The sequence below is a fragment of the Candoia aspera genome, chromosome 1 (genome assembly GCF_035149785.1).
Source record: "Candoia aspera isolate rCanAsp1 chromosome 1, rCanAsp1.hap2, whole genome shotgun sequence".
Lineage (NCBI taxonomy): Eukaryota > Metazoa > Chordata > Lepidosauria > Squamata > Boidae > Candoia > Candoia aspera.
The window spans coordinates 336,858,432-336,929,581 of record NC_086153.1 but is presented as its reverse complement, the minus strand read 5'-3'; the positions used below and the strand labels follow the sequence as shown (position 1 = coordinate 336,929,581).

Sequence of the window (71,150 nt, the reverse complement as noted above, 5' to 3'; positions counted from 1 at the left end):
CCAGCAGCCTTGCTCAGGCAAAGTAGGGGCAAAATCCAGAGCAGCTTCTGAGAGATGGTCTAGCCTCTGTGAAAACCATCCGCCAATCACATCAGTGGTTGCATTTTCCTGCAGGATGGTTATTTCCAGTGTGATTGGTCGATCTACAGGTGGTCCTTGCTTAATGTCCACTCGTTCAGTGACCATTTGAATTTATGACGGCACTGAACGAGGGGGACTTACGATGGGTCCTCGTACTTACGACAGTCGCAGTCACATGATCACGATCTGGGTGCTCAGGGCCTGGCTCACAATGATGATGGTTTCAGTGTCCCATGATCATGTGATCACCATTGGCGACCTTCCCTGCTGGCTTCTGACAAGCAAGGTCAGTGGGGAAGCCAGCAGGAAGTTGCAAATGGTGACCACGTGATGTTGTGCTTAATGATGGTGAGAGATTCACTTAACAACAGCAACCAGAAGTGCTGAAACTGCCATCGCTGAGCAAAGACGCCTTTGGCCTGAACTGCTACATGATCCGTTTTTAACTAAAGATTTATTTATTTAATTACAGGGTAGTCCTCGACTTATGATAGTTTGTTTAACAACAGTCCGAAGTTATGATGGCCTCGGAATGGGTGCTTTATGGCCTGCAAAGCACTTCCAAGCATTGCAAAACGTAGCACCCCCCACAGTCACATGATGGCATTTTGGGTGCTTGGCAACTGGCTTGCATTTATGATCAGTTGCAGTGACCAATGGTCACATGATTGAGTTTTGCAACTTTTTTGCCATTTTCTGGTAAAAAATGCCCATTGGGGAAGCTGGATTCACTTAACCACCCGTGATTTGTTTAACGACCACTGTGAAAATAGTTGTAAAATTGGGTCTGGTTACATGGTGATGCGACTTACGACCACAATGACTTACAATGCAAATTCCAGTCTCAGTTGTGGTCATAAGTTGAGGACTACCTATATTTGGTAAATTTATATAGCCGCCCATCTCACATAAGAGACTCTGAGCAGCGTACAGAGTCAAAAACACCAAACAGAAGATGCCCAGGAGTGAACCAAAACCATCTTCCATCGGTGAAGAACCTGCACCCTCACTAAGCTACAGGCCCTGTTCAGCTTATTAATTTATGTTCAGCGTTTTTGTAACCCCCTTAATATTTACTGCCCCGGACAAGCAAACAGCTGGGTCTTTTTATGCTGGTGGATGGTAGAAATTGAGATCGGAGGGAGAGAAAAAATTGGAGCCGCCAAGTCCTGGTTCTCCAACATGGTCTGCGTCATTGCCAACGTGTGGGCTACGAGATGACTCAGCAGGCATATTCCACGTGCTGTAAATGGGCATGGGGGGCCAGCCTGGGAGGGGGGCTGTAACGGGAAAGGCAGGTGATTCGGGGTGAGTGTTCCTGAGCTGCAGCAGCTGTGCGGTCTGTCCAGTTTCAGCCGTCTGTTCATTTCCCCAAAAGAACCAGCTGCAGGGCCAATGACACCATAAAAATAAAATGCAATTCCCATCTCAGTGGTGAACCGCCAGCCTCTTCATGAGCTGGGGAGCTTTACGAGGACCCTGGGAAGAGAGAGCATTTGTTTTTTCAAGCGCTGGAACCGGGAAGAATGCACTTCTGAGCTCGCGAGGAACATTGCGTGACCTGCCCGACCTCAGCCGCTTCCAGGGGACGCCACTGGCAGTGATGTTGCAGGGGAAGAAAAGCCTTTGGTCTGCACTGAGAAGCACAGCCCGCTTTTGTGATGATTGTAAAGCTGACTTTGGGGGAAAGGAAGGGAGGAAGAAAGGGAGGGAGGGAGGAGGAGAGGAGAGGAGAGGAGAGGAGAGGAGAGGAGTTGATGATGGTGATGGGAGGGAGCGAAAGAATGAAAGAAGGTTAATACAGATTCTGAGCGAGGAAGAAAGGAAAACGAATGAGGAGGAGGAGGAAAGTTCCCATTTCATCCTTCCGAAAGGTCTCAGGATAATAGCTTCTTGAGGTTGTGAGGGTGGCAGGGGGGTATTATGTCAGGAAGGACCTATAATTAAGGCCATCATACCCCCCCCCCTTTATGCAAAGCTGGGCTTAATCATTACAGAGGGTGGCAAGATGTGGCTCCAGTTCTTCATTGATTCAAAGAGGTCTAACCAACGGCAGCCTTCAGCAAAGGAAGTCAAACATCTGCAGGAAGGAAAATCAGGCTCAGAAGGAAAAAAAAAGTTCAGAAATGCAGCCTGAGCTACGTATACTCCCCACGACTGGGAGTCGTAACCTTCAGGCGATGGACTGATGTTTCTGCTTCCAGGCTCTTTCCTTCCCAGCACGTGGTGTCAGCAATAGGATTTGCACCTCTATTTCCACACTGAGCTGGCTGGCTGGGTTTCATGCCCCCACCGTATCCCGTTGCAAACTCTCTGCTAACATGCAAGTCTCACCACCTCTTTGGAGGGCATTCAAAACCCTGCTGTGGGATATGCCAAGGCTGAAAGCATAACTTGCTGCCTGTTTTGAACCACTGTCCCCAGTTCACCCCTTGAAACAGAATCAAGGATTAGGGAAGAGGTTGATCCCTTGGTAGCTAAAGGCAACTTTTGCAGGATGCCCTTGATGGCCTCTTCCTGGGAGTTTCAGTTGCATTTCCAAGTTGCATATAGATCAGTAGGAGCCATCTGTCTCGTTCACTGCTAGAGACCAACCTGGCCTGACGCCTTCCAGATGTGCAGGGATTACAACATTGCAGAATTTCTAGCCAGCACCACCCAGAATACATTGCCTTTTATTACTTTCACTTGTTAAATTGGATTGTTAAAAGTGGCGTTGATTCTTATCTTAACAGAAGACAAGCTACCAATTAAACAGGGACAGCCTTTTTTTTTCTTTACAGCCAGGAACACACTTTGCTTAAGACGACTCTCAGCAAAACTGGGGTACTGGGGTTGGTGGTGGAAAGCTTGGCAATCCTAGGCTAAAGGGCCAAGGATTCTCCTTTTCTGCAGCTTTGGAGGTGGACTAAATTAAGACTTTTAAGCAAGATGCCTCTTCCACTGATATATGCAGACCCAGGCAGTTGAGAACAAATGTGAATGTCTGAACTAAGTACTGTACAGATGGTGTTTTCGCTGATTTAAGGAGAGGCCTCCCTTTGATTACATTTCCCTGTCTTCTGAAATGAATGCCCTAAGAAATGGGTATGAGGGGTAAGATTTGTTACTTCTGGTACCCAATTCATGAGAGACGGGTCGTCATATTGCCCAACAGGAGCAATAGAGAAGTTCAAATGAAATCAAAGGTTTATTTATATCAGTATTTCTCAAACTTGGCAACTTTAAGCATGGCTGGGGAATTCTGGGAATTGAAGTCCACAATCTTAAAGTTGCCAAGTTTGAGGAACACTGATTTATATGATCAAAGATCAGGTGGTCATCCAAAATAGCAAAATAGAGATGATGTTGTCAACCTTTGCAACCAAATGCCCTGGCTGTTGAGTCATTTTAAGGCGCTTGGACGAGGAATGACGGGCCACCTTTTTGGGAAGGGAAACCTAAAAAAGTGTGAAGCCTTGTGGCGTATTCGACCTTCAGGACCCTCTGAGCCAATCCGTGGATGGATGCCCAGTGAAATGGACTTTGCCACAGGAAAAAGAAAATCATGGAGCAAACCGCACGAAGGCAAGTCTTCCAAACCAATTGCAGAGCTGAGGCAGCTTTAACAAGTGAACAGAGAGATCAAATAAGGTTTTAAGGACACCATCAAGTCAGACTAACTAGCTGGTGCGAACATGTCCACACAAATGCAAGGGGAGGATTTCTCCCCAGCCTTGCTGTCTGTTTCAAAAGCATCTGATCTTCTCCCCCTGACAGCCTCTTTCTGTGCTGGGTCTTGCCTCTGTGTGTGTGTGTGTGTGTGTGTGTGTGTGTGTGTGTGAGAGAGAGAGAGAGAGAGAGAGAGAGAGAGAGAGAGAGAGAGAGATCTGCATCCTGCTGGTATAAAAAGGTCCCTGTTTCCTTCACTGATGGGGGAAGCAGTGAAGCTCTCCTCCTACCCCAGGAATGTGTGGGTGGGGAAAAGAAGGGGGCTCGGGCTACAGAGGCGGATGGCTCCAATCCACTCTTATCTCATCCTCCAAGCATCCCAGACTGGATTTCCAGTGCTGAGGTTGCGGGTTGGCCTTTTACAACCTTCCCTCTCCTCCCCAGCGTTTGCAGGAGAGCCGAATTAGTCTAACCTAGCCCGGGTCAGGAGGACTCCGGTAGCACCTTTCTCGACTTGCACATTTTATTAAAAGGCAGAAGCTTTTTTAATAAAATGTGTGAGTCGGGAAGGTGCTACCGGGCTCCTTCTGGCTAGACTATTCAAAGATACACCGCCTCCCGCTCCCCGTCCCACCCCAGCCCAGTCCTCTTTGCCTCTGGCTCATCCCAAAGACTGCCCAATTCATCAAATTGTGGTGGATTTTGGTAGTGCCGCCGGTTCTCAGGAAGGAGGGAGCAGATTCTAAGAAGGGGGACAAGGTAAGAGGAAACATAGTCCAGGAGGCAGTTGTGGGAAAACGAAGAGGTTCAGAATAGCCCCACCCTAGAGCCTTCCCAGGTTATTTCCCCTTAGATTAGCTTGAGTTGCTTTAGTCTGGCAAGATTCTGCCTGTACGACGTTAGCAAATAAAGAACTGAAGTTTGGCTGGACTGATTGTTGGTTGTTCTTGGGCTGGGCCTGACACAAATGGCCTAGATGGGATTTTTCCATAGGTTGCATGAGAAGAGGCTTGTAATGGTAATTTAAACAAAAAAAAAAGTTGAGCGGGGGGGGGGAGATCCCTTTTTTCACTCCTAGACAGCTCACAAAGCTGAGACACCTCTGAGGTAGTTATAAGGGGATTCTGACATTGGTTATTTTCAATTTTCTTTGCTTGACAACTGTTTCACTTTGGAATTTTCTCATGGGGTTGTTTGGAATGGTTTGTACACTGCAGAGAGTCGATATAATAACAGCAGTCTATAAATAATTAAATAAATATCTCTCTCTCACACGCACACACACATGCAATTGCAGCTGAACCTAGCAGTTTAGTAGCTATTTTTAAAGTCCTCCCAGGGTTTAATGCTAAGGTGTTGCATCTTGGCTTCCCCCCAACCCAGATTGACCCAACACCCCTCCCCACAATGGTGACCCAGTCACAGAACTAGGAGAGCTCCCCCATCCCTTTCTGCTGCTTTTCCACACATCCCATAAAGCTATGGGGGAAGAAAGAATAAAAAGCGTGATGGAGATGGAATTCCTAGAGAAGTTCCATTTCTCTGGGGCCACTCTAGGACTTGTTTCAGAAAGCAGAGACAGAAGGTTAATGCAGTGTTTCTCAAACTTGGCAATTTTAAGACCTATGGACTTCAACTCCCAGAATTCTGGCTGGGGAATGCTGGCTGGGGAATGCTGGGAGTTGAAGTCCATACATCTTAAAGTTGCCAGGGTTAATGCTGGGTTAATGCATGACACAATGGGCTGGAGCAAAGGTGTATGTGGGGAGAGAGAGGGGGACCAAATTAGGAAAGCAGTGTTATGACACAAGTCCCACCTCTTTTATATATGTGTTGTGATATTGCACCTCAGTACAAAAAACTCTTCTGTGAAAGCAGGGCAGGCTTCATCCAGTCCCCATTTTGATAACTATATTTTGTACGAGTGTGAGAGGTAACTCACACACTGATGATCGTATAGGAACACACACAAAGGTCTGTGCAGGAACCATCTTGGGAGAAGCATATCTTTTTTACTCTCACTCAGGAGAGAAAGCCTCTTCTCCAGGAACACTGTTGACTCCTGGCATTGCAAATGGCAGCATAGATTTCTGAGATCAGCAGCCCCACTGAAGGAGACATTCCCCCTTCAGTCTGAGAATGGTGGGAATGCTTCTTTCACACAGCCCTACCAATGCTGAATACAAGGTGGAATATGCATCGACAGACAGACAGACAGACTGACGGTTTAGAAGTGGGGAGACCTGGGTTCTAGTCCCCCCTTACCTATGGAAGCTTATTGGCTGCGTTTGGGGCAGTCCCTCCCTCTCAGCCCAGGAGCCAATCAGGTGTAGTGGGGAAAATGCTGGACTAGGAGGGGGGAAATCCAGATTCTAGTCCCTCTTCAGCCCCAGAAGCTCATTGGCTGACTTTGGGCCAGTCCCTCCCTCTCAGCCCCAGAACCAATCAGGTGTAGCAGAGAAGATGCTGGACTAGGAGGGGGTAGATCTGGGTTCTAGTCCTCCCCCCCAACCGTGGAAGCTCATTGGCTGACTTTGGACCAGTCCCGCCCTTAGCCTAGCCTAACCTGATCCACAGGCTCGTTGGAAAATAAAAAGCACCCATATACACACCCCTTCTCAGCTGCCTAACAAATGCAAACCCATCACAGTCAGCTGCATGGTGCAGAGTGCACCACAAGTGTAAGAAATAGGAAGCCAAAGCCTTGAAAGATAAGCAATTAAAAAAGAAAAGGAAACATTCATGTCAGCACCATTCACAATAGCTCTCCATATCTTTCGATCCTTGCAAGCCATCCTTGCTTCCACATCTATACACTGTTTCTTACATCTTTTAAGATTTTTATCCCTCCTTTTTAAAAATTTGGTCAACTCAAGGGGGCGAACATACTTAATCCTCCTGCCTCCTATTTTCCCCACGACAACCCTGTGAGGTAGGTTGGGCTGAGAGAGAGTGACTAGCCCAAAGTCACGCAGCCGGCTTTCATGCCTAAGGGAGGCCTAGAGCTCACCAATGCCTAGTTTCTAGACCAGCACCTTCACCACTGCATCAAACTGGCTCTCTCTCTTTTTTAATTTTAAGAAGTTTATTTTTTTTTCCTTAAATTTCTCGCCATTCTTTTTCAGGATCTCAGCAACTCTGTCCAATCACAAGTTTCTCAGTCTTCCCTTTCCTCTTCACCCATTCGCTCTTTCTCTATACAGGTAGTCCTCACTTACCAACCACAATTGGGACCTGCAGCTCCGTCACTAAGCAACATGGTTGTAAAGTGAAAAGTCACATGACCATGCCGGACTTAAGTCAGTTCCACTGCAGTTGTTAAGTGATTCATCCATGGTCATTAAGCAAGATGTCACATGGCTGCGACTTGCGACTTCCTGCCGGCTTCCCCACTGACTTTGCTTGTCGGAAGCCAGCAGTGAAGGTTGCAAATGGCGATCACATGACCGCGGGATGCTGCAACCATTGTAAATGCACGCTGGTAGCCAAGCACCCAAATGGTGATCATGTGACTGTGGGGGATGCTGCGATGGCCGCAAGTTTGAGGACCAGTCATAAACCTACTTGTTCAGCACCGACATAACTTCAAACAGTCGCTGAATGAGCTGTTGATAAGAGAGGACTAGCTGTATATTTATTTGTTGCTCAATTTGATCTTCATTCTTTTCCTCTGTACGATGTGTGTACAAAAGGGGTGGGGCTTTCATCCCATGGTTGTAGCTGCCATCTTGACTTTTTTTACCCCCTCCCTGCAGACACCCCTGTGGTGCACAGAAAACTAATAATAATTTAAATTATCCATAGCTGTTTCAACTCCTCCCAGTAGGCCGCGACTGTAACTACTTGCTACTTTTCCACCGGCATCTGTGCATCTTAAAATTTCTGCATCCAGTTCCCCATCCAAAGAGACATCTATTTGCTCTATTGTTTGACCATTTATGTATAACTTGGACTCATTCACTCCATTTCCCCTGACAAATAAAATTTCCTTGGTCTTTAAGCCATTAATTTCCATTCATATTCCTTGTTGCATCCTTACAACAGTATAGATTAAACATTGACTGCAAGCCATTTTGGCTCTCAACCAGTAATTCAGCATATTCTCCCTTCAAAAGTACACCTACATTTACGTCACCACCCAACATACCTTTTATGTCACTACAAGCGTTCCTTGTATATTTATCCATAGATACATTAAACCAGCCTTTCTCAACTCTTTGACCCTTTTTGTCCACACACCTTGAAGTTGCCAAGGTTGAGAAACACTGCTATAGTGTTTTTTTGTTGTTGTTGTTGTTAAAGCCACTGCTCTTCAACTGAAAATACACTAATTAATCAATCTCAGACTGGCTTACAAGGATCAATAGTAAGACCACCCTTGGCCTCAAGCTTACAATGTAAAATAACACACGCCCCAAATCAATTGGATTTGTAAAGGCAGGAGGAAGTTGGGCAGGAAAACAGGCATGAATTTTTAGTTATACATTTCTAGGCTGGTCCTTCCAGGCGATAGAATCAAAGACCATTCAGGGTGATGGTGGCTGCAACCTGGCTAGTTTTCCTTTCCTTAAGTGTTTTTTTTTTTTGCGCGGGGGTGCCGCAGCCTCCCGCTCACCAAACGCCAGTTACAAAACTCCTGCTTCCTAGGAGCTACAAAGTCTGGGGGCGGGCAAGGGCAACCAGGCCCTGCAGTTTGACCACCTCCCTTTCAACCGGAGCAAGGTGGTTTGAAAAATCCCAGCCCTTGCTTTGCCTTAAACAGCCTGGCATACGCCGTGTTCTGTGTTCCCTGCAGGCAACTCAGCCGCCCACTGGGCGTCTGGCACAGGATGGCTCCCCCATCTCGTGCTGGCACAGACGCCAGGTGCCTTGTCTGAAGATCTGCAGAACAGGCCAGTGTGGCGTGGGTGTGGGCGTCTCCCCCCCCCTTTGTTTTCTCTCCAGGCCATTGTTCAGCACATTAACACTGGCTCTCAAAGCTCGTCTCTAGCCACCTACACGCGGTCTTAATTTATGTATTTTTATTATTTGTTCCAACGGAGTTAATCTCCTGCTTTTCCTTCACAGAGATCAAGGACGTTTGCACATTTCTCTAGTGCAGTGTTTCTCAACCTCAGCAACTTTAAGACGGGTGGACTTCAATGCCCAGAATTCCCCTTCCAGAATACTTAAGTTCTTGGTTAAGACTTGAATTATTACCTTTTCACCAGTCTTTGACTGTGAATCTAATTGTAGATGATGATGATGATGATTAAACCCCCATAATTCTCTAGCTGGTTCATCTTTCCTTGCAACTATATTAAAGTTCATTGGGCATTGTTAGTTAAAGGCCATCCTGAAGTTGACATGCCAGTGGCAATTTGCAACCCACAAGCAAGTAGCCCAAATGTTGTTTCACTTTCTGCTTTTTTCTGTTTCTACAACCCTTTTTCTTCTTCCCCCTTAAAGCATGCTAGACTTCTCTTTTCTTCATCACTCAGTTCTGCAACAGACTTCTCACTGCCAGCCCGCAGCTTTTTGAAAGCAGCCAACTGCATCTAACTCCATTTCTCCATTCAGGAGTTGCAAGGTTGAGAAACAACAAGCTTGTGTTTGAAGAGGCCAGCTTCCCATAGACATAGGGCATGTTTTAGGTTGCAGTGGGCATGCCAAAAGTTGTTTACATGGAAGAGTAAGAAAGGGCTAAGCGGGGAGCTGGTGGCCAGCAGCTGTCTTTGTCTCTATGACCCGTTTTGGAATTTATGGTGTGCAGCCAAGGTTTAATCCGTGATCCAGCAGTGCTGAACATCTACAGCAGTGTTCCTCAACCTTTGGAACTTTAAGATGGGTGGACTTCAACTCCCAGAATTCCCCAGCCAGCCATGCTGGCTGGGGAATTCTGGGAGTTGAAGTCCACCCATCTTAAAGTTCCAAAGGTTGAGAACCCTGACCTATGGTCTTTCCACTCTGCACTTGATGCATTTGCATTTGATGTATTTGCATACATCTGCATTTGAATAAAGATGTGAGTGCAGGTGCATCATTGATCCATGCAGGGCTTGGCAGCAGCTGCTAGTTTCAAACATCCCATTTTGGGGGAAGGTGATTGAGAAATTGGCAGCCACACAGCTCCAGATATACTAGATCAAGTGTTTCTTAAAATGTGGTCTAAGGACCCTGGGGGTCCCCCAAGACCCTCTCAGGGGTCTGCAAAGTCAAATGATCTGCCAGATATTGAAGGTATTTGCAAAAATTTAAAACAATGTAACTTTTCTCATTATTATTTTTTATTTGTTAAAAAAATAGGGTTTTTTTCCATGAAAAATATTTTTATTTATGTTAATATCCAATTGTATCCAATTGTGGCACGTTCTTAGCAGTATGGGGATACCAAGTCATCTTGTCTGCCTCCTGAGGAATCTGTATAACGACCAAGTGGCAATGGTAAGAACAAACCATGGAACAACGGACTGGTTTAAGATTGGGAAAGGAGTACGGCAGGGCTGTATACTCTCACCCTACCTATTCAACTTGTACGCAGAACACATCATGCGACATGCTGGGCTTGAGGAATCCAAGGCTGGAGTTAAAATCGCTGGAAGAAACATTAACAATCTCAGATATGCAGATGATACCACTTTGATGGCTGAAAGCGAAGAGGAACTGAGGAGTCTTATGATGAAGGTGAAAGAAGAAAATGCAAAAGCAGCTAAACCTCAAAAAAACCAAGATTATGGCAACCAGCTTGATTGTTAACTGGCAAATGGAGGGAGAAAACGTAGAGGCAGTGAAAGACTTTGTATTTCTAGGCGCAAAGATTACTGCAGATGCTGACTGCAGTCAGGAAATTAGAAGACGTTTAATTCTTGGGAGAAGAGCAATGACCAATCTCGATAAAATAGTTAAGAGCAGAGACATCAGACGCACAACAAAGGTCTGCATAGTTAAAGCAATGGTGTTCCCCGTAGTAACATATGGCTGCGAGAGCTGGACCATAAGGAAGGCTGAGAGAAGGAAGATAGATGCTTTTGAACTGTGGTGTTGGAGGAAAATTCTGAGAGTGCCTTGGACTGCAAGAAGATCAAACCAGTCCATACTCCAGGAAGTAAAGCCAGACTGCTCACTTGAGGGAATGATATTCAAGGCCAAACTGAAATACTTTGGCCACATAATGAGAAGACAGGACAGCCTGGAGAAGATGCTGATGCTGGGGAGAGTGGAGGGCAAAAGGAAGATGGGCCGACCAAGGCAAGGTGGACGGGTGATATTCTAGAGGTGATGGACTCGTCCCTGGGGGAGCTGGGGGTGTTGACGACTGACAAGAAGTTCTGGTGTGGGCTGGTCCGTGAAGTCACAAAGAGTCGGAAGCGACTGGATGAATAAACAACAATAACATGTTAATATCTAATGGGTTTAATGTAATTTTTACAGGATTTTACAGGATTTTACAGGATTTTACAGGATTCCATAAATAAATATTCTATGAATGCAGCAACCTTAATTTTTAATATGGTCGTCGACACCCCCAGCTCCCCCAGGGATGAATCTATCACACCAGGTTCCAATGGTGTGTTGATCCTTAGAACATCGGATTCACCATTCACCACCAGCACCGTCGGCCGCTAGCCGTCCTTTCGGCTTTGAGCTAGCTGCGTCATCACGTCTGGGGCTAGTTGAGCTCATCCTCTGTTCCTCCCCAGTAGCATTTTGACCATCTTCCGACCTGGGGGTCTCATCTTCCGATGGTATACCGACATATCTCTGGTTGTACTCATCCATTTAGTTTTCACGGCAAGAATACTGGGGTGGGTTGTCATTACCTCCCCAGGGATCGCATTTAGTCTGACCTCTCTGTCATGACCTTCCCATCTTGGGTGGCCCTTCACAGTTTAGCTCATGGCATCATTGAGGTGCTCAAGCTCCAGCACCACGACAAGGTAATGATCCTTTGCTGAAGTTTTAATATAGTAACTATCGATAAATATAATCCGTAGAAACAAAAGCTCTTTTGGGTCCTGAGTAAAAGTGGGAAGGGCTCTGCCATCACTTTCCATACATTCTCCTCCTTAAAGCAGGAAGGGCAGTGCCAGTCTGGGCAAAATAAGGCTAGGCAATTTTGGGCCAGCAAACCGTATGCTAATCTACTTTTCTGCTAGATCAAGAACTAGAGGACGTAGTTGTCTCCTAAAGCTTATTATAACATCTGGTCTGAGAAAAGAGTTCAAAAGCTTGTTCTTTCATAATAGCAAAAAATTACAGGAGTCCTTGCTTAACAACCATCCGTTTAGTGATGATTGGACTTATGAAGGTGCTGAAAAAACTGATTTACAACTGGTCCTCACACTTACGACTGTTGCAGCATCCCCACGATCACGTGATCACGATTTGGGCGCTTGGCAACTGGTTTGCATTTATGACCATCGCAGCATCCCGGAGTCATGTGATCGCCATTTTAGACCTTCCCAGCCAGCTTCTGGCAAGCAAAATCAATGGAGAACCACATGATTCACTTAACGACCACATGGTTCGCTTAACACCCATAGTGATTTGCTTAGCAACCACCACAAAAAAGTTCATAAAATCAGGTCAGATTCACTTAATGATCACTTCACTTAGCAAGTGAAATTCCGGTCCCAATTGTGGTCGTTAAGTGAGGACTACCTGTAATTCATTTTAAGCCTTAATAAAATACAGTATGGATTTATTATGAATAAATCACTGTGGACACCCACGATGCACACAGTCTTACAAGGAAAAAAACCTAGTATTTTATGACACTCCTTTTCTAATTCCTGGAATTTGCTGTGGCTTTTTGACAAGAAGTGGCCACATGGCTTGCTGTGATTGGCACATGATAAAAGAAAAAGTGACAAAGAGACAGGCATGTCCAATTCTGAACGGCACTTCTGAAGGACCTTTACACACTCAGCGTCAAGCAGGGAGGGAGAAAGCGTGCCCAGCTCCTTGCACGTGAATTCCATGCTCGACGTAGGCAAAGCTGGGGAGTGGGCACCGTTTGAGATCCTGAGGGATGGTAGAAAAACAGTTGGGGCCTTTTGGTTTGGATTCTTGCACGCCAAGATACCAACTGAGCCTGCAGCTTAAGAAAAAAGAGAAGTTTGTGTGAACACCAGTGGGCGATTGTTAGGTGTTGAGGTGGGTGGGTGCTGGAACAGTTCTGTTGATGCCATGTGTGTGTGGGGGTGGGGTGGGGCTACATAAGACAGTTGTCCCTCCTGCCCATGTGCTGTGCCACGACAGATGGTTGGCACATGGCGAGCTCCAGTTCAAGGCTCCTCTGGAAAGAAACTCGGTCAGATCAAAGACCTCTCCTGCCGGGCAGGTGCCCTTTGGCAACAACGGGCCACCCCGACGCTGTGCGAAACCACTTCTCGACAGAAAGCAGGACATTTCCTCTTTGGCAGCCTCAGTTTTGGTGGGCTCCAGCTGTTCCTGTGGCATGTGCAGATGTACTGCTTCTGAACATGGAAGTTCCCTTCAGGTTTTTTTTTTTTTTTTTAATCCTTGAACCTAGAAAGGTAGCATCTCAGGGCCAAAAGAGGAGGGAGCGTAAGAGAGTTGTGATTGGCTCTCCCACATTTGTTGTTGTTGTTGTTAACATGTGAAAGCGGTGACATTCGTTGAGGATGGAAGTGAGGTGTATCTTAATTCTGTTCTTGGTGCCTTTTCCTTATTCTAACTAACTCCTTCCCCACAACTATTATTAACTTACAGTGTGGAGGGAAGTGGGTGCTTTTCCTTTCTCTTTGCCTCAACTCAAATTAATATTTAGTCCTGGAGTTTAATTTAGACAATTAAAAAAAGCAAAATTAAATACTGCTGAATGCCCCCTAGTTCAGGTTGGTTTAAGCCAGTGTTTCTCAACCTTGGCAACTTCAAGACGTCTGGACTTCAACTCCCAGAATCCCCCAGCCAGCAAGGCCGATAACCACTGGGACCACCAAGGCCAGTTTATGGCATAATCTTCCAACTTTGATTTTCAGGTCTTGATACTTTGTGATCTTCTCTAGATCTTTGTCTTCTCTTCTACCATCCCCTGGTAGTGCCACATCAATTATCCGCACTTTCTTCTTTTCAACCACAGTTAAATCTGGTCTGTTATGCGCCAGGACTTTATCTGTTTGTATTCGGACATCCCACAGTATTTTAACCTGCTCATTTTTGACTACTTTTTCAACTATATGTTCCCACCAATTTTTCATTACTGGCAGATGATAATTTTTACAGCTGTTCCAGTGAATCATTTTGGTGACTGTGTTATGTTGCTGTTTATAGTCAGTTTGTGTGATCTTGCACGAGCTGAATATATTATTATTATTATTATTATTATTGCTGTTGTTGTTATTATTATTTCTCTGTACAATCCAGAGGTGCATTAATGTTTTGGGGGGAAGCAAAGCCCAAAACGACAGGATGATGCCAATAGGTCAGTGGGCATACTTCCGGAAACACTGACACCACTCCCTCTGTAACCCCTCTTGTTTCAGCCTCGTACGTAGCACAGTTTGTTCGCTTGTGTGTTGCCACATGACAAGAAACATTCGTTGTTTTGGCGTGCACATCAGTGTTTGTGTAAGCAGGCCACCGAAACGGATTCCGCCCATTGCCTTTGGCCTCCTGCTGCTGGGTTCCCCCCGCATTTCCCTCCCCACTCCCCTGGCCAAATTTGGCGTAGAATAAAGGAGGAGGCCCCGCTGGGCTTGTTCTCTTGGAAATGACGTCAAGAACTGAAGGGGCAGGGAGAATTGATCTCTCTGGGGCGGGGAAGAGTGTGCACGGGGATGTGCATCTCGCCGAGGTAGCTCTGCAAACAGCTTCCTCTCCTTTCACACTTGGCTCTCACTTGTCAACACCGGAGCTGCCCCTTTTAACGGGAGGAACCCCGTCAGGCAGCCTTTGTGGCCTGCCCCCCAAAGTCCTCACCGATGCAGCGCGATAGTTTACCATCCAAAGCATGGCAGTTTCGCTTCCTTTCCACACTGGGGCTGTGTTTGCACAACAGGTGAAGGCCCGCAACTGGGGTCTGTGTCACCTGGGGCAAACATGGATTCCGTGCCTATTTTGGCGCCTCCCCAGCACGGCGCCCAGGGCACATGCCCCGCTTGCCCCCCTCCAGATGTGGCCCTGCGGCTGGGTTCCCACAACAGGAACCAAAAACTTGCCTGACTTTAGCCTACTCTTGGGTGCTGTGTGAATGCTAATTTGGTTATTGGCAAATCGAGGGCCAGATCCAGGGTGGGCCCAGGCTTCATCTGGGCTTCTTGCATTCACACAGACTTTGAACTACGAGCACGGATGTAAAACTGAGTGCGATATGGGGTGTCTAAAAGGTCAAGATGGTGGCTCTGACTGTGCCATCAACCCCCTTCCCAGTTGGGCTTTGATTGCAGAGTTGCAGTCACCATCTTGACTTTTTTGACCCCCCCACAGATGCCCATGAATTGAGGGCTCTTCAGCCCTTTGGAAATAATTAGGAAGCTCTTAAATTTAATGTATTTACTGTATTTGTGTACCACTTATTCCTGAAGGAAGATGCTTTCACCCATGTGGGAACACAAACGTAAACCTCCATCTATCGCTTTTTAAAGCAGCTGCTTCTTTTTTTACATCATGTCTTTGAAGAGTCTCCGATGGCTGCTACATTCAGAGTCCAGCGTGCTCCCAAGCCCTTTTGGGGATCTGGTTTGGGAGCCGTAACGGCGACTACAGGTAGTCCTTGTTGAGGCTGGGGGATTCTGGGAGTTGAAGTCCACCCATTTAAAGCTGCTGAGGTTGAGAAATGCTGCTTTATAGACTTGCCAATGGGCTTTTCTCTCCCCCCCACGCTGACAGTCCTCTGCTTCTGGCGCTGGCTTGCAGAGCTCTGCCCCTGGGCTGCTGCATGCAGGGGGCTTGGTTTGTTTTGTGGGCTTGCAGACTCTGGTCAGGCTTTCGTCCTCCCCCGTTTCTCAGCGATGCCTCTCAGCGGTCTTGCAGCTCCAAGAATGGACGTTTTCTCTTGCTGTCCACAGACCATGGTTGAGGTGCTGGCCTCTGAGTTGCAGGTTTCCTTTTCCCGCTCGACTCATTTCATGACACGCCCACGCACAGCCCTGCTTCTTTAGGTTCCCTTTTTATAAAACCACCTCTCCAACGAAGAAGAGGGTGGGGCTGTTTTAAACCTCCTTCCCAGGTTGCCCCAAAACTCTGGATCCCACGGGGGACAAATGCCTGTTCAATCTGGTGGCGAGCTCACTCTTCTGCAGGCTATAAAAATATCTCTTTCTCGTATACTAAAGATAATCAAGGCAGGGCACTCTTGAATTTCTTTCTCATCCTTTCCTCCCTTTGCAGGCTAAGTCCATGTTTGCCTAATGGCTGTCACATACAGGTAGTCCTCACTTAACAACCATTCATTTAGTGATGGTTCAGACTTATGATGGTGCTGAAAAAAATGACTTATGACCAGTTCTTACACTTATGACCATCGCAGTGCCCCACAGTCACATGATCATGATTTGGGCACTTGGCAACCAGTTTGCATTTATGACCATCGCAGCTTCCCATGGGCACATGGTCGCCATTTTTGACCTTCCTGGCTGGCTTCTGGCAAGCAAAATCAATGGGGAACCACGTGTTTTGCTTAACGACCACATGGTTTGTTTAATGCCCAAGGTGATTTACATAACGACTGCTGCAAAAAAGGTCGTAAAATCAGGTCAGACTCGCTTAATGACCGCTTTGCTTAGCAACCAAAATTCCAGACCCAATTGTGGTCATTAAGCGAGCTTCTTCAAGGCCATCTCCGTACTCCTCTACAGCAAATTAGTTTAGTTTAGCTTTGCTTCTCTTTGTTTACTGCCTTCGAGTCAGTCTCGGCTTCATATTTATTTCAGTAACCCTCCTTCCAAATGATGCCACTCAAGGCCAGTATTTTTCAGATGGATTTCTGCAGCAAAATCTCAGCTGGCTCTGATGATGGAGGGGGAGGGGGAGGAATGGGGGTGGCCTGAGCATCGGCTACCCCAGGCTGCTTCTCATCATCTCTGCTTGAAATATTAATATTGACTTATTCCACAGGCTTGTGCAGCGGAACCGTTGCAAATGTTGCCTTCATCATCCCTGTCAATCAAACCTTTTCCTTCGTGGTGCAAAATAGAGGAGGGATCACCTGCTGTCCTCCCTTCCATCTCTACTGTTGTGCTTATAAAAGGGTTATGGCACAAATAACCAAAGGCCACTCCCTTTGGGACTGCCCATACTAATCATCCACACTATTTTCCTGGGGGCTCTAGAACAGTGAGACTGAAGATTAGCTCTTTGGGGAAATTGCTAATTGCAATTTTTGCTAATTGCAATTTTTCAAGTGTGAAAAAAAAACACAGCAGCATATGAAAAGCATGTTTTCTTAATTGCTGCTCCTTTAACAAGTGTTGATGTTTTGTTTTTATTTGCTTGCAAGCATGCGTGTTTCCTTAAGCACAGCCTTGTAAGTAGAGAGAAAACAGAGAACTCATCTCATAAGCAGAGACTGGTTTGCACCCCATGCACAGCCAGGACATTTGCTGGCTCTCTTTTGAAAGCGAGCGATCTTTGCTCGGCCAGATTTCAGTCTGAATGGGGCCTGGAAGTTTTAGCCGTGCACCTGTTGCAGCTAAGCGTGGCTCGAAATCTGCGTAGGCTGAATTGTGTTTGAGGGTGTGAGAACGCACGTGGGCAGATGGTCTTTCCTGCTCTTCCGAAAGCAGAAGAAAGAACCGCCAGTAGCAAGGGAAGAGATGAACAGGCGTTTTTGTCAATGGTGGATGACGTACCCTCGCAGGTAGGCCTTGGGCCAGAGGTCACGAACCCCACAGAACACAAGAGGAACAAGTTCCCCGCATGGCAAAAGAAGTGAAGCAACAGGCATGATCATCTAAGCACCCCACCCCTTCGAAAGAACATTAAGCTCAGAGTTTTAAATTACCCAACTGCACCACCGCCTCAGTTTCCCCTCTGATGCTCTTCCGCATTTGCTTACTTTTTTCAGGTTTCTGCCTGACCTTTTACAGTGGCAGGGAAGACAGCAGGCAAAGAGAAAGTTTAAACCAGCCTTTCTCAACCTTTTGACCCCAGAGGAACCCTTGAAATATTTCTCAGGCCTCGGGGACCCCCTGCACATTCAGGCTCAAATATAGGAATATAATAAAAATTATTCGTTTCATGGGTAGGCCTATTTGCAGGCATTCACAGTGTTCTTAAACTAAAAATAAAGAAGGAAACTTACCTCTTTAATGTGAAGTTGCCTGAGTTGGAAATAATTTTTTAAATAAATCATGATCTCCCAGGGAACCCTGGTTGAGAAACCCTGGTTTAAACCCATGCAGTGACGTGCCCAAGTGCTGACTTAGCCCATTCAGCAGGCAGACCCAAGAACCGTGCTTGCAAAAAGGGTGACAGTTCTGATTTCCTTTCTCCTCATTGGGACCTCACAGCTTTTGCAGAAAGCACATTTGGGCCTACACGCTCACATGCAGCACATTTTGAGCACACTGAAGTCATGGATGAAGCTTGGAACCTTTCCCCGCTGAATGGGGACACTCTTCGCCCCTGCTGAAGATGTCGGCAGAAGAGGAAAGCAGCGTGAAATTTCCTGTCCCAATTCCTGCAGACAAAGCTCTGTCGCCTTCCCATCAAATGGGGATGAAATGGAGGCAAAAAGGAAGTAAGAGGTTGCCAGCCAGGACATGTTCTGCGGTGGTTCGATGCAAGTGGGCAAAGCTGTTGTCGGTTGCTGTTTTGATAGTAATAACAGCTGTGGGGTGAAAAGAAACTCAGCAGCGTTGCGGTTTTTCTTTTTTTCCTTTTCTTTTTCGAATGAAGCGTGCTCAAGAAAAGGAAGTTGTTCTCTGATGATCAACTTGTGGAACTGCCGGTCACCAGTTAGTAACAATAGCTGAACTTCTGATAAGCCTGTGGGAGAACAAAGGAATACGGCTGAGAAGACCACATTTTCTGCGCACATTTGAGATTAAACGTGCCTTCGACTCAGTTCTCTTTGCCGAAAAGTTCCTCAGGATTGTGGGATGTTTTCCCCCTCTGCCACCATAACTGTTCTCTCCCCCACAGGAGCTTGGAGCAGGCCCCACTTTCTCATCTCCTTCCCCTTTAGAAGATGGAGCATCCTTTTGCAACCACTTACAGCCAGCTCTGATCAAACTCTTTGGAAGAAATGGGGGCCTTTCAAAGGATCTCCCCCAGGGGTGTCTAGTGGGGGTAACCTAATCAATCAATCCCCTAATTAAGGAACTATTAACTCAGTCAATCAACCAAGCAGCAAGCAACAGCCCAATCAAGAAACTCCCAAGGAGAGAACAACACCCCTACCAACATAAGCAGGGCAAGCCACAGTATATAAACTGAGAGCAAGGCCCCCTCCCTCTTCGCACTGAAGATGTTGCCTAGTCTGGCAATGAAACGTCTGCAGGAAAACAACCAGACTCAGAGAGCACCAAGGACTCCCCAGTTCAACCCTGAGCTACAAATATTCGCTTTGATTGGAAACCCCACCCCCCATGCCATTAAAGCTCCTACCATTCTTTATATGGGTCCCTTTTAACATCGTGATGCATGTACCGACCATCAGGGCTTCAATCGTGTGCTTCAGCTGCCCCACAGCTGCATCCATGGCCTGCTGCCTCCTTTCTCCATACAGCACTGACAGCTGCATATGCGGCCTCACATATTTACACTCTCCTTTTGAACCATCCTTTGGGACCTGGATGGCACAGTGAAAGCTGACCATGGCCTCCTTCTTGAGAAAGTGGAACAATGTGGGATGTGTGGTCTCACTACCAGATGGATTTGCAGTTGGTTGAACATTCCTGTCCAACAGATGGTCCTCAATGGAGGGATGTCTGCATGGAGAGAAGTTTGCAGGGGTATAACCGAGTGTTCTTCAACATGTTTATGCATGAGGGCATAGAAAGGATGCTCAGTAAATCTGCAGACCATACAAAGCTGGGGAGGGGGGGACCTCAGAAAACAGGCTCAAGGTTCCAAAGGATCTTGATAGACTTGAACACTGTGCCTTTTCCAGCAAAATGCAATTCAGTGGTGAGAAATGTGGGGTTTTGAACTTAGGTAGGAAAACATCAGATTTACAGGTAGAAGATAGGGGGTACCTGGCTTGGCAGTAATATTTGTGAGAAGGATCTGGATGTCCTGGTGGACCACAGATTAAGCATGAGCCAGCCATGTGTTGCAGCTGGCAAAAGAGCTAATGCAATCCTGGGCTGCATCAACAGAGGTTCACTGTTGAGACCATGGGAAATGATAGTTCTCTGTACACTGTGCTGGTCGGAGGGCGCTTGGAATATTGTGTCCACTTCTGGTCACCACAATACAAGATGGATGCTGGGAAAGTGGAAAGGGTATTGAGAAGAGTGACAAACATAGTGCGGAGCTTGGAGGCTACATCTTATGAAGAATGGTTAAAAGAACTAGGTCTGCTTAGTCCAGTGTTTCTCAACCTTGGCAACTTTAAGATATGTGGACTTCAACTCCCAGAATTCCCCAGCCAGTTAATAGTTCCTTAATTAGGGGATTGATTGATTAGGTTACCCCCACTAGACACCCCTGGGGGAGATCCTTTGAAAGGCCCCCATTTCTCCCAAAGAGTTTGATCAGAGCTGGCTTTAAGTGGTTGCAAAAGGATGCTGGCTGGGGAATTCTGGGAGTTGAAGTCCACACATCTTAAAGATGCCAAGGTTGAGAAACACTGCTCTGAAATCTTTAATTTCACTCTCTGAAGTAGGGAATAGAAGCTATACCCATCCTAGGTCCTCACAAACTCCATATAGGTGCATTCTGCCTTTAACATACTGCTGTCTCCATGAGGACTAGAAGCGAAACTATCCATATCTCCCCAAAGTGGCCAACGTGCGATGTGGGTTGTGCAACAACTTCTACCAAATCTATCCTGTAGATCAGGCTCCAGAGATAGCTGGTTTCTGTGTCAATGGCCAGAGGCAGTCGCAGCCCAAGAGTCTTCACTGTCCTTTTTCAAAAGATGTGAGTCAAAGTGATGATGGGGTGAGTGACATCCTTCCGTAGGTGACTGGTAAAAGGTCACCCAGCAGTCAGAAAACAGGTTAAGCCACTTGGTGGCTGTTCCAGCCTCCATGGTGTGGGATTGAAGCCCAAGTTGTGACAGAGTTTACTCAAAACCTGCGCAGGACACTTCCCCGCAGGGTGCAATCTAGCTGGGAAGGGCCATCTCCTCTGCTTCCTTAACCAGGAGGAAGGGTGAACTAACTAAATCTTATCACAGCTGCCAAGCCGGCTCTGGGTCAGATGGTGCCCTTTGCAACAAGCTGCTTGCTGGGCCACATTATACACCCACAGATTTTTCTGGCTCTGAAGAGGCGGACTTTGAATTGTGGGTATTAAAATAGGAGCCCTGGACTGCCACTAGCAGCCGCTGCTTACTTTTCCCATAATGCCCCAGGAACAAGTCCCAGAGGCATTGTGGGATATCAAATAGGCAGCTTCCAAAACCCTAGCTTCTTTCCCACAATGCACTGGAGGTGTTCTTAGCAAACTAAAATGGCAGCTTTGCTGCCGGGGACACTGAAGTGCCTGAGAAAGATGGGACTTTGCCTGGAGCCCTAAAGATGTTTCCTGACAGTATTTGGCTCATTTATAATAGGGAGGGGGTCCAAAAAGTCAAGATGGTGACCATGAGCATGTGATCAAAGCCCCTTTGCTGAAACTCTAGGTTGGATGGTTCTGTTTCCTTTGTGCTAAGCCTATTTGTGTGGAGTGGGGACGGGTTACAGTAGAGCAGTATTTCTCAACCTTAGCCATGCTGGCTGGGGAATTCTGGGAGCTGAAGTCCACACGTCTTAAAATGGCCAGAGTTGAGAAATGCTGCAGTAGAGTTTATAGGTTTCTTGCCTCAGAATAAGGAGTGACTTTGCTTTCAGTTTTGGGCAGAAAGAAGTCCAGGAAGGTTAAAAAGAGTTTGAAGAGCACAGGTTGCTATTTTTATTGTGGATGATAATTGCAAATCCAGGGAGATTCCCCAACCAACATTCTCCCCTTTGATTAAATCCCACTGAGGCCCCTTATGGGCACTTGGTTTATAGGTAGACCTCAACTTACGACCATTCATTTAGTGACAGTTCAAAGTTATGATGGCACTGAGAAAAGTAACTTACGACCAGTCCTCACACTTACGACCGTCGCAGCATCTCCACAATCACGTGATCAAAATTCAGGCACTTGGCAACCGGCTCGCACTTACATCAGTTGCCGAATTCCAGGTTCACGTGATCGCCATTTGCAGCCTTCCCGGCCGGCTTCCATCAAGCAATGGGGGAAGCCGGATTTGCTTAACAACCACAGCAAAAAAAGTCATAAAATCAGGTGTGAGTCACTTAACAACCACCTCGCTTAGCAACAGAAGTTCCAGTCCTAATTGTGGTCGTAAGTCGAGGACTACCTGTAATTGCATGCTTAGGATTAATAGGTCCATCAGACTTGGCAAGGAAGATGCTCAGAGAAGATAATTAACAAATCGGAAGGAACAGAGCCGGACGAAGTCTGCCAGAATATGTTTGCTCATTGTTCAGGGGACACAAAAAATACATTTTGCACTAAGATCCTGCACTTGGGCTCGCTGTCAGGCTTGTCTTTGCACGGGGTCTTTCTCCCCACTGCGGCGTAGCTGGGGTCCTAGGACGTCAGAAAGAGGAATCCCTTCTGCCGATCCCAAGAGGAGGTCCATCACGAACTGAAGCTGAGGTTTCCCTTCCCCTTAGTCATTGGAGGCCTCAGGCAGCTGGCTGTGGGTGGGAAACGCAACTTATTAAGTCTGAAAGACCGGAGGAGTCAGTGGTTCTGCTTCTTGGAAATCAGACACCCGGATTTCCCTGCTCTGCTCGCAGGGGGTTCAGTGTGTGCTGTTTGCACTCTGTGACCTGCCGTTTCAGAGGTTGAGAAACGGTGTGCTGGAGCTCTCCGCTGACTCTGGCAAAACGTCTTCCCCTCCCTTTTCGGGCACAAGAACTGGAGGCTGCCTAAAGGCCAGAGCAGCTGAATTCTGGGGACAGGCAAGATAAAAATGAAGAAGGCCAGCAAACCCAGCTGCCTATGAAAATCAGAAGCTTGAGATGAGCCTTGCCGTGTTTAACTGTTTCTCAACCTTGGCAGCTTTAAGCTGGGTGGACTTCAACTCCCAGAATTCCCCAGCCAGCATAGCCATTGCTGAGAATTCTGTGAGGTGAAGTCCATACATCTCGACCTTGCCCAGGTTGGCAAAAATCTCTTTAGCCGTTGTTTATAAAATGGATATTAACAGTAATTATTTCTGTTATGGATCAGAAGGCAGAGTACAAGTTGAAGTAATAAGTAAATTTCCTTTAGCCACACACCGCATCATGTTATGACTCTTTATCACTTCTCCCCATTTGAGGGCATTCGCCCCTTGACTAAACCCCCCCAAACATTTATCTTCTTTCTTTAAAACATTTCTATGTTTTAGAAGTTTCCCATCATAAAAAGAAATCTCAAAGCGGTTTACACTAAAAAATTACTATGAAATCATACATGTTATAAAGGACATTTAATAAAGTATGGCACAAACATTTTAAAAAACCACTCAGATAAACATTAAAACAGGAAGTAACAGCAGGGATAAAAAGGTGTTAAAGACTCACAGCTATTTGAATGACATCGTGGCTTGTAGATCATGGCTTATGGCTTGTGTGAAGCAGGAACTTCACACATTGTAGCTGAGCGAAGAACAGGCCAACCACAATATGCCTGGGTTTGTACAACACGGCTAACTAGGCCTTTAACTGACTAACTGCTGTGTTTGTATTATACCTTATGCTTCGTGAATGTTAACTCTGGGCAGGCTTTGGATGCCTTAAAGGATCGTGCGGAACCAGCCTGTTTGATCTGTTTATGATTCACTTATTGTGAAACTTAGTAAATCGGTTGATCTAGTCACCAAGTGAACCATGTGTCAAGGCCGCTCATCAAATGTTGTCGCACAGTGTTCGGCTTTAGTTTACGCAACATCCTAGTCCCAAACATGGTTGACTAATCTGCGGTTCAGCTGTGTTGTATCAGCCTAGGCAGGGTGGTTCCCTTTGTCATGAGAACCTGGGCAGTGGGATAAATATGCTGAACCATTATCTGTGGTTGAGTCAGTTGCACAAGCACGGCCTTCGACCGATGGCTGAGGTTCCTTCTCAGACAGTAATATGTTGACTTTAATCAGTCCTGGATGTTTGCAGGTAGTCCTTGGCTTACGTCCATTCGTTCAGCGACCGTTCCGAGTTAGGGCGGCGCAGAAAAAAATGGACATATGACCGGTCCTCAAAATTCTGGCCGTTGCAGCATCCCCACAGTCATGTGATCATGATCCGGGCACTTGTATGACATTGCAGTGAGCTGTGTCACATGATTGCCATTTGTGACCTTCCCTGCTGGCTTCCCACAAGCAAGGTCAATGGGGAAACTGACAGGGAAAGTTGCAAGTCACTATAGTAGGTCACTCCTGTTTTTCCTCTCACCTGCAGCATGTACACCTCACATGCGCACAACCTCCACTGGCCCTCCCAGGGCCTCCCCCACCCTCGCACTCCTTACCTGGGATTCCTGCTTCCACTTAACAACCCTCGTGCCTTGGAGTTACGACGACAAGCAGAACTGCTGGGATTGCCGTTGCTAAGTGATGTGGTCACACGACATTGCACTTTACGAATGGCAGTCCCTGTCCCAATTGCTGTCATAAGCTGAGGACTACCTGTAGCAGCTGTCCTGTTCTCTCTGCAGATATCAGCCTTCCCAGGTGGACCAGACAGGAAACACGACCAGATGAGCTAATTCTACTTAATGGAGCCTTACAAGAAACAGAATCTTGCAAGTCTGAAAGTACAACTCTCCCACTGTCTCCTTTACAGCCTGAGAAACCAAGCCTGGAGATTAAAATTAAATATAAAGAAGAGCAAATTAATGACAACAGGTAGAACAACCAACCTTCGAACTGGCAGTGAAGACGTTGAAGTGGTGGGGAGCTTCTGCTTTTTAGGATCAACCATCAAGAGTAAAGGAACCAGCAGTCAAGAAACTGGCACTTGGCCGAGCAGCCATGAAGGCCTCGGAAAAGATATTCAGATACTGGGATATCTCTATACTTACAAAGATCAGAATCGTGCAAGCCATGGTCTTCTCAGTGACCTTCTATGGAAGTGAAAGTTGGACTTTGAAGAAGCAGGATAGGAAGGGGATTGATGCTTTTGAACTCTGGTGTTGGAGAAGACTCCCAAGAATGTCATGGACAGCCAAGAAAAACAACCAATGGATCATCAAACCAATCAGCCCAGAGTTCTCACTCGAGGCACAAAGGACCAGGCTCAAATCATCCTACTTTTGACCCATTAGGCAAAGACCCGGCTCTCTGGAGGAGGCTCTGATGCTGGGAAAGGTGGAGGGAAAGAGAAGAAGAGGAGGACCAGCAGCCAGGGGGAGGGACTCAGTTATAGTGGTGATGACTGCACCATTGGGAGACAGGAGACCAGGTTAGGGACAGATCGTCATGGAGAAAATCTATATGTGTGGTTGGTAGGAGTTGAAAATGACTTGATGGCACGCAATCAATCAATCAACCAATCAAAAATTTGGAGATTGGAGAGCAGGTGGTAGTGGAAAGCTCTTCTTTGCCTTGAAAGCTTGCCAGCCAGTTAAGATAAAAATTGTCCAGGTTCACATGTTTGTTTGTTTGTTTTGTTTTATTTTATTTTTCAAATTTCTATCACCGCCCATCTCTCCCGAAAACCACAGTTAGTCAATGGAACCACAATTATCTGTGTTAATGCAGAATGCTAAGTTGTGTTTTTTTTTAAGCACAGTTTGCAAACCACAGCGGCCACTTTCACACCAGGCACTCTTCCAGAACCAGAAAAATTCCGTGTAAATCTAGGAGAGGGTGCCCACCAGCCCTGCCCAGATGGGTCTTCCAAAGACAATTTCAGATGTTGCAAGATGAGCTTCCCAGGAATCAGATGACGTTGTCAAGGGGTGGACGTGCCCCGGGGCAGAGTTCCGATCAATCCCGGTTTTTGTTTTTGTTTTAGCATACCCGGAAAAGTAATTTCAAGGAGGTTGTGATCACCTCCTGGGCGTGCGAGGAATGCCACTTCTCAGCTTGGTAGGGACTGCAGCCTGTCTTCCACATCAGCAGAAGTCGCTCACCCACTCCCCGTTCTTGTCTTCCTGGCAGCCTGGCTTAATTAGATTAAAAACCCAGGAGCAAAACATCAGAACGTTGGAAGATGGCGGCGGCTTCCCCCATGGCAAATTCAAGAACAGCTCGCAAAGCCTTTTTCGTTTTTTATTTTTGTGGCGAGGAGACTGGAGAATTCTTCCAGGCTTCATTGAGGGGGTGGCAGCAAGGTGGCCAGGGATTGGGCCTGGCTTGGCGGACGAGGCTCTGCAAGCGACTAGCCAGGCTAATGTGTAAACATGCCCTTCCAGGAAGCCTGAAATGGTGCTGGGGCGCTTAAAAAGAGATGAAGAAGGACTGGGAGCCTGAAAGCTGCTCGACTGGAATGGAGCTCTGCTTCTCTTTCTACAGTGGCAGCTGATCTTACCCGAGATCGTTCCAAATAGGTAGTTGTAAAAACATTATGGACTAGAAACTTGCTTTTGAGAAACACCCAGATGCTGAGCTTTGCAAATAAGGAGAATCCTGTAACCTTCACCACATCCTACAATTTTATTTACTCTGCCACAGACCTAAAGCTCAGAAACAGCTCTGCCCCATAATTCCTTGGGCATACTCCCTTCTATTTTTAACTGGGGGGAGGGGGGGCTGCCACATCAACCTTTGAGGAGAAGGGAACACCCAGAAGGCTTCAATCCAGAAACCGCTGCAGATGGCTAATGTCTTTGGGAAACCACCAGAGGAGAAATCTCCTTTCCCCCTGATTTTAATTGCCCGTGCCTCATTTCCACTCTCCCTCGGGAACGATGCAGAAAGAAAGAGTCCCAGAGCATTATGTACAACTGGGAAGCCAAAACTTTAGAGTTGTGCAATGCAAAGGTTACCAGGGGAAAAGGCTGTACGGAGCAGTGTCATAAAAGGAAAAATGCAAAAGGAGGAGGGGGAGGGGGGAGAAGGAAGGGAAAAAGGAAGAAGAAGAAGAGGAAGAAGGAGGAGGAGGAGGAGGAGGAGGAGAAGGAGGAGGAAAAGGGGGAGGGGGAGGGGGGGAGGAGGAAGGTCCAGGGCAATTGTCATACCTGTCACCATCAGTTCTAAAGGAGACTGAGAAGCAAGTGACAGCAGGAAGGTCTTTCTTTGGCAGACTGACCAGTTTAGCACAGTGATTCTCTACCTTGACAGCTTTAAGATGTGTGGACTTCAACTCCCAGAATTCCCCAGCCAGCTCCCTTCCTCCATCACCACCACAGACACACACACACACAGGAAGAGAGAGGAAAACATTGGTATTTCAAAAAGCCCAATGGGGAAACCTATTCATGGTAATTTTTCTAGAATCACCACCTTGGTCCCCTGCAAGAAACCACCAGTCTTGTGGCACATTTGTGACTAGTAGGTTCCACTGCCGCTAGAGAAACCGTGTTTCCTTTGGTGCTTGGGATGTTTCTTGCCAGGCCTGTCACTCTCCGGGGAGACCGGTAGTCCTGTCTGGAGGAGGATGGGGTCAATAAAAAAAATTAAGGCCAGATCAACTCATGACCAATTAAGGGCTCACCCACCAGATATTTGGGAGACACACTGGACAGCTGGCAGGTGACACTGACCAGGAAGGAAAGGGTGGCCAGAAAGCCATCAGTCGCTGCCCTGAAACTACCCCACATAAATTGCGCAAGAACAGCAACTTTGCTTACCCAAATAGGATATTATTGACAACACAACATTAAACACACGAGGACCAGAGGAAAGTACATTAATGTGGTTCCAAGGAAGATCCCCATCGGGGCTGTCTCGTGCTTAGATTCCAGCCGATCAAGTGCAAGAATGAATCACAGACTTCCATTCTGGGTCCAGGCCAAAGCCAAATGATCCGGGCTGCTGTTTCCAACATCAGCGCCATCCAACTCAGCAGAGGCAACCTCCTGCCCAAGGCAGGAATCCTCACACCATCTCAAACGGTTGTCCAATCTTTTCTTGAAAACCTCCAGCGATGGAGCACCCACAGCTCCAGGGGGCAAGCTGTTGCACTGCTTCTGTCAGGAAGCTCCTCCTCGTTTCCACGTTGGATCTCCCTCTGACAAGCTTCTACCCATCGCTTCTTGTCCTACCCCCAGGTGCTATAGGGAATAAGTCGACACCCTCTTCCTTGTAGGAAAGGCAATTTGTTTATTTCTAGATCACATTTATTTATTTAATCAAATTTGTCACCACCTATCTCCTCCCACCTACCACTCTTTATATGCCACCCCTAGTGTATGCAGACCCTCGGGAGAAAATTGGAAATGGAGGCATGTCTGTCCAAACACAGGAGGCCGATGCCTGTGTGTTCGAGAACAATCCAAACCAGCCTTTCTCAACCTTTTGACTCTGGAGGAACCCTTGAAATATTTTCTGGGCCTCGGGGAACCCCTGCACATTCAGGCTCAAAGATAGGGCAGAAGTTACAAAATTATTCTATTCCTTTCATGGGTAGGCCTGTATATAAGGCATTAACAGTGTTCTTAAACTAAAAATACAGAATGAAACTTCAAATGAGAAGTTGCCCAAATTGGAAATAATTTTTTAAATAGATTGTGACCTCTTGCAGAACCCTCGGGTGCCACCGAACCCTGGTTGAGAAACCCTGATCCAAACCATAGAAACAGGATTGGAGTTAAAAACTATGTCTCCTCCTCCCCTGCCCTGACAATTTTATTTCATACACCCATAAAAGAGAATCATTTAGGCTACAATCCAAGTGTGGCTCAAGCAATCTTTATTTTGTGTTTATTATTTTTAAACCATTTTAAAAGTTTCTTTTTTTTTAATACAGGTAACTTAAATGAGGTGATAAAACAAGTCTATGTGTTTTCCCCTTCCCCCCTCCCGCACACATTCTTTCAAAACACACACACAGGAGGGTCTTTTTTTTTTTAAATAATGCTTCTGGGATTCATTTTTGCTGTTACCTAAACTTTCAAGATGGGGGGGGGGGAGAAAGCTGACCCCCACCCAAGTGAGAGTGGAAAAAAATGGATGAGTAGGTGGGGCAGGGAGTAAGGATATATGCACTCACACACCATACAAAAAAGTAGTACATTTAAATATACACTTAAAAAAAACATTTAAAAAACTTTTTAAAAATCCCGCTACAGCATCACATACAAAGGAAATTTCACATCTAGGGAAAAGGAAGAGGAAGTGTAATGACACAATTTGACTGGGGGGGGAGTATTACCCCCACTCCCTCCAGTTGGCAAGATGTTCCAGAAAGGGATGCAGATTTTGATGGCACCTGAGGGAGAGGAGGGTGCTGCGCAACTGTCTTAAAATACAAGCAAAACATGGGGTTAAGGGGCTATTGCGGATCTTTGCTAAATGCAAGATTGGGGGGGACCAAAGAGGAGAAACATATATGGAATTTATTTGAAAGCAACAATCTGACACCACCTTGCAGACCACCCCAACATTTGTTTCAGGATCATCTCATTTGGCTGAGCTGTCCCCAAGGCTTCTGCAATCCATCCAGATGTGCTGGATGACACCACTCATTGGAGTTGGCCCAGCACCTCTGGAAATGCCAGGCCAGGGAAGGTGGCTTCCTATTCTTCACAGGACCCTGGTTTTCCTTTTAAGAAGTTTCTGAAATCGTCATTCATCTACAAAGGAGAGAAGGCCGCGTCTTCAACCCGACTTCTAACCATGAAATGTCGCAAAACACGTTCCCGTGAAATCCTAGCCGAACTCCAATGCAAAGTTTTCTCTCTGTCCCCCTATCTTGGGTATCCTATTTTCTCCCACAAAGTTGGGAGGCTGTGTGCTAACCGAAAAGACAGTTCAATTAAACAGAATATAAACTTATATAGCCAGAAGAGTTGACGAGTCTCTAATTACAAATCTCCATAGTTCACAGATGGGAGGGGGAACCTATTTTAAATGGACACAGAACTGCACACAGTTTGAACAGGCAAGAATATTTCTGCTGAGCTACAAAAAGTTTTGTGCATCAAGGAATAGGTGAAAAAGTCCCTCCAAAAAGGGGAAAGCAGAGGACATCTCAGGCTTCAACCTTCCAAAATGACCCCCTTCCCATCATTTTTCTAGAATGCCTCCACTGGTCTCAGCCGTGCTGTTAAGGCGCCAACCGCTGAAAAATTATTTCAAGAGCAGGTACAAATTTGGCAGAAACTAACAAAAGGGATGGGAGGGAAGAAAGATTGCAGAGCAACTGACGGGAAAACCTTTTTCAAAGGGGGCATTTGCTTCATAAGTTTATTCTGGTTTTGATTACTTTTTTTTAAAGGGGGAAAAACCAATATTGGACAAGTAGAGTTACAAACTCCTGGGCCAAGGATAGGTGTGAATGGAGATGTCTGTTTCTCTCCTCTACCCATCATTTCTCCCATTGCCCAAACTGTACATAGATGCACATATGGGAACAGTGGATAAGCAAAGAGAAAAATGATAAAAGGACAGGGAACTCTGCCTTTTTTTCCCCCAGTGTGGGTTTTCCCATGTTTTAATGTCTGCAAAACCCACTTGGAAAACTGGACAAGTCAACAAAAGCCCAAATGAAACTGAAGGCTGGAGAAAAGAAGAGCCGACACTTTCCAGCTTTTGACCTTTTCAAGTGGCAAAAACAGACATCGGAAAATGAATTTTCATCTTCCCGTTCAACCTGTATGGATGGGTGAACCAAAAATGGCATGGATGTTTAAAGCAGGAGATAGAGAATTTGTATCAGCTTCAACCATGGTCAGTTGCAGGCTACCCACCCACATTTATCACAATGCAGCTCTTGAACTGCCTATGTGCTCTTAGAGAGGCTATGATAAACAGAGATACCAATGGCATTATTGGTCGGGGAATCTGGAAAGGAACCCATGGGAAGTGTAGTCTTCGAAAATGATCTACTAAAGAGATCCAGCTACGACCCACCATTACAACCTCCAGTCTCCTTTCCAGATTGCGATATTTTTATGATCCTGCGTTCATATTCATATCATGACCTAGAGGTGCTGAGCAAAGAACCCGCCATGCTAGGTTTTCATCGAGATGGGATTGCAGATTAAATCCTTATTTCACAAGTTGGATGATCCCAAGTTATTCTCCATGCAGTCTTTTCTTTGAAAAGCATCACATACACACACACACACTTGTGGTTGCTAGGTCTGCACAGAAGGACAAGAACAAATTTCTACAGCCTATGAAAAATTACTGGCTCAGATTATCAATGTCTATCAGTAACTAAAAAACACCCTACTACTTAAGTTACCAGAGATTACTTTTGTGTCCCTTAATTAAAAATAAAAAAAACCTAATTAAAAAAAAACCTTGGATGAGAACAAGAGCTTGGTCTCTGTAACAAGAGGGTTTGTTTTGGACTCCTGTGTATAGGCCCTGGCAAAACCGCCTCTGAGAAAGGTCAGACAGCCAGGGTACAGCTGAGGTTGTTTCATGGAAGAGATGGGAGAGGGAGAATCAAGGATGCAGGCAATTTCTAGGGGCTAAAAAGAGGCATTGAAAGCAGGCTCAGCAGGCTCAGCAGCTATCCAAAGTGGAGGAGGAGGTAAATACGAAAGGGGACTGAGTGAGGATAGTCCTGCAACATGGAGAGTCGAGGGGCCAAATGTTAGGATCGGTTTTGTGTGTGGTTGTCGACAGAAGCAGAAAACCGCATGGCAGCTCAGATCTAAACTGCTTTCTAGCTCTCCAGTGATGTTCCAGAATGGCAGGAATTAAATCTTACTCTCCCAGCCTAGCCCGTAACACACTTAGTTGGTTGTTTAAAAGCAAAAAACAAACAAAAAAGGCAAGATCGGATCCCCTCTTACATTTAATGCACAGAATTTTAAAAACCGCATCCACGTTGCACAACGCGGAGAGAGGAAGCCCTCAGAGGGCATACAGTATTCCTTTTCCCTGCACCCCCCACTCCATCATCTCTCAATTCCTTGATATTTTCAGAACCACCCCAAACATTTTGGGGGTCTTGCCCTTCCTTGCACGAGTCACACCTCTCTAAAGTGCTCACGGCCCTCATGAAGGGAGACGTCTGTGGAGGCGAGGAGGGAAGAGGAGGGGGATCTTACGGGAGATTGGACAGGTCAAGAATAATTGAGAAATGCTACATATCAAGGAGAAAGAAAGAGACACACACACAGAGGTGTGCACACACACACACACACACAAGCATACACCCTCCAATCCGTTTTTTTTTGACCCGCCCACCCTCCATCTGGGACCTCCCCTTGCCTGAAGAATGCACAGCGCTTCCCGTTACACAAAAGTCACCCAAATAAATTTTTTTTTTAAAAAAAAAAGGAGGAAGCTTCCCGGCACAACACTGCCTCCAGCTTGAAACACACCCCTTCGCCAATGCTCCGGTGGGGAGGAAGCAGCTTCCAGCACACCCCAGCGGTTGGTTCTCCCCTTCCTCTTCCCCCCTCCGATCCCCAATCATAAAATAAAATCAGGATGTCAGAAGGTCAAAGTCGTCCTCTCTCTCCACCCAGTCCATGACTGGTCCAGCTTTTCGTCCACACGTTTTCTAAGGCAGCCACTGGAAGATTCCTCTTTCTGAAACCAAAACAATTCCCCCCCCAGCCCCAAGAAGTGTGTTTGCCATCTTCCTTTCTGAATTGTCTCTCGCTTGCCTGTTTTGCCCTCAAGCTGTTTCAGTTCTTAAAATAAAAGCAGAACAGTTTTGAAAATAGAAAATACTGTTCCAAGGCTGGGCTCATCCACCTCGATGCATCTGAAGACAAGGTCCACCCAACGAAATCCACAGCAATCCAGTCTTGTTTTATAATCAAGCACCCAAAAACTTTGCTCTCACGGACCAAAAAAATGTATTATTATTATTATTATTACTAAAGGGTCTTTGAACTTGTTTTCCAACACCCCCTTCCCCGCCCCACCCACCCCAGAAGATTCCGTTTCCCCTGCCCAAGGTTTATTATTTTTATGCTACGACAAATTCGGATTTCATGTCCGCTTTGACTTCGGGTTTCCAAACTGAATCTTCGAAGTCCAGATCAAGGCTGCCTTCGCTAGAGACGCTGCTGTTGCTGCTGGTGCGGCCAGATTTTCGATTGGGCAGCCAGTGGTAGGGGGCCCGGGCGTCCCGCCTTGCCTTCCGGCGCAGCCGTTTCTGCTGCATCAAAAGCTGCAGGCGTTCCACTTTGCAACGCGTGGCACGGTTCTCTGTCTGTCGCAAGCGGTCACCTAAAAGCGGAGGGGCACAGAAAAAACAGCGCCGTTAGAGGAAGAGTTGAAATGGATTCCAATCACTCTTTCAGCTGTAAAAAAAATGTGATTTACAATGTCCCCCTGATACAGATCCACTGGCCAGTTCCTTTCCCCTTGCGCCAGCAGGATTGACAAGCAACTGATTATGTGCCATCAAGGTGGTGTCAACTCCTAGCAACCACGTAGCTAGATCTGATCCAAGGTGATTTGTCCCCAACCTGGCCTTTCAGGTTTCCCAACGGTGCCTTCACCCACACTGGATTGAATTCGTTCACCAAGCGGTTCACAGCGGGAAGTAAAATAATGCAACAGAATACTCCGGATTTCAGCTATCCCATCTCATGGCCCAAGGAACAGAAACTACACAGAAAACTGAAAAAGTTTTCCTTGCAAACCTTTGGGCCTTCTTTCTCCTGTGCTCCAGAGATGGGCCTCCTCCGGAACAGAAAGAGGCTGGAAATCTGGGGTTCTCTCTTTTGGGGGGCGGCATGAAAGACTTCACATCAGTTCCAAACTTTTGTTCTCACAACAACCCACCCACGTAGGTTAGTGGCTGGCCTGATGTTCAACTCAACTTCATTTTTCCTGTTATGGACCCAGGTACAGGTAGTCCTCACTTAAGAACCATTCATTTAGTGATGGTTCAGACTTACGACGGTGCTAAAAACTAACTTATAACCAGTTTTCACACTTACGACTGTGGCAGTGTCCCTGCAGTCACATGATCATGATTTGGGTGCTTGGCAACCAGTTCTCATTTATGACCATTGCAGCATCCTGTGGTCACCATTTTTTGCCTTTCCAGCTGGCTCCTGGCAAGCAAAATCAATGGGGAACCACGTGATTCGCTTAATGACCACTGCAAAAAGGTCATAAAACTGGGTCAGATTTGCTTAATGACTGCTGTGCTTAGCAATCAAAATTCCGGTTTCAATTGTGGTCATTAAGTGAGGACTACCTGTATGGCTAAAAAGCAAGCAGCCAAGAATGACTAACCAAACTTTGTAACTTAGACAGGTTGCAAAACTCAAGATTACACCTTGTGACCCTGTCACCTGCCCCCCTCATTCCCCCATACGCAGGCAGTTATTCAAATTGCTGGAGGAGAAAGGCGGTGGCTTTATTGCTTAACCTTAGGACTTCTTTCCCCAGGGCAAAAGCATTCTGCAGAACTCCTAGCCACAAGTCACAACAACAATCCTCAGAATTAGCAAGGAAGAAACCAATCCACAGAGGAAGAGAAGAAACCAACAGATAAATTGAGTGAATAAATAAAACATACTAAAGGTCCTGCCCCTGAACATCAGCTGCTGGAGGATAACTAGAAGAGTGAGCCTTTGCTTTCGGCTCCCCTCGCCAGTTTCTTAGAAATATCTTGGCTGACCCCTTCCCTCCCGGATATGTAGGAAAACTAAGTTAAAATCCGGCCACCATCCTCCCCAAGCGCCTGTGGGGGTCATATTTGACGGTGGTGAGACGCTCCCCGTGCATTAAAGGCCCTCCAGGCCTTCAGGCACGGGAGGGGCTTTAACTAGGTCACTGTTTCCGTGGCAACAGAGCCAGGATGCTAAAACAGCAGGTAAACAATGGTTCTGGACACCTTGGATTTGTTCTGCCCCCTCGCCAGGTTGAGATGGCCTCCCCCTTATGAGCAGTACAGAAGTAACTCCACTCGCGGCTTCACGCCTTCCACTCTGCGCCTGTCAAAGGAGGAGGCAGAGGGTGCTTTGGGGAAAAAAATAATAAATCCCTCTTCTTTGCCCGCTCGCTTTAGCAGCCCGTGGGTGGGCGAACAATTGAACAATTACAAAAACGAGAGATAGAAAAAAGCAGAGCCCACTCTCTTCGTGGCACTTTCTCTGCCAGGGTCTCTGGCTAAAAACCTGAAACCTAGAATAACTGGGTGCCCCTCCTTCTCTGGCTAAAAACCTAGAATAACTGGGTGCCCCTCCTTTTCTGGCTAAAAACCTGAAACCTAGGATAACTGGGTGCCCCTCCTTCTCTGGCTAAAAACCTGAAACCTAGAATAACTGGGTGCCCCTCCTTCTCTGGCTAAAAACCTGAAACCTAGAATAACTGGGTGCCCCTCCTTCTCTGGCTAAAAACCTGAAACCTAGAATAACTGGGTGCCCCTCCTGCAAAAAAGCAATTTGGTCTGCCATGATTTAAGTCTCTTGTTTTCCCTCCCCAGAGGGGTATCTGCAAACTAATGTGGAAATAGGCATATACTTGGGTGATGGGCCCTGGAATTAGGAATACGGAAGGACGAGGAAACATGCCCGTCAGATGAAGGCTGAGCTACTCCTGCACTGGCAGGACTGAAAGCAGCCAAGCATGTTAAGAATTAACTAGCTGATTTCCTGCCCTAAAGCGCGGAAGGGCATTTTTAATCTGCACTGGTGACAGGCAGGACAGAAGCTGGGGGCGGCATTTATTCTAGAGGAATTCATCCGAAGAGACCAGAAGTGTGTGACCACCCCCAGAGAGAAAGATTTGACTTGGTGGACAGGCTGATCAAAGCATGGAGGGCAGAGGAGAGAAGGGGTCCATGCTCTCCACTGACAGTTTAATTAGATAACTTTTTTTTCCCTCCAAGGAACTCTGTGAATAGGTCTCTAATTTCCACCACAAGCCTGCGAGGTAGGCTGGGATGAGACTCTGACTGACTCAAGCTCCCCCAGTCAGTTTTAGGGTGGGCAGGAGGACCTGAACTGGGATCTCCTCAGTCTTAATCTGGCATTGTAACCCAGCGTTCCCAACCTGGGCTACTGCCAGGTGGGTGGACTTCAACTCCCAGAATTCTCAGCAATGGCCCAACTGACCAGGGAACTCTGAGAGCTGAAATCCATCCACCTGGAGCAGTGTTTCTCAACCTGAGCAAGAATTCTGGGAGTTGAAGTCCACATATCTCAAAGTTGCCAAGGTTGAGAAGCACTGACCTGGAGAGTGACCTTCAACGCCTAGAATTCTCAGAAATGGCCATGCTGACTAGGGAATTCTGGGAGTTGAAGTCCAAGCATCTGCCAGTCCTGGGCTTGTAAGTTTGCCTGCGCGACCCCCCAAATCAGTACAGCTATAGAGTAACAGCAACAACCACAGCAAATTGCCCAGATATGTTGAACTACAAGTCCCATCATGCTTGAACACTAAAGGAGGGCCCCTATGCACATGCAAGCTGGTACACTGGTTAGAAACCATCACAAAGTACAGAACAGAACAGCGTAGCCTTCCAGCATAGCTGATTCCCTTCCCGGCTTGACCTCCTCCCCACCTCCCTTTTGGCTCGATTCCCACTTGCTTGATGCTCAGAACTATCAAGAAACCCCCCCACCAGTCTTCCTGCAGAAATAGCACCCCCCATGCCCCCCACTGGGCCACACCCCTCCCTTTGCCAAGTCTCTTTGCACAGCCTCAGCATTTTCAATTTTTTAAATGTAAAATTTTAAAATTTTAAATTTTAACTGTTTAAAATTTAAATATTTAAATATTTTAAATTAAAAATTTAAAGATTTTTAAAAGCATTTTGACCCTCAGCTTTCCCCCAAGTGAGCAGAAAAGCATTCCAGGCCTCTGCACACACCAGTGAGTGCAATTACCGCCCAGGCCCTTTTCTAAGACGACCATTCCCCATCCCTAAGCGTGCAAGCCAAACAGACAATGTGCAGATCCATGTGGTCTGCCTGCTCCTTCTCTCCTCCCTCCTCTGTGCAGGTAGGATTTGGGGACCAATCCAGAGACGCCGCTCTGTCACATCTCTTCAACTAGTCTCACCGGAGGCCTAATTTTCAAAAGTGCAGCAGCTCAAAAAACGCCTTGAGGACCTCAGGGAAGCAATCAAAAGGATTTCAGATGGGCTGAAGGGAACCACACTCTGCAAAGGGGCTCAGAGACGGCCCCTTTCCCACCCTTATTTTCCTCTGTGGGATGGAACAGTTACTCCCATCTAATCCAGTTTTGGTTTTCCTTTTTAATCCGTTTAATCGTGTCCGATTCTCAGAGACCACCTGGACCAGTCCTTGCACTTTTCTTGGCAAGGTTTTTCGGAAGTGGTTTGCCATTGCCTCTTTCCTAGGGCTGAGAGAGACTGACTGGCCCAAGGTCACCCAGATGTCTTTGTGCCCAAGATGAGACTAGAACTCAGGGTCTCCCAGTTTCTAGCCTAGTGCCTTAACCCAGTGTTTCTCAACCTCGGCAACTTGAAGATGTGTGGACTTCAACTCCCAGAATTGAATGGCTAGGGAATTCTGGGAATTGAAGTCCACAAATACTGGCTGGGGAATTCTGGGAATTGAAGTCCACAGAGGCTGGCTGGGGAATTCTGGGAATTGAAGTCCACAGAGGCTGGCTGGGAAATTCTGGGAATTGAAGTCCACACACCTTCAAACTGCTGAGGTTGAAAAACACTGCCTTAACCGCTACACCAAACTGGCTTCCATCTAGTCCAGTAAGAAGGCAGAAGGGGAAAAAAAAACAAGGATAAGAAAGGGGGCTTTGTCTCAATTTCTTTCCATGAGAAGGGCTGCCCCCCCCAGGTGCAGCATAATGAAAGGAGAGGGTGTAGAGCCCCCCCCACACAGCCCAGCACTTTCGGCTCCATCTCTCCCACTTGGCTGCAGACAACTGCCTAAACGGGGGGGGGGGGGCGTTTACAAAGCGCTCAATGCAGCATTTGTGGCTTCGAACCTCCTCTTTCTACAGCGTCCCCCTCACTCGCTTGCTTCCTTCCGTTCCTTCCCAATTCATCCCGTGGTTCTTTGTTTGGGAAGAGAAAAAGCCCCCCCCACGGGGTACACCCATGCTTGGGGAGGGCGGGGGACACAAACAGGAGCCAGAGACCAAGCAGTATGCATCCGACGGGCAGGGACAGAAACAGCAAAGGAAACGTGCTGCGGAACCCACACTTCCTTTGCCGCCCCATTTGAAAAGAGCGTGCTTCCCCCCACCCCCCTGCAACCGTCAGTTTTTGTGTTTCAGGCAGGTGGCATCTGGTGGCCCAGGGGCTGGGCATCTCACTCGCTGATTTTTAATTTTTTTTTAATTGCCCTGCCAAGGAGGGCCTTGCAAGGCGGATGCCAGCTTCGCAGGCGTTTGGGTGACGTAGCTCAGCTGCCGGCGTGCGCAGAGGAGCTGGTCTGCTTCGGTGCATGACAAGGGAAGGGGGAGGCGGGAAGGAGGACAGCAAGTTCCCAGAAAATGGGGAGGAGGGAGGGAGGGCGGGATGGGAAGCGGAGGCCGCCTGTTCCTCGGGGTGGCCTTGAAGGCAGACAGCCTCCTACATGGGAGCACTGGTAGGTTGGGCTGACCCTGCCGTGCCGAGAAAGCTGCGCCGGTGAGCCAAGTTCTGACGCAAGCAAATGCTCCGGACTTTGCTGGCTCCAGCTGGCTGCTCGAGTGGGGAACCGGTTGGGAGGGGATCTCGAGACCACTTGGTCCTCCCCCGTCCTTTGACAAAGGGTGCGCCAAGTCAGATAGCCTTGGAAACCGGCAGAGTTTTGCAATGTCTGGGCACACAGCCAGACTCCGTTTCTTCGGCAAGGCGTACTGCGGGTTCCTCATCAGCCATTCTCACTACGGGTGCAGGAGAAGGAGAGAGGCTGTCTCTATCCAAGACCGTCTTGCAGGCAAACCAAGGATTGATCCGGGGATGTTCTTTGCTTTAGAAGATTTAACAGCTCTCCGCCTGGTTTTTTTCCTCACCTCTTGAATTCAAGCACAATACAGATAGTCCTCGCTTAATGACCACAATCGAGACTGGGATTTCGGTTGCTAAGTGAAGCGGTCAAGAAGCAAATCCCACCCAATTTTATGACCTTTTTTGTGGGGGTCCTTAAGTGAATCACCATGGTTGTTAAGCGAACCATGTGGTTGTTAAGCAAATCATGCAGTTCCCCTTTGATTTTGCTTGCCAGAAGCTGGCCGGGAAGTTTGAAAATGGCGATCACGTAACCGCAGGATGCAGCGATGGTCATAAATGCGACCCGGTTGCCAAGTGCTCAAATTCTGATCATGTGACTGCGGGGACTGCTGTGACGGTCCTAAGTGTGAGCACCGGTTGTAAGTCGGTTTTTTCAGCACTGTCTTAAGTCTGAACCGTCACTAAACAAATGGTCGTTAAGTGAGGACTACCTGTAGTGCTAAGAGATGGTCTACCGGTCTATTATGGTTTGTCCTGTCCAGTTCCTTTTCTATGTGCAGTGAATACTTTCCTTGGTTCAGACAGCTACCCAGGGCAATGCAGCCAAAACCATTAACAAGAAGGCGTTTACAAGCCCAAGGAGCTTTGTTAGGAAACAGACTTGCTATGCTTTGCTTCCCGTCATTTTAGTCTGAGCAAAGCAGGCAGCTTCAAACCCAAAATAGAAAGGCCAGGAGCAGGGGGCAAGGGAGGGGGCTGGGGCGATCGTTGCAAAGCAACATGACTTCCTCTCTCCCCCCCTCTCCTTCCCCCTCGTCTTTTCTGGCACAAGCAGAAAATGGACATCTCTTTTAGTCCCTCCCCTTCTGCCACATAACCTTTGGCTGCTGCCCTGGAGAAGAGGCTGGTTCTGTCTATTCTGTCATTCTCCCCCACTCTAAACTGCAGAATAAAAAGGTCTCCTGAAGCTAGATTCAATCCCCTGCAAACCTTTAAAAACACAGGAGTAGAGTGATTAGCATAGACTCAGAATCATGCAGGTGTTTGTTCTCCCTCTGACGCTCCATGGGTGCAAGAGCTGGACTTTGGAGAAGCAAGAGAGGAAGGTTTTGAAATCTGGGGTTGGAGAAGACCCCTGAGGACACTACAGACGGCCCAGGAAGCAGATGAATGGATCATCCGACAAATCAGTCCAGAGTTTTCACTCGAGGCACAAATGACCCGGCTCAAATGATCATATTTGGAACACCTAATGCGAAGACCCAGCTCTCTGGAAAAGGCTCCAGTGCTTGGAAAGGTGGAAGGAAAGAGAAGAGGAGGAGGGTCAGAAGCATGGGGGGTGGACTTGAGAACAGCAGTAATGGGAAACCCGAAGGACCAGGTTGGGGACAGATCTTCCTGGAGAAAGTCTATCTCCGTGGCCAGTTAGAGCCAACACTGACTTGATGGCACATAATCAAACAATCTATAGTGTTTAGAGTGCTAATGGATGCAAAACACTGGAACATATAAGCTGCTTGTTCAGGTTTTTCAAGCAAGGTAGAGCCAAAGCTGAACCCTGGGGCTGACATCTATTGAGATGGATCTAGGTGTGCATACCCTTGGGAACACCAACTTCCCCAACTTGATGTCCTCCCGAGAGGCTGGGATTACAACTGCCACAGTTCCCCTGGAACACAGCCTTTGAAATCAAGGAACCTTAAAAGAGATCCTGATTGCAGCAGCTTTTTGACCATGCCTGGCTTCAACCTAATGCATCTTTATTATCTGTTCTTCCCTCTCTGTTCTCAAACTCACACCTTGTCAAGGAAAATAAATCAGAAAAAAAAATAAAAGCAGCATTCCACTTTCTATTTGGTGTATGGACATGAAGCATCACACACACAAACGTGCACCTGAAGGGGGAGGTGGGGGAGGTAATTGGAGTGTGAATGGGAAGGGTTATTTTCACACACACAAAAACGCACCCAGCATTATTTGCACGGCAAAGGAAGGCTGGGGAGCAAATGGCATTTTAATCTAGCTATCATTTCTCCACTGGCTGAACAACAGGCAGTCTATTTACATATGCAGATTCCAAGTTGATAAAACAGAAAGTACAGTACAGTAATCAACAGCCTTGAGGGAGGAAGCATTCAAGGTCTCCTGGGCAGGCAACGGGTTAATGCCATCCATTAGCAAAAGCAAATAGATAATCTAGCCTTTCAGTATGCTTCAGGGTCCCCCAACCTAGGATTTACTGAGCCTGATAGGGAGCTAGCAAACTAGGTTGATGGATGGATGGATGGAAAAGCTTAGTTGCAAAAAAATTGGAAGATGGAGCTCATATCTTGCTCTAAACTGTTTTTGAACCTCAGCAACTTTAAGATGTGTGGACTTCAAGTCCCAGAATTCCCCAGCCAGCCATGCTCCACAAATGCTGGCTGGGGAATTCTGGGACTTGAAGTCACACAATTTAAAGTTGCTGAGGTTCAAAAACACTGGTCTAAACCATAGTTTCTTTCATGGCTGAGTTCACACAACATGCAAGCCAAAATTAATTCCTGACTTGGCAGTGATCTAGAAGAGGAAGATTTTTTTTACTTCTCAGCAGGAAATATAGGTTCCGATTTCCTGGTGGCCTCCTTTCCCAAGGACTAATGCACCCAGGCTGTGCTTTTGAACTTCAGCCAAGACCAATCAGATAAACAGGAGGACGCCTTCTAAGAGTTTGGGGCTGATTGTGAAGGGAAGAAAATGTAGGTCTGCTTTGATTCCACAGCTCCTTTGCTGCATTTTGGCCAGGAGTGGATTATGGGATGGAGCCCAGCCTTTTGCACACCTGCAGGAACACCTCCCACTTGGGGCACAGGATGTTTGCCCACAAAGAAAACAAATGAAAACACCTAAACTGACAGAAGCAGAAACGAAGCGAATTCTCTGTTGCCTGACCACATGCGTGAGGATTAAGGGTAATCTGATGAGCACATGCATCCCTCCCTTGCAGCTTAAATATGCACCTGATAAAGAAATTCAAAATGCATCTTGCAGGAATCCCAAACCTGGGAAGACAAGGGGATATGTCGCAATGACATTTCGTCAATCCCAAACACACTCATTCTCAAGTTTAGCAACTTGAAGATGTCTGGACTTCAACTCCCAGAATTCCCCTGTAACAGCGACCCTGCTCTAAACCGTCAGAGAATGGGGAAAATCCCAACCCCAGCCCTGGGCACCACTGATCCTGCCCGTTTTGCATATGCTCCTCCCCTCCCCAGATTAAGCCCTGCCCCCAGGCTTCCCCCCCGCCCCGCCCCGCCAGACCTTCACTCCTTCTCAGAGACCAAGCCTGCAGAAAACAGCCGGTTCTTTCACCCCCTGCAAAACCGAGAGACGGGGATGGGAGAAGTACGTGGGGGGGGGGACCCCAGAGCGGGTCTGCAGACTCACCGGTGGGCTTGCAGGCGGCTGCTTGGCTCGGGCACTGGGCCCCCAAGTGCAAGGGCTGGTTGGCAGCAGCTGCCGTCCTTTCTGAGGTAGTGTGATTGGCAAGATCCAGAGAGGGGGTTGACAAGGAGCACTGCGTCTGGCACCGCAGCTGCGTCAGCGACTGGGGCATGCCCTGGTAGTGCCGCGTGGCGCTCAGGAGGTCGTTGAGGATCTGCAGGATGGTGCCGATGTCTCGGCGCGGCCGCCCGCTGCTGTCTTGGCAATTGGGGTGCAAAGTGCCTGCAAGGTGGTGGGGAGAAACAGAAAAGGCCACAGCTGAGCAAGGATCGGAGCCACTCCTGTGTCCTTAAAATCTATCATGACAAAAAACAACAGTATTGGTTTATAGCAGTGTTTTTCAACCTTGGCCACTTTAAGATGTGTGGACTTCAACTCCCAGAATTCCATGGCTGGGGAATTCTGGGAGTTGAAGTCCACACATCTTAAAGTGGCTAAGGTTGAAAAACACTGCTATATAGAGAGACTTTTTCCAAATCTTTAAAGCCAAGTTGCTAGTCCTGTAGTCAAGGGTTGGCAAATCGGCAAACTTTTTCTCTAAGAGGCCAGATCCCACCCCTCCATGAGCACAGCTGGCAGGTCTGCAGGCCAAGGAGCATGGCAGTCATCGGGTAGCACCAACCCACTTGCAAGGAGGCTGCTGATAGGTTGCCACCACCCAGGGCACCCTGTCCTTGGCCCTGAGAACTCAGCTGAGGTTCGGGCTTCATGTTCTGCCACCCACCCACCTGGTTGTGGCCCATATAAAAACAGGTGGTGGGCTGGATTTGGCCCACAGGTCGTAGTTTGCTGACTCCTGCTCAAGGTTATTTTTCAGCTTTTTGTAAAAAAAGGCAATACGTGCAACTTTTTTTTTCTTTAAGCCAAATACTACTTTCACTTATGGTTGAGGCTTCAAGACCTTTTTCTACACAAGCAGAAAGCTTTTTTTAAAAAAATCTGTGAAAAGCCAGTTTTGAAGCCCATAGGAACTGTATTTGTCATGGAACTACTAAGTGCTTCGGGCTAACGATAACAACGCCATTTAGCCACGACAGCTTTTAGAAGTCAAACCGGTCTGCAGCAGCCATCGGCTGGGGGTGAGAAACAAAATCTCATTCAGCTTAGATACGGATAAATTCACCAAGTACAACCAGTGTATTTGCCGGGAGAATATAAACCTAGGCCAGCTTTTGAAATTTCACTGGTTTCTTCATCTAATTTAAGAGCCCTGTGGGACTCTGAAGCCTGCACGTAATCCCTTCTACCCCTATTTCCTCCTGTGGAAAGCAGTTAAAGGGGCAGAGAAGCTTAACATAGGCATACCAGAAAATGTTCCTGAAAAGACCCCTGGGGCGTGGTTAACAAAGCTTTCTATCACAGCGCCGTGTTTGCGGGTCCGGGAGGCCTGGGTGGGGCTGCTGCTGGGCGAACTTTTACTCCGTGTGCCACAGTCCACCTGGAAAAGCGGAAGAGGAGATGCTAAGCAGGGACGGGGGGCGACTGGAGGCCCGTCCTGAAAACTCTCCCCAAACCATCTTCAGACAAGGTGTCATGATCAGAAAAATTTTGAAGCCAGCCTTCCTGGCCTTAGCTGAAAATGGGGATGTAAAGAGATAGGAGAAGCTCACTGCTGAAGTTTACACTTCGCTTTTCCTTCTCCCTCTGGATAAATTTTCCTTGGTACATGAAAGATCTCAAGTTCAGTCCCCACACTCCCACTGAAAAGGATCTGGTAGCAAATTATGGGGAAGACCCTTTTCCACCTGCAAGTTTGGAGAGCTGGAGCCATCCATTTGGCTATCCTAACTCAGCCTAATCGGGTGGTGCCTTCCTGATGCACTGGGACTGCATTTCCCAGAATTCCAAGGCAGCCTTTGAAAATGGCTATCTGGGGAATTCTGGGAGTTGAAGTCCACCCACCTTAAAGTTCCCAAGGTTGAGAAACACTGCACTAGAGATAAAAAGATGGCTATGCCTTTTTAACAAGCCAGAATGCAACACCCCTCCATTGTCCATAGCAGAAATCACATAATGCACATAGACATTATTTCATGGTTCGCAGGAGGGTGGGGGGAGCATACAGGGCAAAGGACCAATTCTGCCCCTTGTGGGGATCTGTTTTAAGTCTGCACCATGTTCCTGGCTGCTAATCAGTGGGGAGCAAGGCTGCCATAGGTTGGAACTCAAAAGTCAGCTCCAAATGGTCCGGCTTCTGGACTTTTCTGTTCATGCTCAGCACTCCTTGATTTCAGCCCCCCTCCCTTGACCCCAAGGACCCCAAAACTGACCTCTGAACATGAAGAAAGGACGCTGCCGCTGCCCCCACCATTGACCGTTGGTGCACCGGCCCCGTGCGAATGGAACATCCCTGCCGTGACGGGCGTGGGGTTAGCGGCGGTGCAGTAGAGAGGCATCGTCTGCATTGGCGACGGAGAAGCAGCAGGACTGGGCATAGGGCTTTGCGGGCAAGCGGGTGCCGTGGGGAGCCGGGTGAAAGTGGAGGACGTGGGGCTGCCCCCATGGAGGGTGCGGCAACCGGAGGCAGCTGGCCCAGCCGCTGGCACCGGTGTGGTCGCTGTGGCGCCTCCGGCTTGCTCTCCGCGGCTGGCAATCACGTGGCGGTGTTGGAGCTGCCCGCTGTTCTGCTGAGCCGCCAGCTGCAGCTGGACAAACATCATGTGATCGCCCACTCGCAGGGCGAGGGTCAGGGGGGACCTCCCGGATAGGAAGTCGTTTACCTGAAAAAGAGAACAGCAAGTGGAGTGGTCAGATCAGGCAGCTGATTTTCAGCCAGATGTTTCACGCAGGGACAAAACTATTCCTGGGAATCCCAAGTACCCCAAAAGCGAGGGGTAGGTGGAAATAAGCACTACTGGGTGCAGGATTAAACCTTAAGTTACAGGTAGTCCTCTCTTAACAACCATTCATTTAGTGACGGTGCTGACAATGGTGCTGAAAAAACCGACTTATGACCAGTCCTCACACTTACAAACATTGCAGCATCCCTGTGGCCATGTGATCACAATTTGGGCACTTGGCAACCGATTCGCATTTATGACTGTCACAGTGTCCCATGGTCACGTAATTGCCATTTTCAACCTTCCTGGCCGGCTTCTGGCAAGCAAAATCAATGGGGAACCATGTGATTTGCTTAACGACCATGTGGTCCACTTAACCCCCACAGAGATTCACTTAACGACTGCTAAAGGTAGTAAAATCGGGTCAGATTCGCTTAATGACCGCTTTGCTTAGCAACTGAAATTCCAGTCCCAATTGTGGTTGTTCAGAAAGGACTACCTGTACTGGCCTTTCCGGTTGCAACGCTACACCCGCAATGCGTCTAAGACTTCCTTGGCGCTTTCTTGTCTTAAGAGAGAGGGGGCTTCTGAACTCTGATGCTGGGTGCATCCCTGTTGTCCCCCATCCATGGTCCAAAAACCTGGGAGAAAGCCCAAAAGCACGAAGGAAAATACACAAAGTCTGAGGGAACACTTCTTCATTATTTGCCCAGAGCCCTCAGGTTGCCTTTGGTGCCTAGCTACCGTAATCATCAAACTAAGACACGCATCGCCCAGATCTTAAGTTCCTGTTTGGCATCCGCAGATCGAGAGGAGGCCAGCCGGCCCTTCTCCTGAGCAAAGTCGCTTGTCTTGAACACCTTCCCATCACCTGTTTAGCACAGAACAAGAGGCCAAAGAGAACGAAGGAATTCCCCTTTTTCCTTGACTTCTATGCAATTCCCAGCTCAGACGGAATTATCTTCCCTTCCACCTTTAGAGACAGACCATAATACACCCAAGGGACCTTCGGAACAGGAGGGAGGGCAACTCGGCCCGGCGAACAGAGGGCAGCTAGGAAAAACAGCAGTCAATATTTGCTGAACCAGATGGGGCGTGTAGCTGAAGGGTGGAGTTTTTGAGAAAGAAAGAAAAGAGAAGAAAAAACTGGGCAGGGGCTGGGCAGTTCTCTTTGCCATCCAACCTGGTAAAGGGGCATTACGGAAGAGAAAGAGGAGAAGAAAAATCTTGGGTTAGATTGCTAGTGGATTCCGCTGGCCAGGGGTCTGCAGAGAGGCAGGAGGAAGGCAGTCTTCAAAGCAGGGTCAAACTTTTGATGGGGTCCTGTCCCTGTTTTAAAGCAAGCCTCCAGGTGAGCTGCTTTTTCCAACCTACATGCACCCAGCAAGCTTCTAGATCAGTGTTTCTCAACCTTGAGAACTTTAAGATATGTGGACTTCAACATGCTGGCTGGGGAATTCTGGGAGTTGAAGTCCACATATCTTAAAGTTCTCAAGGTTGTGCTAGATCTTTTGGAGGAAACAACATCCTTCATGAGACATGGAATAAAACAAGGACGGTGGCTGCTGAGGGATGCAACCTCCACCTCAAACAATCCACGAGCCCGTTGGGGGGTGCCAGATGAAAACCTACCCCCTCCAAAAACAGAGCACACCAAGAAAAGGGCTGTCCTGCCCTGCTGGAGGAGAACCACCCTTCTGCAAAACAGCTCCTTCCTGTTCATGCACGATCGCCCCCCTCCCTTCGCCTCTGCAGAAACGTCAGCAAAACGAGAGGGGAAACAGCCGCCCTGATTATGCATTATCCATGCCTCCAGCTCTCGGCACCCAAGCTTGCTGCATGCAAACCTTCTCCCACTTCTGCCTTTCTCTCCTCCCCGCCCCCCCCCCCCGGCTCGTGCCTTGCTGCAAAGAACGGAAGCTCTGATGGAGCGTGGGGGGGGAGGTTTCTGAGAAACCTGTGGGAACAGCCGCTCGAGGAAAGGTGGCCAAGAGGCGGCTGTGCACAGCAGAACAGCCACAGGAGGAAGAGGTGGGTGGGAAGGTAAGCCGAGGAGTTTCGGACACCAGGTGGGGAAATTGGGGTGGGGAGGAGGGAGCCAAAGCAGCTCGGTAGGTCTTTTGGAGAAAAGAAAGTCTATTTTTTAAAAAAACAGGGAGGGAGGGAGCTAAAGAAAAATGGGCCCTATTGTACGGAGAGGGCACCCAAGTATGTGCAGAAGGCACCCCAGCCAGATCTCTGCTCCTCCCTTTCATGCTATTATCTCAAACCGAAACGTGCACCCTGTTTGAGAACAGGGCAAAGGACCATGTCCAAGCTGGACTCTCTGGGTAAGCAAAAATCCTTCTTTAAACAGACTGACTTCCATTCCTCACCCAGCTTTAAAATCCAGGAAGGATAAATGTGATCACAAAGGACCACAATGTTCAGGAAGGTCTTTTCTTTGGCGATGAGAGCCAGGAATGGAACCTTCATTTACAGGGGTACTCTACCCCGAACCCTAACCAGATGCATAAGGAGCCATAGGGCTGCTGGAAGTCTTTTCAAAATGCAGCTGGATGGAGGGATCTTGGAAGTCAAATGAACCTTGGCACACAACCAGCGTGAAGAGTTTAGATCTAAAGCCAATAATTGGGCAGAACAGTTAACCTCCAAACGCAATCCCGATACAGTGCAGATAGAAAAATCTTCCCTGAGTTGGCACCCTTCAGGAATACTGGACTACAGTGCCCACAGCACATAGCCAGCACAGGGCATGGGCTGAGGTTGAGGGAAATAACAATCCAGCGCAACTGAGGGGCACCAGCTTGGGGAAGGCAGTCACCAAATTCGTCTTTCTGAAATCCAAACCAAGAGATTCCAATCTATCCACGTTGGTCACCCCGTGCTCCAGAGGGGAAGACTGGCCCTAAGAGCTTTTGCCACCAATAAATGGGACTGCCTGATTAAAATGCCTGGGGGGCAAATATAGTACCCTCCAAACAAGGCACCCCCCAGGAGGCAGGAGACTGGGGATACTGCTGTCAGTCTGAGCTAGCCATTCAATTCTTGTGCCTTAAACTGTGGGTCCCCAGGACCAGTTGCCCTGAAACAGCGGGCATTAGTTAAGCCCTGCCTGTCCCCCACCCCCAAATCTCTGAACCCCATTCTTCCCTCTCCCGGGCTCCAATTGCCCTGCCTTGATGCTACCAGTCACGAAATTCCAGATCGGCCGAGCCACAAAGCCTTCCTTACCAGCAGGCTCTCTGCCTGCCACCCTCGCTGCAGTCACGACATCTGCACTCACCTCCCCATGCGCAAGGCGCCTGCCCCCACTGGCGGCACCTAAGGGCCACTGGGCACCCGCCCAAGACAGTGCATACTGCAGGCGATTAAAAAGCAAGGGGGGCAGAGAGAGAGAATGGGGGCTCCTTTAAGGAGAACAACAGCACCAGCTGCAGACAACCCTCCATCTTCATGCATGCACGGATGAGCCTCAGCTCTCCTCCCCCCTCCCTCCCCACCCGGCATCCCCTCTCGTTGGTCTCTGAATGCAAATCATCCCTTTGTTCTCCCCCGGAACATCCAGCACAGATGGTAATTACCATATGCAAAAAAGAAAAAAGCTAGGCAGGTTGGACTGGGGGTCCTTGGCTCAGGCAGCCCCCAAGATCTGCGCTCAGCTCCTTTGTCTCTCAAGCCCAGGTTCTGCCAAATGGCCCAGATCTTTATTTTTCGAGACAAAGCAGGATGTCAGCTCAAGAAAAGCACAGGGCTATGTTTCGGGGGTGGGGAGGGCTGGGGAGTTCCTGCATCCTTCCTTCCTTCCTTCCCTCTTTCAGCTCTGCTTTGCAGAAATGGACCAATCGCAACGGCCTGCCTTGCTGGGTGGGCCGCCCAGGGAAACACGCCCCCCCCAACAGCCACCCTGCACAAGGTGGAAAGGCAGGAAAGGAAGCCCCGGCATGGTCACACCAGCATGGTGGAGAGGAGACCATGCCCTCCCTTTAGAGCAGTGTTTCTCAACCTTGGCCACTTTAAGTTGTCTGGACTTCAACTCCCAGAATTCCCTGGCTGGGGAATTCTGGGAGTTGAAGTCCAGACGTCTTAAAGTGGCCAAGGCTGAGAAACACTGCTCTAGACCCACCCCTGCCCGCCATGACCACAGTCTTTTCTTAGCCAAAGTAGCTTAAGCGGCCAGGAAGCGTCCTCCACCCCCAGGCTAGGCATCTGCCCCAGATGGGATCACTGAAATCGTCCTGAACCAACCTGCCCAGGCATGACCCTCACAACCCCTCTCCATCCAGTGAACTAAATCCATGGCTCAGAGAGCTTGCCTCCTGCTTCTGGACTGGCAGAACTGGCCATCTTCAGACTGCCATCTGCTTACCCCCTTCCCCGCCCACTGCGGATGAGTCTGGCACCTTTTTCCTCTCCTGGAGCTTTGGCACTTCCAGCTTGCCAAGGCCCCTGGTTCCCTCCTTCCCTTCCCTTCTGCTCTCCTCCAGATTCCTTTGACGTCAGAGACCAATCTTAGGTTTAGTGGAGATCTCCCTGGACACCTCCCTCGCGGGGTGAGTCATGACGCTCAGCATCAGCCTCCCCTCCCCACAAAAAACTGAAGCACTCCACGGCCAGGCCCTTCCATGCCACAGGATTCTTGGCAGTGCCAACATGTCCTTTCCTATGCTCCCCCTCTCACCTCCTCCCCCCATGTAAATGGGATGGGCGAGCAAGGAGAAGAAGCATTGCCACCCTCCCTCCGAACACACACACACTTTTGCACACCAAAGCTTGGAGGCCTAAGGGGATCACAAAATGGAAGCCTGTCTGTCCAGGGCAATAAACAAACAGCAGGGTTTGATTCCATCATCCCTTTAAGGGAATCACCGGGGTGGGAGGGACCTTCAAGGGCATCTAGACCACCCCTTGCTCAGTGCAGGATCTGCAACATTATGCTATCCAGCCTGTGTCTTGAAAACCTCCACCAAAGGGGATACACCATATCAAGAAGCAACTTATCCTACTGGTTGACAGCTGTTAACTTCAATAAATTCCTCCTAATATCAAGACTGCCTCTCATTCTGTAGTTTTAATTGCTAATTCCCATGCAGAGCAGCCTGGGTTCCAGAGATTTTTAAAGGGTCAGTTTGAAAAGGCTCTAGGCTGCAAGATCAGAGTTCCAGAACAGAAAGAAGCAGCAAGTTTGAAATGACAATCACAGAACTGGAAAATATCCTTGAGATCATCTAGTCTGACCCCCTCCCCAAAGCTGAATGTTGCCACAGCAATCCAAACCTACTTGGCAAAGGAAAGACTGCTACCTTCAGAAGCAGGCTGTACCCTGTCAAAAAGGCTGGGAAGTTTTTACTAATGTAAAAAACCTACTTCCTTATTGATCAGACTCCCAGCCTCCATAGCCAAAGCAGAAAAGGCTGTGTTCCTCTTATGTGTGACAATCTCTTTGGATATTTGATCAGCACCAGCACAGCACTTTAATCTTCTCTTCCTTTGGATAAACATACCTAGCTCTTTCATGTTTTCCTCCCCCACCTTGCCAACATAGAAACTTTTATTTCAGGGTTCAACCCCTGCATCCAAGCACTTTATCCATGTTCTAAGGAACTGTTTCCATCTACCATTCAAAGCCAACCCACTGGATTAGAAGAGAGGAATGCTGGAAAGAGGCTGTCCATTGACTTTGATGGGCAGCAGTTTTTGATCACCAGCATCCCTTATTCCTTGCTACTGAGCTTTAAACGCAGAAGCAAAAGATAGAAAATGGCACTTTCCCCTTGTAGAGGTTGGGGCAATGAACGTCCAAACCACTGTCCTTTAGAACATGCAATTTTTAAAATCATTTTAGAGCAGTGTTTTTCAAACTTGGCCACTTAAGATGTGTGGACTTCAACTACCAGAATTCCCCAGCCAGCACGGCAGTGTTAGGGGCTGAGCATCTATGGGTTACTCAACTGCAAAGAAAAATGCCCTCTGGACATGTTCAGGGGTTCCCACCATTGCTCCCAGGAGCAGCCAGAGACTCTGTCCCAAGTCTTAACTGCTTTAATTGAAAGAAGGCTTCTGAACCCGCCATTGGCCTACTCCAGAGTCAGAGTTGGTAATGGCACTCTTGAGTGCACATGGGGGGGATTGCCCCCCCCAACTCTTCCATGTTCTTGAAAAGGTAGGTCAGTGGGAATCCCTCTATGATCCATTCTGAAATGGCTATATCTTCTTCTGGGCCCCATAATGTTTTCCCTTCCTCTAAGGCAGCATTTCTCAACCTTGGCAACTTTAAGATAGGTGGACTTCAACTCCCAGAATTCTCCAGCCAGCTGTGCTGGCTGGAGAATTCTGGGAGTTGAAGTCCACCTATCTTAAAGTTGCCAAGGTTGAGAAACGCTGCTTTAAGGAGACCAAGGGGGTGGGATGTAGTAAAAGAAGAGGAACGAAACCAAGAGCAAAGCTTGAGTTGAAGCAGAAAGCAAAGGCCAGTTCCCAAAATGAAGAGATTAGACTCAGTTCTTTCCCCGTGGCACTCAACCATGCCTGGCCTGAGTTAACCCTGGTTTCTTTTCCCCTGTGGGTGGTGGCACTGTAAACACAGGGTGGGGAGGGTGAGCAGGGCTTGGATAACTGTCCTTGGAGGTAATGCACACAGCCTCATTTCACACCCAGAATGCCCTCCAGTCTCAGATGATGCCCCCCACCCTGAAGTCCACAACCAGAAGAAACACCTGGATTTGTAATGCAACTTGGAGCTTGGTTATTCTTTAGCTGAGTAGATGGGGCAAAACCTGCCTAAGTTCTTCCTCCTTTTCTCCTTTATCCATCAACTGGGGGGCAGCTGGGGGAGTGAACAATTTATAAGGCTGGGCGTTTTATGGGACTCCCTGCCCAGCCTTCCTTCCCCAATCTGGAGCCCTCCAGATGTGCGGTGGGAGCCATCATCCAGCAAGTAAAGGGCCACACATCTCAGGCCCCAGGCAGAAGAACAGCCTTGCACAGAAGTTCATCACCATCACCATCATGGTCCCATCACCAAGACATTTGGCCCTCAAAATTAACAAGCAAGAACAGACAAGAAGTTTCCAAATTTGCAGCATTTGGCCTTCCCACGCCTGATCCTCAAAATACTCTGGGGTCTAATTCCAAGTGTCTTTCTATTTCCCTTAGCAAACAAACTTTTGCATATGGGTTTGTTTGGGCCAAGAACCTAGAAAAAAGAAAGGTACCAGCAATTTAATCTTTTGGGGGTGCATTTTTTTTCCTTTCCAATTTTTTGAGCTGAATCAGAAATCAGCAATGCCAAACTGCAAAAGACTTCTCAGAAGCCCAGAACTGTTACAGATGACTCAATGGACCTCACCGTGCGGTCAACTCTCCTCTTCCCTCCTCATCGCCTCTTCCTTTCATCTCCTGCCTTTCAGATTGCAAACTTGCAGGCAGGGAATGCTTACTGCTTTAATAATCTTGAGGGTCGAATCCTACTGGATCAAACCTCAAGGCCACCCCTAAAACCCACTGCCTGAATTGCACTTCACTTCCTTTTACAAGCTAGAGTATCTCAGTCTCACTGCGCACACTTGCTCTTCCAGGGTGCCTGAGCAAGGAGGAAGGAATGTGCAGATAAGAGAAGCAACTTAATCAGAGCCAGATTTATCACAAACAGAAGGCCAGCTAGCAATCATTCTTCACTTTACCCTCTGGTATCCCTCCAGCCTCCACCCCCAATTTATTTCCTCCATGGGTCTACCTATTCCATCCAATCCTTCCTTTTCAGCATTTTAAGTACAGTAATCCTAACTGCCTTCCATCACCACCACCTCGCGCGCTCTTCTTCCCAAAGTAACAGACAGGCCTCTCAGGAATCTGGTGCAACACGATCCCGGCCCCCTCCTCACTCAGTGGAACTCTGCAATCCCTTAACTGCCCTTGCACCTTGATTAAAAAAAAACAACTGCAAGAGAACAGGAAGGGATGTGTATGTGGGGTTAAAAAAAATAGAAGACTTGTGCATACAGAATTAAGGGGCGGGGAAGTTGGAAAGGAAGCACTTGTGTTTGCTAAGGGGAGGGGGGCAGAAGTGAAGGCTTGGAGGCCACACAGACAGGGGAGAGAAAATGAACACACACACAAAATGCAATGGCTGTAAGATAGCCTATGTAAGAATCTCAAGGTAATCCAAATCTTGAGTAAGGGGGAGAGAAGAAAGGTTGAGCCCTATAGCTCCCTTTCCAGGGTGGAGATAGCTGTGAAATACTATCATCTGCCAGGAGAAATCCCTATTCTTCTAGGCTCCTGGGAGAAGCAACTTTTAAAACAGACTCCCTTAAAAAGAGGGGAGGAATTAGGGAACAGGCCACACAAAGTCAAAGTCAGTCTTTCTATACATCAGCTCAACCAGGGCATCCCCAAACAAGAGACTTGGCATCTGTAACCAAGCATACTACAACCTCTCCAACGTCTTATAATGTTCATTCATCGGTATAATGATCGGCTGAGATGGGGCTAGATGAGTTGCAACCGGACAGAGGTTTTTTAGGAAATGCTTTTAACAAGCCAGTTAAAAGGATGAGCAAAAACAATACAAATACATTAAAAACAAGTGGAAGCTAGTGCCTTGAAGTACAAGTTGCTTGAGTACTAAGAAGAGAATCTGTCGACAGATCGGCATAGGAGAACCAAAACAGGGCCAGAGCACTCTGTGCTGCCCAAATAAAGGGCGCGTGATCCAGCCAAAAAATCAAGCACTGAAGCACCAGTGATGGAAGAAACCACCAGTTCAGTGGGACTGCAGCATTAATCGGAGAGCTGAAAAGGGACTGAAAGCATATGATTCTGAATCGGGTCCTTCTGAACAGCTGTTCATGAAGCCTTGCTGAAACTACAACTCCCAGAATTCCTACCTACATGGGCAATTCTAGGAAATCCTAACACGCAACTAGGAATTCTGGGATTTGTAGCTCCAATACACTGGTAGGGCATCAGGTAGAGGGCATCTTTATTATAGCTAATTACTGTAACAGTAATAAATAATACTATAACAGAGCAGAAATGATAATAAATACAAGAGAACAGCAAATGTTTATGCAGAAGGGAAACAGACTAAGTTCAACCTTCCCATGGACTAGAATCTTGACAAAGACAGAGAGGTATTTTGCTTTGTCTCCCAAAAAATTCACAAAAGCCTGTTTAGTCTAACAGTAACCAATCCTGACGTCTTTCAAAGGTTCCGCTTTGTGGCCTGATGTGCCAAACCACTTGGGCTCCTGGGAATTGTAGTCCAAACACCTAGAGCAGTGTTTCTCAACCTCAGGCACTGGTTGAGGAATTGTGGGAGTTGAAGTCCACACATCTAAAAGGGGCAGAGGATCCTGAATTGCCTGTCTTTGCAGCGCACCCATAGAGCCAGCCCTTTATTCATTGTAATTCCCCGTCTTCTTTGCAAAGGCTTCACCGCTTCTCTTTCTCTCCCTTGAGGATGGAAGGAGTTCTTAGAGAAGTACAGACAAACTCATCTGCATGTACCTGAGTCCAGTCTTACCTGAGTTTCAGTTAAACTTTCTAATGCTTGCATCACGGATTGTTCTGGTCTAGATGCTTGAGACTAGAAGAAAAGAAGAGAAAGTCAGATCTCCAGACGTGGTGCCCGTATAGCAATGTGGCCGAACTCCTGCCAAGTTCAGCCTGAAACCACGATTAGTAAGAGGGTAAAAATTACCATCAAGCCAGCTTCCACCGTAGGTACCAGAGTCAACTTGCTGCCTTCTCCGACCCCCAAATCTTGCAGTTTGCCTGAATTCAGACGACTGAGGGGGGAAAAGCAAAGGGTGGGGTGGGGTGGGGTGGGGTGGGGTGGGTGGAAAGAAAAAGCGAAGTCTTAGTTTACAATGTTTTAAAGAACCACACTGATTACAAAATACTTCCTCAAGCATTTGGGACTGGAGAACTGTAACTGTTCTGAGACAGAAGAGAAAAAGAATGCCACGGGGGTTCTATGGGGGCTGTTATTTTTTTTAAAATAGACTGCTGCTGTTGTTTTTATTATTATTAAAACGGTTCCCCCGGACAAAAGTCGTTCTTCCCCTCTCTAAAAAGATGGAACCACCGAAGATCTTTTTTATTTCCCCCCTCCCCCAAATGCCTGTCTCAGCCCAGGCGCTCCACTTTCCGCTTCTTATGTAAACATAATATTATAAGTCTCTCTCTTCTCTCTGCTGCCCCCACTAGATAGAAGGGCTGTGATTCTGCAGGCATCTGCAGATCTCTTCTCTAACCCACTACTGTTCCAGACAATTGGAGTGACAGGTCTGGGAAGCTAAGAAAGGCTAAAAAGAAAAAGGCAGACAGAGAGAAGGAATCATATGAGCATCTATTGAATATTGGGGGGGTGGGGGTGGAGTCCAGAGGAAAGAGACTTGTAGGACAGTGAATTTATTTCTTCCAACCTGATTCTCAAAGGATGGGGGGAGGCTGCTTTGTAAGTGAACACATTTATAAAATCAGCTCCCCCCAATTAATAACTATTCCAATCAGGAGAATATTTTTCTAAGCTTGTCCAGATACTTTGCACTTCTTAATTGTGAGAGGGGCTGGAATATAAAACAGCTTTTTTTTTTTAAAGCCAGGGTTGATAGATTTTAAATCATATTTCAGTAGCCGAGAAGAGGCTGGGGAAATGCATAAAAGGGGGGGGCACAGTTGGGAGATTCTGGGGCCCAGTGGAGGAAGAGTTCATTGTGCCAAGACAGGGCAGTTTTCTTAAGGACTGATCCTTCTGCATTCTCTAACAAAGCTAGGGGGATTTAGTTAAACAAAGAGACCAGCTCACACACTCCAGATATCCCTGTTCCCCCTCAATTCAGACCTTGGCTCTCCTCCTCCCCCTCACAAAGGACATTCAAGTCAGCCCTAGCTGGCATTCTCTGCACCTCCAAGATTTCTCCAGAGATCCCAGTATTATTTTTAAGCAGTTAGAAGGTCTGCATGGGAGATGGCCTGCATCTGTGTGTGCACGCAAGCGTGAATGTGTGTGTGTATGCACGCGTGTGTAGGCGTACATTTCTCTCTCTGCACTTGCACGCTACCCAAATTCAACCTTCAGAACAAAGGACACCTTCAAGGGAAGAGGGGGGAGGATCGAAAGAGAATCTGATCCAATAACCCCTGGGGGGGGCGGTGTTTCAAGAGGGTTGTCTTATTTTCCTAGTCTTCCTCCCTCTTCATCTTCAGCAAAGCTTCTAGGACAGATTCTGACCCTGGGATTGGATCAATAGATGCTAATATTATTTCTTCCCCCAAAGAGAACAAGGAATGGGGGCTGTGTGGGGAGGGGAGTGCCAATGCTGTAAATTAGGCTATCCAGCATGTTATTTATGGGGAGGGGAGCTAGGCTCGGCTCTTTACAGAAGCCTTGAGTTTTACAGGGGGAAAAATGGGAAGGGAATTAGCAATACAGGAACAACATATTTTGCAGAAACCCACAAAGAGACTCAACCCATATTTTATTCTCCCACCTAGGTACCCCATACAGGCTCCCTCTGCCTATTTTATGATATGCCTGGATGTCAAAAATGAATCCCAGTGCAATATATCTCCCCATATATACATATACTCTCCCCTCTGTATAGATGCATGGATTCTTAGCTAAATAATATTCCAAAATCAGCACATTTGCAGTTTGGATATTTAAAAAAGAAGAAGAAAAAGGAAGGAGTACATATCATTTACAGGCATGCATAAAGGTTTTTGCAGACATTCACACACCATACACGGAAAGTTAAAAGCAGTTTTCCAGTGGCCTAGATTCTACATTTCCTACTTCCATACACTTTGGGAAGTTTTCTCACTCCAGATGAAGGCTGCAGTCCAAAGACGTCCTAACGCCCAGGAAGATCCAGGGAGCTCCAAGCAATGCCTGAATTTAACTCGGTTCATCTCCCTACCTGCACCCAGTGAGACTTCTCCAGAGGTGCGAAGCTAGGCAGCTTTTAATTAAGACTCTCCCAATTAAAAAACGAAAGAAATGAGTTACATTCTAACTTCCTACCGCGGTCTTTCGGAGGGGGGAGAGGGATGAAAGATTCACACACGGACACCCACAAGCACACTGGAGTGAATACCTTTCTTTATGTAAGAGAGCCAGCCGCTCCTTGGGGACTTTAAGCCTCTGAGACAGCCGCCTCTTCAAACCTTCCACCGTCTCTTCCACGGGGACAGAGAGCTCATACCGGGCCCCGGTGGTCGTGTGAATGAAAACATTCATAGGAGGGTCACTCTGGACAGTGTCGCAGGCTGGGGGCCCCCGGCTGCAGCTCCTGGGGGTGGGTTGTTGGTCCATTCGATTCACCTGGGGCGGAGGGAGGGGGAGGAGGCAGAGATGAGGCCGCGAAGCTGGGAGGTAGGCTGCCCCGCAGACAAAGGAGTGCCTGCCCCGTCGCGTCTACACGACCCCGGGGCGACTCGATCTTCTCTCTCCCACCCCCTCCCCGCGCCTCCCTCGGCCGGGAGCAAATTCAAGTCTAAGTAGCGTCTTCGGATCTTTAAAGAAAAGTTCTACCCCGCCAGCCTCCGTGCGCGGAGAGGGAGGGGACGTCTTTTGTCCTTTAACGACCCCCTTCCGCCAGAAATCTACCCCCAACTCACTTATCCCCCCTCCCCCGGATCACAGGCGTACACACTGAAGAAGAAAAAAAAAGCACAGCGGATTCCGCCGCCACCGCCCCCCCGCCTCGATAATACTATCTACCTTCTCACGGAAATGCAGCAGAAGGGGTTAAAAATATTTTAAAGCCCGAGAAAGGAGGACGCAGAAGCAGACGCGCGCCCGCTAGCTAGCTAGCCAGCCCTCTTCCCCACCTGGGCTCGAACCCGGAGTCAACCGCGCGCACACCGAGCAGCGAAGCAGCCGGCTCCCGCCGCCGCCGCTCCCGGAGTCTGGTGTGAAAGTAGCCAGTGCCGGGAAGACACGGCGGAGGAGGGGAGATGAAAGAGGGGGAGGGAAAAAAGTTAGAATGTATCAACGTTCTAAATGGGCGGAATTACTCTCCCCCTCCCCATTCATTCTTTACTCCCTTTCTCTCTCGGCCAGCCCCGCCGCAGCCAATCGGAACGCTCCTCCCGCTGAGACGCCAGCGCCGCGGACCAATGGCAATCGACCCCCGGCTCTCCCCCACGTGGAAGGAGACCGGATGCTTCGCCTCGGCCCCCTTCCCCCGCCCCGCCCGCGATCAAGCAATAGTGGGCGGGGCCTCGGCTGCCCGAATGGAGTTTTTCCTCCGCCCACACGCTTCTGCGAAGCCAGCCCCCGTATTTCCTCCCCCTTCCCCCTCGTTTTAAAGGGCCATTCATGCTGTATTATGTCTACAACAAAGAGCTTTATAAAAGCAGGATACGGTGTGCGTGAGTTTTATATAGACGGGGGGAGAGAGCGAGAGAGCGACGGAGGAAAACGGAGAGCGACGGAGGGACCTCAAGTGTAAAATGGGGAGGAGGCAATTAAAAGAGGCAGGAGGATTTATTCCAACGTCATAATTCTTTTTTTTTCCGCTTTTTTAAAATTTCCGCTTTTTTTTTTTTTAAGAAGCTCTGCAGTAGCTTTAAATGTATTACTGAGGTGGGATTTCGTTGGGATCTCTTTGGCTGTTTGGTCTAACCTTCTTTCAGCTGAGACAAACGCTCTGCTACTTAGGCATTTTTTCTCTGTAGGCTCCCCTGTTCCCTGGGGCTTCCTCCGGAGTAAACGTGACCAGTCCTATCTATGTTTCCTATCCCCACTATCGGTCTGTGTAACAGCTAAACTCACATGAACAGAACCAAACCAGTTACAAACAACCGAGGGTGCAACTGTCTGACGGGGTGGGGGTTGGTGATAAGAACGAGGGGGGCTAGAAACTTCAGGGTGGGCAGCCAAATAGTTAGCATATTGTTATTAACAATAACTGATATAATTAAGAAAAACCTAGAAGATTTCAATCTTTGGAGTCTTATTAAATGCATTTTTAAAAGAACTATGAGAAAGGAACATCCCCCCCCCCATCCCTGTTCATTGTTATCTACCTTTTTTTTAGGGTAACTAGAAATTCTTCAGTTCACATCTATCTGAGAGGCACAGTTTACAGATGTAGAATACAGTAGTTTCTATAGTATAGACTTACAGGTGGTCCTCGCTCAACGACCACAATCGGGACTGGAATTTCAGTTGCTAAGCAAAGCAGTCATTAAGCGAATATGACCCAATTTTACAACCTTTTTTGCGATGGTGATTAAGCGAATCACCACGGGCATTAAGCAAACCACGTGGTCCTTAAGTGAATCACGCAGTTCCCCACTGATTTTGCTTGCCAGAAGCTGGCCGGGAAGGTAGAAAATGGCAGTCATGTGACCACGGGACGCTATGATGGTCATAAATGTGAACCGGTTGCCAAGTGCCCAAATCGTGACCGTGGGGACGCTGCGACAGTCACAAGTGTGAGAACCAGTCGTAAGCCATTTTTTCAACACCGTTGTAAGTCTGAACCATCACTAAACGAATGGCTGTTAAGTGAGGACTACCTGTATAGTTTGTGATCTTGCAGCAGGCATCAGAACTAACCCACTTTGTCACACACACCAGGCCCACCGGGTTTCAGGTTTATATAATTTCTCTGCTCTCTGCCCCCCCCACCCCCAAAAATCTTACTTAAAAAAACTAGGCACTCAAACTGTCCAGATTGGCCAGTGTCTGAGACCCACGGACTGGTGATAAAACATCGAAACCTGAGCTTTGAAGCACCCCATGCACCTTTTTTCTCAGCAGATCAAGTCACCATTCATTCCGGACAAGAATCACAAGATAGCCAGTCCCTTTCTTAATCTCCTTAATCTTCACTGCACCCCAAAACTGTTTGCTCGGGTGGTGAACAAGAACCGGACCTAGAACTCTGAAAATCTAAATTCCCTTTGGGGAAGGCTGGAAACAGGCAAAAACAGCTTACAAGTTCAACTTCCTTAACAGCAGCAAAAGTTAAAACTTCAGACCATTTGGAGAAAGGAGGGTGAATATTACAGCTCGGTGCCTCAAACAGGAGGGGAAAAAAAACTGGAGTGTGCACACCTTACGTTTCCATCACATTACCCTGGTGACTTAATCAGCCTTCTCGGTTCTGACATCCGGATGTGTCAGGATTAACCTACCCCCCATTCTTCCCAAGCATTCTGGGAACTGTATTATTCCCTCTGCATGTGGAAGAGTCCAGACGGAAGAAAACATCTTGAAGATGTCTGTGCAGCATCAATAACTGTAGGAAATAGTTCTGCATCTCAGAATAATTAGAATGCTTAATCCTAAAGGGCTGACAAAGGAACAGCTACAACGGTTGAAGAGGACGCCCAGCAGGAAGGGGGATGGACTCAGTTGCAGCGGCAATGGGGGCACAGTTGGAGGACCTGAAAGACCAGGCTGGAGATAGATTGCCACAGAGAAAGTGCATCTACCGGTAGTCTTCGCTTAATGACCATTCATTTAGTGATGGTTCGGACTTACAACAGTGCTGGAAAACCCAACTTGCCAACCACTTATGGCTGTCATGGCAACCCCACAGTCATGTGATCACGATGCACTTGGCACTTGGCAACTGGTTCACATTTATGACCATTGCAGTGTCCCGTGGTCACATGATCACCACTTTCGACCTTCCCAGCCAGCTTCTAGCAAGCAAAATCAATGGGGAACCATGTGATTTGTTTAACAAGCACATAGTTCGCTTAACACCCGCGGTGATTTGTTTAACGGCTGCCGCAAAAAAGGTCGTAAAATTGGGTTGGATTCGCTTAATGACCACTTCACTTAGCAACCAAAATTCCGGTCCCAGTTGTGGTTGTTAAGTGAGGACTCCCTGTATGTGGTTGCCAAGAGGCAACACCAAGTTGATGGCATGTAATCAATCAATCAATCAATCAATCGATCAGTGGCTCTGCACTCGTGTACTGATGTCAGAAAATAATACCATTTGGTAGAGCTGTGGAGGGATACAGAATGGTTCAGCAGACTATGTTGCTGTAATCCTGCATCTGTGATTCACCAGAGATGGTCAAGATGCTGGAAGCAGCCCTGGCCTCAAAACTGCAACTAACGGTAAGTGGTAGCCAAGAGATAGAGAAAACTCTAAACTTTTTCCTAGTGGCCATCTTGGGGGAATTGAATGGCCCAGATCTGGTGGCCCTACACCCTCCTGATTAGGTGATGGATCAGACATCCATTAGAAGAAATATGTAATGCTGTTAACAAGAATAAAATCTGGGTAACCCCTGAAGTCCAGATCGCCTTCATGCTGGGAAGGCATCCCGGTTCTCAGCGGTGCCCAATTCTTGTTAACAGCTTTACACCCTCCTTCTGAGGATGGCATGGCAGAATCCCCTTCTTCATCTTGTCTGCACAAGAGCCCTGCCAGGTAGGCTAGGCTGAGAGGATGAGAGAAAGGAGGAGGGAAGAAGGGATTCTGCCTCCGCCAAACTATAAACTGTGGCTTACAAACATCAGTGGGAAGCTAGTCAAACCATAGACTGCTTCAGCCTTACACTTGGCATGCTGAGAAAGAGATGGGTCATAATCATCCAGTGCGCTCAGGGGAGGGCTCGAAGGCAGGTTCCTCGCACCCCCCACCCCTGCCAAAGTTCAGCCTGTTTCAGATATCACCCTACGGTTTCTTTGGCTTTGAATCAGCACGTTGGGCAGACAGCTGTGATTTCAACAAACCATGATTAAACAAGCCATGGTTTAGGATAACGCATGAGCGCTGCTTGCTACCCTCCCAGGCCTTGCAGTGAGGCCATCAGGAGCCAGCATTTTCGGAAGAAGGAATCGCCAGCGCCGTCCCTTAGCTTGCAGCGTTGAGCCTTGGCTCCTGGCCCTGGGGAGCGAAAGGCAAAGAGCAGGGCCCACCAGGCATTGCCACGCCTGCCACCAGAAGGGCCACCCCCCAGCTTGCTTCTGACCAGTCCAGCACACAACGTGGACCTTGCACCAAGCCTGTTCACAGGACATACCTAACTGGGTTGGTCACTCTCCATGGGAAGAGATTTAACTTCCCGGTTCTCACTTCCCTTTAAAGCAAAGATATGCGTGCAAACACTAGGTAAACAATTCACAAGGGCCCAATCAAAATTTGCACCCACTCTGTGCCCACGGGGTAAAAAAAGTGGAAGAAAGTGGCCTGACTTTTATTGTTATTCCAGTTTCCATTTTCTGGGTCAGGAGGATGCAAAACAAGGCACACCTCAGTTATATCAAACCAGGACACTGATTGGATACTCACATCCACAACGCTAACCACAATGAATGCTAACCAAGTTTAGCATGGGGTGGAAAGGCAGCTGCCTGGTCTTCAGTTAACCCAATTAAGCTTATTAGCCTATGTGGTTTGCATCGTTCTGACTTAGCACAATGAGCTGAGCCACTGGGGTTTGTAAACCATGATTGACAGCTTATTGTGTGGCACGAAGCTAGCCTCTGAGCATTATTCAGCAGGCCACAGTTTAGCAGATCATGGCTTAGCCTGCTGCGTGATCCTGGGCTGCCTCGGCATTATGTATGAAATGGGATAGCAATTTGTATCAGTGAGCAAAAGACGGTCGGAAGAACATGAGGTGGGCATGAATCCTTGACGATGTGACTGTTGGTGATACAGCTGATGCTTCATTTATGACTTGGGAAGTTTTTATCATCTGCCATGTGACAAAGCATCAGAAGGCTAACCAGCAACCCAGACTGAACTGAATCTCTAGTAATCGTGCTGAAGGTACCAGGCAAAATTCTCTGAGCCTAATCCAGATTGAAATTGGAACACGCAGATTTTGGGGCTTCTCTGGATGAATTGAGGAGGATTAGCCCACTTCCATCTGGAAATTGTGACTTGCTTTCCAGCGCGAAGACACGAGAGCGAAACGAGAGGCCAGGGAACGTATAGCTGCATTCCTATATTACAGTAAGCCATCTTGTGGTTTGCCTTGGTTCCTGCTTAGAGTGATGTGTGAACCCAAATCACCTCAAAGAGATTTTATCAGCCAAAAAGTTTCTAGATAAGTCACCACGTGGTAAAAGCAATAGTCTTGTGAACGTTAAAAGCTTTAAAAAAAAAGTTACGATGAAATAAACTCTTATGGATTATGGACCATTTCAGATTATCCTGAATGACCTGGGCTGTGTGGGGAATAATAGCAGAAGAGGTCCGAAGGAAACAAAATGCAGAGGATACAGATAGAGGTAATGACCTACAGACAGTGGCCATTCTCAACAGGATACATCAGTCATTCCTTCCACTTTATCCATAATCCAGCAATGGGAGGATGATTTGGCATCCTCGACAGATGTAAAGAAACCCAGTTCTCACCCCCTGCCCATCATTAGTGCTTTGAGGTTGTGATAGAAGCTTCAGTTTGGTGTTTGGTTTTTAGAGGGCGTTAGGAACTGAGGCTGGACCTAGGATGAGCATCTGAGGGACCGGTCCTGCTCTTATTGCATAAAACCTGCAGGGATTTGAGCCTGCTTTCCATACCAACACCGCTAATGCATAGGGATGTTCTACATTAACTATCCATCCGCTCAAGGTGTAGAAGCCAAAAGGGGTATTATCAAGAATGAGTCAGCAAAGCAAGGGCGCCCTCTGCTGGAAAAAACTTGAATATAACTGTTAGGGAACAATAGGTTTGGGGTGGGGGAAAAGAGATCCAAGGAGGGGTCTGGCTTGGGCAAGGCTGGGGTGGAAGCTGTCTTCAAAAGCCTCTGAGGCTTTGTGGTTGATGTTGGGGCTGTACCCATCTTGAAATTGTGGGTTTCTCTAAAACAGCGTTTCTCAACATTGGCCACTTTAAGATGTGCGGACTTCAACTCCCAGAATTCCCCAGCCAGCTATGCTGGCTGGGGAATTCTGGGAGTTGAAGTCCGCACATCTTAAAGTGGCCAATGTTGAGAAACGCTGGTCTAAAAGAACTGGGAGAGGCTGGGAAGACCTCTTGAATTCGTTGGGTGAAACAAGGTAACTGGAGAGACAGAAATTGATAGAACATCTTTCTCTCCTTTCCGTGCAAAGGGCATTCAGCTGACCAATCTCAGCCAAAAACGACAGACACCACGTTCATAGCATAGCGTTCATCTGCTCCGGAGATACACCTGCGGTTTTTTAGCCACTGCTGCCTTCAGTTCAGTGCCACCCCCCGCCCCAGGTGGCACAGCAAAGAGCAGCAGGCAAAAGGGAGAGGGGGTGAGGCCTCCAGGTGGCATCCCCCCAAGGCAAGAGGGTAAGTAACAACTAAATATTACTCCTCCTTCATTTGCACTGTTGGCAACGCCGGTCTCCCAGAAAAGAGGCGCCCCCAAAACTTTGCCACGACTTGGGGCAAAGTTCTTGCGTCTTCTTCATTCCTTGGGGTGCCCCAAAACTTGGAGGAATCTCTAGTGCCTTCTGCTGCTGCGGTGGCCACTGCATCGCAAGTTTGACCGTGTCTGGGTGTGTGGAGGGTGTATTAATCGCAGTTGATTTTAATTCAATGTCTTCTCAAACCGGGGAGATTCTGCTTCCTACCCCCTCCCCTTGAAGCGTGGCCTTCAGCATGTCATCCTAAGCTCCCAAACAGGAGCACCCACCCCAATTTTAAAGGAAAGCGAGTGAAGTTTCCCAGTTCAAAATGTCAAAGGAGGCATGCGGAACACCCCTCCCCTAGGTTGCAAAACTAGATTGGGATTTTTCCAGCCCCACTGCATTTTTTCCAAGTGGGATGGGGTGGATGGGGCTGCAAGCTCAGGCACCCTCAGCAGCAGCTAAGCCTGCAAGCTTTGGAAATGTGCCAGCTGAGGCTTCAATATATTTTCAAACCAAGGAAAAAATGAAGTTTCCGAAATGCTCTCCGGCGCAGGGGAGAAGACCTAGGGGGGTTGCTACATCCCCTCCCCATGCCATTCCCCAGAATGAATAGGGGCTGAGATGTCAAAGAAAATGCAGAAAAGAGAGAAACAGGCTTTGTCATTTGCAAATCCGCAGTGCTATCCCTGTCTTTTTATTATTATTGTGAAAAGGAGCCACATTAATATTCAGGAGTTTCCAGAGTCCCTCCACCAACATGTCTTGGGGAGGCTGGCAGACCCAGTTCCACAGAGACCCGCAAGCCCAGATGCAGAAGCATTGGTCATGGAGTGAGGAATATGCAGTGCCCATGCCTGAAGATGCTGGCACCAGAGCAGTCCAGGCAGCCCAAGTCTGCCCATGCCTCACCAGATCAACAATTTGCTGAGAATCAAGGGGAAAAAAAATAAAGAGTTGGGGGGTCTTACTGGCCTCTACAACCGACTCTGATAAATAGGGTGATAGGATCTGGAATTTGCAAGTCCGCTTTGCAGTGCATCTCTTCCCAGTCCTCAAGTGACAGCAGTTTGCCCCTCACTGCCCCTATGGGGGTTCTGGGCCCTTCTTTCAAATACCCATTAATGTGCAAGGACGCCTCCCCTCTTTCCTTTTCTCTGGGCACTGCAAACACTGAAGCAATATTTGAAGTGTGCATGAGAAGGGCTCAGGGCCTGTGTGACTCAGGCAGGCAGCTGCGATGGCCTGAGATTCCACCCGCCTCCCCCCCCCCCCGCTGGCCTCTGCCAATGCACAGGGCGTTGCGCGTTGTTGCTGTCACTGGGTTTAATTTTCTGAATGCCTCAGTGACACATCTTTGGATCACCCACCTCCCCACCTCAGCAGCCTCCTTTCCCAGAGCCAAGCGATGCCGTCAATCTCCACCCCGCGTTTGGGATTCAAAGAGCTGGGGGTCGCCAGCCAGACCTGTCCTCCCCCTTTCAACCAGGAAGGAGGCAGAATCACCCCAAGCTCTCTTCTACCTCTTTCCCCAGGACACCGGAGTGGGTGGCCAGCGAGCTTTACTCCAAAGAGGACGGAAAGAAAGAAAGAAAAAGTAGCTGTGGGTCCAGCGCCGGAAGAGAGATGAAAGGCCATCCCAAGGTGGGGGGGGTAAAATGGGGGGGGGAGAGGCAAAGAACCATAGAGATTGCTAAAAGATGGCCTCTCTGCCCAGTCATACTTGTCATCTGAACCTGTTCAATCCCTAAAGCTCTTTTGGGCTCCCGGGTTGGGGAGAATAAAAAAAACCAACAACAGTGGTTCTCCTGAGCATATTCGGAGTACACATCTCTCATTGGAGGGTAAACAAAGGCAACCTGCCTGCACACACCCAGGTTTCCAGGTCAGAAGCCATGCTGGAGAACACCGCAATTTATTTATTTATATGTGTGTGTATCTATATCTATATCTATTTGCCTAGAAGGAGGCACTGGCTTCCTGTCACCTACACTGTACTCCCACTAATGTATAATGGAGTTACTGGGAAGCTTGGAAACTCAGGGGGGGGAAAGAGAGCTGGGACTGGAGAGCTCCAATTTGCGCCCCCCCCTTTCTCCCTGCAAGAGGCTTCGGAAGAACAAGGATGAATGGAAGAGGCCCTGGCAATGGAACAAAGGAAGGGGGGAGAGGGTGGGCGCCAGACCCGGGATTAGGTCAAATCCTGCCTACGTGGGCAAAATAAATGGGAGGTGGAAGGGCTCAGCGGAGGCTGGCCTGCCCCACCTCCCCAAGGGAGGGTGCTTGCGCTTTCTTTGGCCAGAAGAAACAGCTGGATAAATGAATGGGATTCCCTCTCCAGTTGGAACAGATTGTGTCAGCTCTCGGCTGAGTTCAAGCGGAGATGCAAATTCTCTCCCCAGTAGAAATAACACACTGGGTAATGTTTTCCCATCTATCGTTGCCTTGCCCTTCTCGCTGTGGACAAGAAAGGAGAAACATAGCCATTTTTCTTGCTTCTAAATGTCCTGACTTCCAGCTTCCCCAAAAATGAAGACTCTGGAGTTTTGAAAAAAAAGGATCTAGCCCTTAAGGGTTGAAAAAGTTAGCTGACCGTTCCAGCCACCAGCCAAGAGACTCTCTTTGCCCTGAGTTTGGTGGTGTGGGTCAGCTCCTTAAAAGCAAGCCTTTTCTAGTTTTTCCTTCCCATCCTTCCCATCAACTGGGATTATTCAGGAAAGGCACCTAACCCCTAACAGATGTTCACAGGCACACAAAGAGAGAGTCAATATGTTAAGAAAGAAATCAAGGCAGGCGGGGTTAAATGGCAACATCCCTTCTCCCGGTGTGGCTGATTCTCTTAAATCAAAGCAAATTATTTCTAATTATTCCTTTGTTGTCAACTAAAACAACAAAGTTTGGTTCAGGAAGATCCGGCTGGTTGAGGAAAATGTGCAAAATCTGGGGAGAACAAATAAACCTTTGTTCCCCGTCATGCTCCCCCATCCTTGCTCTTGATAGGCCTCCCAAATCCCACATCTGTTTTATGTCCTCTGGGATTCCAGACGATTGTACTGATTTTTTTTCCCCCTGAGGGAAGGGGGATCTTTAGTTGAAAAAAAGGAGAGAGACAGAAAACAATGTAAGAAAAGGAAAAATCCTTTTTTTCCCCCCACCTAGCCTGCAAAATGTAAAGACACAATCCTATACTAATTCTGGGGGAGTAAGCCCCAAGGATGGGGTCACATCCTGGTACTCCTCCAGTCAAGGCTATGCCTGCTTAATCTGGATTGAATTCTCCTGAGAACAATAAACTGGGATCAACACCCACCCAAGCAGATGCCAGCCTAAGATTCAAAGGTTAGCAATGTCGGATTTTTTTTTTTAACCTGTCCCTTTCAGCACCGCCCGATTTTATTTTTTTCTGACTGGCAACGATCTCCCGACTTTACAGTGCCATCAAGTCTTCAGCAGGACAAATAGATCTACTCAGCCGTAAGCGGCCCTATTCCAACGTAAGGAGCCTCCTTCTTAAAGGAGCACAACTCGACGCTTAAAAGAGCTTTGGGAAGGGAGTTCGGACGGGTCAACTCCAAGCTCAGCTCTACTGAGTCGAAAGGGATTTACTCCGAAGGAAAAGAAATGCAGGGCAGCCGCTCGGCCAGGTAGCAAAACAGATCATCATCTACCGTATAAAGACGGATCACCCAGCTGGCTTCGACCCGGTCTCTTCGCTTGCCGCGGGCGTGCTGGCCCCTCGCCTCCGCGTAACGTGGGAACCGAAGCCCGGCGGCTGAAACCAGTGCCAGGGACTCGCGTTCCCAGAAGCGAGCGCCACCGCGGCTCCAAGGCGGGTCTCTTTTCGCAACTCGGGGACGCTTCAAAGGCACTCACCGACGCCGTCAGACGCCTCTCCGCCGATCCGTTCCCGAAGCAAAACAAACCAGGAATAATAATCTTAACAATCGACAATCCGAAATGCCCCCGCCGCGGAAAACGGGTATCCTGGCTCCGGACCGACGGGAGCTCCTGAAGCGCCGGCAAAGATCCGTAAGGGGAGGAAGCTCCCCCCTCCGCAGGTGAGAGCACAACCAGCCCGGGTCGCTGATGGTCGTGGGAAGGCGGCGGCGGAGGGAGGGAGGGAAGGCGAGGATGTCTTGCTCCGCGAGCGGCCGCCGCCTGCGCTGCCCGGCTGGCCAAAGGTGTCCGCTGCCAGCCCGGTGGCTTTTTTAATGTTCAAGGAGGCGCTCCAAAAAGTTTTTTTTATCCCACACGCGCGCGCACGGAGAGTCACCCGGGGCTGGGTGGGGCCTGCGAAAGAGGAGGAGGAGCGGGGGGGGGAAAAGGCCCGACTCAGAAAAGCGAGGGCGGGGGGGGGGGGAGGCAGCGCTTCCCGAGGCTGCAAAGTCAGCAGTGGGATTTGCCCGGTGACGTCACGCCGCCAACCTGGCCGTCGCGGCTGCTGCGCACGCGGGCGCGCAGCGGAGGCGCGAGGCGGCCGACCGGTGGCGAACGGCTCGATGTCGCGTCTCCCCCCGCCGGGGCTTCTGCGGGCTGGCGAGCCGGCCGCGGCTTTCCCCGACCCTTCGGGTCGCAAACGGCCGCTCGCGACCCGGGGCTTGCCTGATGGGGCGAGCCGAGCACGCTCCCGTGTGCGAGAAGAGCCTTTTTGGGGCTCTGGCGGCGTTCACACGACGCCCTGCACCCGGTCAGCTGCAGACGCGTTCGCGCAACGGGCTGCGCTTGGTTCGCGGCTTGGCGGGCTGGGCCGAGCCGGCTCCTTCGGACAGTTGAATGCCCGCTCCCCCAAAGGAGTTAATTGCGTTACCAGGGCTATAGGGGTTGTCTGAAGGCAGCCCGCGAGGATGTGAGGCAGTCAGTGGCTCAGTAAAGGGCCGATAATGGGTAAAGCCAACGGCTGGAGCTATTCTTGACCTCACAGTCTCACCAGTTCCTCTTATCACCTTGAATGGAAGGGGTCAGTTCATCAGATTTTTTCATATATTGGGCCGTGTCCTGAAGACCCCCATCCCTTGACTTGTTTATTGCCTAAACCACAATCAGCTGAGTTCACACACCATGCTGAGCCCTAACCACATTTTCTTTCCACCACCATATATGTGGTCTATAAAAATCCAGATCGCCACTAGATGGAACCTTAGAGTTTTCTGTGTGTGTCTTTGCTGCCCCTAGTGGCCATTAGGAATTTTGCAGCCCAGATCTGTAACCTCAATTAAGGTTTAGCCCAATGTTGTGAATCTTTAGCTCTGCGCTTTGAGAGATGCATCCTTTTCATCCACTGTGATAGTTTGTTTAACTGATTCTCAGTCATCTGTCCTCACAACCAGCCGATTGTAGTTCTCAGGCTGAGTATGTAGGACCTGCTGAAGGAAAAAAAACAAGTTTCGTGTATCCATTGCCGTTTTTAACCATCCAGACATGGCATTTTACCCAAGTGTTCACACTCAGTCATGCAAATGGATGCCATCTGGTGTCCCCTCCGCCTAGATCAGCCTTTCTCAAGTTTTTGACCCTGGAGGAACCCCTGAAATATTTCCCAGGCCTCAGGGACCCCCTAGACATTCAGTCTCAAATATAGGCCAGAAGCTACAAAATTATTCTATTTGTTTCATGGGTAGGCCAATACGTATGCATTAACAGTGTTCTTAAACTAAAAATAAAGAATGAAACTTGCCTCTTTAATGTGAAGTGGCCCAAATTGGAAAGAATTTTTTAAATAAATCATAATCTCCCAGGGAACCCCTAGGGACCTCTCACAGAACCCTGGTTGAGAAACCCTGGCCTAGATGCTGTATGTTAGGTTCTTGTTTAGGACATCTGGGTTAAAGAGATGGAAGAGGACAGCCATGTTGAGTTGAAATAATATACTGCCTTGGGTCACATAGGATGCTCAACTCAGGTTAGCAAAGCACAGTTGCTGCATTCACATGTCAAGCAATGCCCAAACTGGATCAGGGTTTAATTGGAAAGCCTGGTCCATGCAATATGCAAGATGAGGGCTGGATTCCCTCCAGAGCAGGCTAAACCACACACTAACCAACTCTAGTGGTTGTGTGAATTCAGACAGTGAGGGTTTTAAAAAGTGCTATATATACCCTTTTCTTCTCAACACGATTGTGTTCTGGATGCCCAATCCAATTATCATTTATCGTGATTGGCAACAATTTTCCAAGGGTTTAAAGCATAGGACACTTTCTGCGTGCCATCTCCTTGTACAAAGCACCCGGTATTTTATCCTTTTGTTTGGAGTCATTGCAGGAAGCGTGACAGAACATTCAACGGCGTCATAACCCGAATGAGGCTTTGCCAGTGAAAAAGCCATATATTTCAGTGACTGGTTTTGCTGTGTTACTCTACCACACCAGAAGCATAAGGCAGAGCTGTTCCATCAGTAAAGATAATAACAGAACTAAATCTCTTTACCAGAACGGTAGGCCCATCTTTTGTTCATTATTTTTTATTCCCTGTAAATTAATACACCAGGTTCTCCTCTCTGGGTGATTTTGTACAGCGTTCAAATGGCTGATGGGTAGCTATCATGTGAGTTCAGAGTTATGTGGTTGGCCTGCAAGTCTGGTAGAAGACACAATTACCTCGGATGCAATTAATATCATTCACGTCATTCGGACAATAATGTCATGAGGAGTGTCCCTCGTAAGCCTCAGCAGGCTTAGGATGATTAGTTTGTCGTTCAGTGTATGGTGTGACCCCAGTTAGCCATTCTTCAGGCTGCCATCTTGACTTTTTTGACCCCATGGGCATTCCTGGATAGAAGGCAGGGA

The 71,150-nt window shown here is 48.0% G+C and overlaps 1 protein-coding gene across 4 annotated transcripts; it reads right to left on the bottom strand.

Moving 5' to 3' along the window:
* Positions 1-28,713: 28,713 nt before the first annotated feature.
* MIDN (midnolin) lies at positions 28,714-68,506 on the bottom strand. Of its 4 annotated transcripts, none has more exons than XM_063290879.1 (8): positions 68,242-68,506; positions 57,157-57,383; positions 54,756-54,843; positions 54,579-54,641; positions 44,543-44,992; positions 43,578-43,710; positions 42,216-42,494; positions 28,714-33,127 (listed from the first exon to the last, which is right to left on the bottom strand). In XM_063290879.1, exons 2-8 carry the CDS (start codon positions 57,372-57,374, stop codon positions 32,865-32,867), a joined length of 1,494 nt encoding a protein of 497 aa, XP_063146949.1. In that variant the 5' UTR covers positions 57,375-57,383; positions 68,242-68,506; the 3' UTR covers positions 28,714-32,864. The 4 variants fall into 4 exon arrangements, with proteins under 4 accessions (XP_063146949.1, XP_063146951.1, XP_063146948.1 ...); XM_063290881.1 differs by lacking the exon at positions 68,242-68,506 and adding an exon at positions 57,927-58,185; XM_063290878.1 differs by lacking the exon at positions 68,242-68,506 and adding an exon at positions 57,893-58,184.
* Between the last annotated feature and the right edge of the window lie 2,644 nt (positions 68,507-71,150).

What these genes read in the sequence shown, in the direction of transcription:
- MIDN (XM_063290879.1), bottom strand. Translation starts at nt 57,374, where the DNA reads ATGGACCAACAACCCACCCCCAGGAGCTGCAGCCGGGGGCCCCCAGCC. An exon ending in AAAGTTTAACTGAAACTCAG is followed by an intron (nt 44,993 to 54,578) that starts GTAAGACTGGAC and finishes TCTCTTTTTCAG; the next exon opens with GTAAACGACTTCCTATCCGG. An exon ending in TCCTTTCTTCATGTTCAGAG is followed by an intron (nt 43,711 to 44,542) that starts GTCAGTTTTGGG and finishes CCGCTTTTCCAG; the next exon opens with GTGGACTGTGGCACACGGAG.